Raw genomic sequence first — 72,089 nt, 5'->3', positions numbered from 1 at the left:
CACACAGAAAAACAGTCTGAAATCAAAAATGAAACAAAACAAACAAACCAGAAACACCAGCTACAAGTAAAGAACACGGTAGAGGTGTTGCTTTTGGAAGAACACATATAAAGAGGGAAATGACAGGAGTGGGGAAAAGGAAAAATATATATATATACTGACCAGACTGGGAGGCTAAATGGCTTAATGCAGAGAGAGAGAGAAAGGAAAATAAGGAAGGAGGTGTGGGAACAAAAGGAAGATAAGTTTACCCAGGCAGAGAAACTAGATGGCTTGATTATTCCAGAGAGAGAGAAAGGAAAGTATACAAATATAGGTAGGAAATGTATCAAGGGAATGGATTATAAATGTCCGCTTAAACGAACCAACAAGCAGAGTTATCAACCTAAAAGAGGGAAGAGATCGGAAGGGAGAGTATGTCTAAATAACAAGAGTTGTCCCGGAATTAATCCAGTCTATGCAGCATCACTGGTCCGGATGATGGACCTGCCTGGTTCCACAGCGCCTACCCTGCTCTATCAGATAAGCAGGTACCCAGCACAGAGGGGCGTGGTTTGGGGTAGGCTGGTCCCACCTCCGCTATGGACCCTCGACTGATCCCTGAGGCCCCGCCTTGGTGGTGGTGGTGGTGGTGGTGATGGTGGTGGGGAAATGGTGATGTCCAGCCTCTTCCCCATGACCTGGTGTACTCCGTTCCAGTTGTCCTCATTGTGCCCAGGGCACACGCAGGGTGGTCCTTCTTGCTCCGCTGACTCCTTTGGCATAGCGCTTGTCTAGGATTCGCAGACCCGTTCCGTGTGCTCTGGCACTGGGGAAGTGCCTCTCTGTGCTGCTACAAATGTCTTCCTGGCTATCTTTGTGCTGCTGTGCTTCAGGGAGCCCCGCCTTTTCCTGCCATGGACTGCGCTGCTGACCTCACTGCTGAGCTTGGGCATGGTGGATGCAGGCAGGCATTGTTTTGTCCCACAGCGACGCCCCCAGGGAGGGGGCCACTTTCTCCTACTGCAGACTGCGCCCTAGACCCAGCCACTGATCCGGGGGGTGGTGGATGCAGGCAGGCTTTGTTCTATTGCACAGCCCTCCAGGGAGGGGCTACTGTCTCCTTCTGTGGACTGTGCCCCTGATCTACCCCTGAAACCAATGTTGGCTCCTCTCCTCCCCAAGTGCGCAAACAAGGAGCCTAGCCCCAGACCCAAGAAAGCCCCACAGTTAGAGATAAGATCCCACTCAGTCCCAGTCCGAGGTTCTCCTCTTATCCACACACAGCCCTACACTCCCGGAGCCACTCTTTCTCTTACTTTTGTCTCTCCGCAGAAGGGGATCTCTTCCCTCCATTCCTACTTGGCCCAATTTATGTACCCCAGTTCACAATCAGCCACCTGTCATTTCTTAAGTTGTCTCATTTCCTTCAGGAGTATTCAGTGTGTTTTCCTCGCAGACTTTTGGGGTTGAAAATACTTTGGCTTCAGCACTTTGTTTGAGAGACATGGGATGTACAGATCCCCCTACTTCTCCACCATGTTGACACCTCTGCCCCAGAAAGATTTATTTATAAATTGATGGACATCAAATTCTAGATCTTATTTTCTTATTAATGTTATTAGGATTAAACTCAGTACATACTTTTCATTTTAAGAGAAATTCCCTGTGATTTGAATCCTTTGAAAATGAATTGAAGAGGCAATCCGAATAAATATCACATTCCCTTACTGGGACTTCTCTCTCCATCTCTCTCTCTCTCTCTCTCTCTCTCTCTCTCTCTCTCTCTCTCTCTCTCTCTTTCTCACTCTCCTTCTCTTTGACACACACACACACACACACACACACACACACACACACACACACACACACTTCCCCCAGACTGTCAGGAATCTCTCTAAGGTGCCCGCCCAATTCCATGGCCAGTACATAAACTTCACCAGTACTCAGGACTAGACATCCTCACTAAGGTCTGCCCAAACAAAATGGAAGAAAGCAGCCTCTGTCAGTCCCACTCTCCTGCCTGTGCAGTTTCCTCCCTCCTGCCAGGTAACCCTGACCCCAACTCTACCTTGCTGTAAAAGCCCGTTCTATAACTACCTGACAAACCTAGCTAGTGTTTGATTCTGCAGCAAAACGCAACAAAATTCCAACAGGTCTCAGCCCTCCCAGGCCAATGAGTCAGCAGGAAAACACCAGGCCAAGAATCACACTATGAGAATTCTCATTCCAGCTGTACCACTTCCTGGCTGAAGATGCACAGTGAAGCTGTCATCCAACAACAGTCTAGCTCTACATCTGTAGGCCTCTAGCCCACCTGCATTGCTACCACGCTCAGGGATACATCCAACGATTTCGTTTCTTGAGCCCCTTCTGGATTGTGTTTGCTTTGTTTAAAATGTCTACCTCTAGGATAAACTAGATTTTGAGGCACAAATATGCACAAATATGCAAATTCCCCAAGGGAAAAGACACATCCAGGGGTCTTTTCACTGCAGTCATCCATATCCCCAAAGCACTGATTTCTACCATGTACATAATTAGAGAGAAGAAACAGGCAGACACCTTCCCAATGACAATGAAAAAGCAACAGAAGGTGATGGAGAGTCCCACCTGATGTAGTAGCTGAAAGCCCAGAGGTCAAGAATTACCCACCACCAGTACGGAGGCAGGGGTATACCTCAAGAATAGAGCCTGGCACACAGAGTCCCTCAGTCAGTTTTCGGTTTAGTGGTGAATAAAGCCACAGGTGGACCAATAAACTGACAAGCAAGCGAGCAAAGGCAGACAAGGGAAAATCCGCCTGTTCTATGGTGGTATAGAGAAAGTAGGTGCTTTTAGCAATGCCAGTAAGAGGGTAAACATTATAGAGCAGGCCAATTAGTGAATTCTGTGGGTGGAATGTTTTCTCCTGATTACAATGGGCAGCTTATCCATCCTCCAGCTCTGAAGCATATGGTAAGTGGACACCACATGCTGGGGACAACACGTTCGGGAGTAAAGGAGTGGAAGTAACAAGTCTCCACCTTTGCTAAAATGTCGGCTTCCATTTACAGACCCTCCATCTGGCCCCTGGCCCTTTCTTCCTCCCACCCACCCCGATTACTCCCACATATTATGTCCTTACTGCAATCTTGCAATCCTTGGTTTTGAACCATCCTTCTAATCTGTTTTGTTGTTGTTTGTAAGATCTGTCATTTATCTACGTAAAAACCTGGGAATTTCAATCTTAACAAAGGTGAGAGCACCTGGATGGCTCAGTCAGTTATGCATGTGACTATATTGCTTTCGACTCAGGTCATGATCTCATGGTTTGCGAGGTCCAGTTCTGCATCAGGCTTTGTGTGGACACTTAGAACCTGCTTGGGATTCTCTCTCTCCCTCTCTCTGAGCTTTCCTGGCTCTCTCTCACTTTCCTTTGTTTGTGTGCTGCTTTTTAAACTGACCTACAAGTAATTTGGGACAAGTGGTATGATAAGTAACCTTCTCTTTCACCTGCTATGACAGCTCTAACGTTCCCGTTACTCTGCTGAGTTAAGATGTAAGGCAGAGTGTCCCGAGATCCTCAACCAAACTACACGGTGTAATCGTATGAGCATAGGTATTCACACTTCTGTCCATTCCCTCGTAAACTCACTCATTTCACAAAGAGTGAACTCTTACGCTGTGCACTCTGAGAAATATAACAGTAAGCACAATAGCCTTCGTAAATTAATATTTTTCCCGCCTTGGGATTGCATGGGCCTATAGTACCCAGTCCTATGTTATTCAGCGCATGATTATGACTAACGTATTTCACTTCTTCCAAAGATGTTTCTAAAGATTGCCAGAGGCAGTGGGATGTGACCGATGCTGGTTCAAATCCTAGCTCTGCCACATAGATGTGATATTTGGCAAGTTATTTAAACTTTCTAATCATTAGTCTAGTTGCGTGTTAAATGGGAATAATAATACCTTCCCCACAGGCCTGTTATGTTTGCTTGAGAGGGAAACATGTGTCAATTGCAGAGAACTGTACTGGTGTATGGTGGGAACTAAAGGAAAATTAGCTTGTTACCTCTGTTTTCCTATGGCTTTCTGATCATCTTTTTATGGGTTTGTACCGAGGGCCTTGTGCCTCTCTGTGCCTCTCTGTGCCCTTGAGTATCCTCTAGCAATCACCAGCATCAGGGAGTTGGAACTCATTCTACCAAGTAAGCCTGACTCTGACATGGTGCCTTCCATAGTTCACCTGTTCTGTACATTCAACACAGTCAACGTGAAGGTTTTAAGTAAGCAAGCAGCGACTTTGTAAAAATGTAATTACATCACTAATTAAGGCGAGTGTTTACTGACTCGCAGTTAAGGGGGTTCCATGCATTATTCTAAGTGTTTTACCTTTGTTACCTCACTGAATTCATTTCAGAGCTCTGTGGTGAAGGTGCTAGGTTGTGCCTGATTTTACAGCTGAGAAAACTGAGTAACAAAGAGAAAAAATAAGTTGTCCAAAGGTCTGCTGCTAGAAATAGATCAAAATAGGATTTTAGATCCCAGGCAGCCTGGCTCCAGGGGACACCCTCTTAGTCACTGAACTATAGTGCTTCTTGCTAAGCAAGAATTTACTGTAGGATACGGAATTGAAGTGGTATTGGGTTGCAAATAAGATAGTAGGAGATGGCAAAGTTCCACCCAATTCATCTGATCACAAAAGGGTAAGAGTTCATCAAAAGTTGATTATGCAGCTGTTTGTAAAAAGAGAGAATGTGATAGGGAATCCCCAGTATAGACTGCTGCTGTTACAATTAAAATTGAAGTGAGACAGCTAGTTCTTCTGTAAAAAATGGGAACTGAAACCCCATAAACACATTGCATTCATTCAGTATGTACAGGGTCCTTTGCACATGGCTGGCACTGTAGTAACGACACACGGATGGCTAAGGTGAGCCCTGCCCATGAGGAACACATGGTCTAGGAGGGGAGCAAGGGCTACGTAAGGAGGTTCATGGCAACACAACTAGTGGGAAGAAGAACTGTGGACACACAAAGGTGAAGTAAGCACCGCCAAGACACTTTCCATAAAAAAAGACATAAGAAAGGAACGAATCCTCTTAGAGTTCTGGAGGCATCCTTCATGTAGGCTCTCATGAGTGTATTTTCACTAAGTCCATAACAATTGGGAGCTGATCCCTGCTGAGCCAAGCTCCTCCAGGACAGAACCTTCCTCTGCTCAGTTGGCTTCAAGTGAACCTGGGTATTCAGCACATCTCCAGTGTCCGTCTCCCACCATCCCACTTCTGGCCCTCTTGATTCCTAGATTTCTAGGAAAATCAGCCTATAAGGTCAAATCCTTATTTGTTGTTAGTTCCTTCCAGAGAAAGGGTCTCCACGATGTTATCGATTACTTCAGTGGAATCTTGCCCATGGGCTGCACAAGGAACTCCATGATACGAGTTCAATGCCTCCTCAAATGATGGGTTTTATGAGAAGTTAAGTCCTCTGAGCTTGGGTTAGAAAGAGTCCACATCATTCCCAATCTCAAGGCTTGTTCTGGACAAAGGATGAAGATTAAAAGCAATGAATACATAAAAGTCTTTTGTAAAAGCTCAGCCTAAAAACGGCAGAAGAAAATATAGGGGGAAAATGTATTTTCATTTCATGTTAAGAGCCAAGAGAAAACCTTCTTTAGATTTCTAGAAAAAAGGAATAATATCACTACACAAAGCAACCTTTAAAGATGAGCCTTATCATCGTTTCAGTAGAGCTTTTTACTACAGACTCTACAGATTATGGTATTTCTCAAAACTCCTTGCTGCCCTAGGGAAAAGTACTTAATTGCCTAACTTTTATCTGAGTTCATGGCTCTTTTCCTTTCATTTTTAAAGCTTAGCTTATCTTAGGTCATCAAATAATCTTTTGTTTTTCTTTTTTTGCTGACAGAAATCTGATTTACACTCCTGAACGTCCTATTACCCTTGACAGGTACCTAGCATTCTGCCTTGCACATCTACTTACTTATGTGGGGAAAAAGAAAAAAAAAAGACATTTGTTTATTCACCGTCCACAGACAGAATAAACTCCTAACGGAAATCATAAAATATTTGGGCACTGAACACGTGACTGCTCTTAATTGTTCATATATTCAATTTGAGGAAATTTTTTATTTGACAGGTGTGGTCAAAGGCCCAACAGAACGATTCAAAAATAAAGAGAACTCTGGGAATAAATGTGTTAGGAAGGTAATGAAAAGTTGGAGACTACTTTCCAGATCTTAAAAAAAGCTCTGAATGTATACTCACAAAGACTTAACGACTTTTGATAACCAGGTTAGATATAGTGCTTTGAAAGTTCATAGAGCTGTAGCATTCGAAGGCAGGGTTTCTTACAGTAAGGTCTGATACCTCTCCCTAATCAACCGAATCATGGAGGCTTACTACAGGTACGGATTCTGAATTCACACCGAATTCTACATTTTTAGATAATTTGCAAGTTTTTGTTAAGATAACCCAAACTAGTAACAACATTCCAATCTGCAAAGGACACATGAGGCCCACTCTCTTTAGCATAAAGTTTGGCTTGCTTTGGTAGGTGGATGAAAGCAAGAAAACACAGAAGTCTACAGGGAGAAGTGGAGACTTGAAGTGTTGGAAATGCATACTGTCCCATTTCTCAGGGAGGGCACAGATACTGCTTGATGGCACCCAAATCAGCTGTTTCTGTCTGAACCAGTCCTGCTACCCAGGCCACAGTCAACCATAAAGATTATCCAGAGAAATGGTCTGCATCTGTATCTGCTGGAGATTCACTGACTAACCATATTCTCACTGCTGCTGGGGCCGGGGGTATGGGGTGGGAGGTAGCTAAACGGAGAGAATCAGACAAGCCCAAGAGGCCAAGAACTGGAAGGAGTCCACCCTAACTGTTACCGTGCCTATATCTGAAGTTTCCAGAGCTGATGATGCCACATTTGGGGCCACCATTGTTCCGTGATGATATTGCAGTTGGTTTATGATGCGAAGAAATTAAAAAAGGAAACGGGGTAACTTAGTATACATTATAAGTGTCAACAAGAAGACAAAGAACACTCTTGGTTTTTACTTCATTGGCAATTACTAATAGATAGGAAAGTTACAGTGCCTCCTAGGAGGCAAGGTTCTTGCCAACAGAAATACAACGCTAATACAGGAGCACCTTCCAAGGGTTCATCTGAGAGTATACTGAATGGCATGAGTATTTAATGTGATTTGCTAAGGCAGAACTGGTTTCTCCATGACTCACAAGTATTAAATTCTAGAATTCCTATGAGTTTGCTTGATGCATTGATAAGCAAAGGAAACCTAGGAGGGGATTGGGTGGAGCCACATGCCCTAGAAATATGACAGCTAATTTTTGACTTAAGAAGAAAACGAATGACCTCCAAAAGACATCGACAATTCTACCTCACAGATGTGCTGTGAGCTTGAAATGCTCACACATGTGATGCATCTTGAAGATGGAAAGTGGTAAAAATATTTGTATTATTATATTAATGTCTGCTACCCTTTTCTCCAAAGTTTCGTAGTAGGTCGTAAAAAATTGGCAGCTCTGCCATTCCATGCAGCCTGCTGCAGATGACGTTGCTGCCTTAATGGGACACAGCCTACAGCCTCTTTGTGAGTAAAACTCTCTTTGTTCGTGCCACTGGTGGCAGCCTTTCTGTGACAGCTGAAAACGTCCCTAACCGATACTACTTGCCCTTACTCAATGCCATTCAAATACAATTATATGATTTGTTAGCACAGATAACATCAATAATGTCACTCTTATTGAAGGTGAAATTATTACCAACCTCACTCAGCAGATGACGTTGGGGAAAAGATGCTAGAAAAGTGTCCTAAATGAAGAAGGGTCTTGGAGAATACCAGTGTTCTCTCTCGTAAGCATACCCTCGCAGACTAAACTGTGGGGCACAGGGTTCTCTCTCTCCCTCAAATAACATATATTCATTTACACATGCATACATACATCATACATACATACATACATACATACATACATACATGCATAAAATTATATCTTGTGATGGTTAATTTCATGTTTTAACTGGGCTAAGCCACAGGGTACCCAGATATATGGTTAAACATTATTTCTAGTGAGTCTCTGAGGACATTTCTTAGTACAATGAACATCTGTATATCAGGAGACTAAGCAAAACATATTGCCTTGACAAACACTGGGTGGGCTCAACCAATCGATTGAAGACCTGAATGGAACAAAAGGCAGAGTAAGAGAGAATCCACTGTTGTGTATCTGAGTGTCTTCAAGCTGCGATATTGGTCTCCTGACTTCAGACTCAGACTTGGAGTGGAACATACATCATCAGCTCTCCTGATTCTTAGGCTTTTGGAGTCTGCCTGGAACTAAACTACTGGATCTCCTGGGTCTGCCCTTCTCAGCCTCTGTAATCCTGTGAACCAATTCCTATTGATACTGAGTCTCTGGAGAACCCTAACTGGGACATATATGTAACTTCAGCCATTATGTCTTTTTGCCCTCAGATCCAGTTCCTGCACTTCTCCTACACACTGTGTTTCCTGGTTCCTTGTCAACTGGCTTCCAGAGGGGTTTGACCAATGGGTGTTTGATGGGAGAAAGGGAGGAAGGTATAAGCCCAGAAGTTTTTCTCTCTCCAGCTCCACTTGCTACCAGTGATTTTATCTCCTCCAAATTCTAGCTTCTTTCCAAGAGCCTCTTCCCCCATGTTCTCAGTTCCTGCTAGGTGTGGTTCTGAATTTCTCTAGTCCTGGGGGTGGAAACAGCTTTCTGATGATACTAATTCCTGATTGCTTCGCCATCCTTTGTTTGGCTTCTGGGATTTCCCATCACGTGTGTAACTCTTTAAAATACCGATAGTGACTCACCGGCTGGCTGGACCTGACTGAAACAGTATAAAGATAGAAGTTCAGGAATATATGGGAAGGTGAGGAGAGAGAAGACAGGTGGCTTAAGCGACCTATACATCATCTTCACATAGGAAGTCAGTACACGGTGCTTAAAACTGACAAATCAATAAGCAGCAGTATGCTATATTACTTATATTCATGAAGATACCTAAGAAAAGAATATAAACCTGGAACAGTTAAAAGTGTTGCCTCAAATAATGGAGGCAGTAAAGAGACCTGTGGTTGCCAGGAACTCAGAGGGGAAGGGACAGATGAATAATAGATGAAGCACAGGGAATATTTATGGCAGTGAAACATCTTGTAAGACATTGAAATGCTTTGAATCACGGCATTGTGCATTTGTCAAAACTCACAGAACTGCACACCACAGTGAATGCTAAGGTAAACTTGGGACTTTCGTTAATAATAGTTTCCATTTTGGCTCATCCGTTGTAACAAATGCACTACACTGACACAAGAAGTTTACAATAGGGAACACTATGTTTTGGGGGGTAGGAGGGAGAACAGGGGAACTCTGCCCTTTCCAGTCTTCTTCTGTAAACCAAAAGCTGTTTTAAAAAATAAACTCCCTTAATGAAAGGAAGGCAGAGAGACAGAAGAGGAGGGAGGGAAAGAGGGAGAAAGGGAGCTACTTAAAAGTCATGGAGGAAACTTAAATGTGGATTACTAAGCGAAGGGATCCAATCCACAAAGACATATGCTTTACGTTTCCAACTATGATAACATTCTGGAAAAACAAAACAAAACAAAACAACGACAACAACAACAACAGCAACAACAAAACACCTTCGGAGACAGTAAAAAGACCAGTGGCTATTAGGGTTTAGGGGGAGAGAGGAAGTGGTAATAGGTGGAGCACAGGGCACTTTAGGGTGGTGTAACTATTCTGTATGATACTGCAATAGTAGGTACATACCATTTACATTTCTCAAAACTTAGGAATCTATATAACACAAAATAAACCCTAACTGTTAGTAATGATAATGTGTCTAATGATAATGTGTCAATCAATGATGGCTCATCCACCACTTATAATTAATGTATCCACATTAGTGCAAGGTACTATAGAAACTAGTGGGGGTGAGGAAACTGTATTTTTTGTGCAATTTGTCTCTAAATCTAAAATTGTTCATACAAAATGGTCTGTTTAAAAAAACCCTGATTTAAAAAAAAAGAAAAAAGAAAACAAAAGAAAGTGTTGCCTCTGGGGAAGAGGTGTTCGTGGGGGAAACATAGCTTTTGTTTTTTTTATTGCAAGTCCTGATCTGCAATTTGGATGCTGTTTTTTTTTTTTTTTTTTTTTTTTTAACTATTCGTATACAATACTTGGATTGAAATTTCTCAAATAAAAAAAAAATCTGTACATCTGCCAGAATAGATAACATGAAAAAGTCCATATTAGCAAGTGTTGGCAAGGCTATCAAGTATTCAGAGCTCACAGACACTACGCAGGCACTACTATAGAAAGAAGTTCATGTAAATTGGTATAACCATAATGGAAACAGTTTGGAGGAATCTTACCAAAGTTGATAACTTGGATGACATGACATGACATGAAAATGAATAAAATGAATGAAAATTCTGGCTTTACTTTATTCTCAAGGACAGCCTTTACTGCTGCTACTCTTATGCCGCACATTATGTTCTTTTATAATATAAACATACGTGAGTGTTAGGCTTTCTATCACTACTAGAAGGGGGTTGGAGTCAGGACTCAAAATGAACTTTGATGCAGTTTTAAAGTCTTTATTGTAGCAAACTGGGTAATGGTTTGGACTCTGGCATGAAGCATTGTCTCAGAGATTCACTAGATCATCACACTTGATATTGACATACTGTTGACTCCCAAAATAGCATAAAAAACGTATCTCAAGGCTTCCAGGATGTTGACGTTAACAAAAGAAATAAAAATTTCTCACATTGCTTTGAGATTCACATGCAAACATAAGATTCCATTTCAAAAACTTTCCAACATCATTAGAAGAGCCAGACACTGCACATTCTCTAACACGTATTTACAGTTAATACATTAATAAGAAAAGTACAACCAGATTGTGAATCTTAATCATATGTGCACATTAAGCTGTCCAAGAACACAATTCAGCTCCATGACAAACAACTGAGTTCTAATTCCCATAAGACTTGACAATCTACCAAAAATATTTTAAACACACCAATAAAGCAAATTTTATATATGTATATATATCCACTATATAATATATGTACCCACTAAATGATATAAATATTATATATATATAAATTATATATGCACTAAAAACACTGATTTTAAGAGCTCCATGGCAATCCTTGGAACACCAAAAACTATGAGTTCAAAATTGCTCAGATTTCTTTGTATCCAAATATGTTTCATGCATTTTTATTCAACAGTGTTCAGAACACTAGTACTATTGTTTGCACACAGCAAATCAATATGTGTCAGCCACCGGTTTAAATTATACTGGAAAAATTGTGTACTCAAACATGGACAAAACACACAGCACAACAGTGACAGTAAACAACAATGAAGCTTGCTCTCCACAATTATAACATTACTGGTTCTGTAACGAAAATTAAGTTGCTGGGTCACAAGTAGAAGGGGGATAAAAATGACACCAGGAATTCAAAAGCTTATTTGAGGTGCCAGTCACCACATATAGGCACTCAAGCATAGCAAGGTCATAAACTTCCTCCTTACTTGTGCCATATGAGATATAAAGGTATGAGAATGAATAAAGACTATGGGATTTATTTCAAAAATCTGTACAACCTAAGCGCAGACTCGTTTTAGAAGACAGTAAATGAATGCCTCACCAGAAAGGCCACCGTGTCAAGTTCCTTTTTACAGTCTGCCCAAAAGAATACATAAAATACTTTCAATTTCCTATTAATATATGAATCAACTATATTAGTTGTTTCTTCACATTTTATAAGTTGTCAAACAAAACTTCAGCAAGGTTCTGCTAAAAATTTAGCAAAAACAAAGATTTTTTTTAACATCCTGTTTTTTAAACTAGAAATGGCAAAATTTTTTAAGGGACCAGCTAAACAACATATTGATTTTTGGATGGACATTCAGATCCAAACCGAAATCAGATAGCCCAGATAACCCAAAGCATGAATGCAAGTTCAAGTGCAATAAAGTAACAAGGTATAGCAGGGAAACACTAAGATTCTCAGTTAAGTTCAAATAACTGCATGGTGTCAATGGTTGTGTTTCAAAGCTGTGCTGAGCAAAGTTATCCTCCCAGCTACATCTAATTTCAAAACCCTCTGGGAAGCTACCTCGGTAAGCTATATGTTGAAATTACATTCTAATATGGTCATTGGATTCATTTTTAATTACTATACAATTATATACAATAGGGAAGTTGTACAAATATGTATCTTTTCCTCAGGGGCTAATTAGCTAAAACAGTTACTTTGGGAAGGGTGGGGGAGAAAAACCTCTGTATTTGAAATACCATTGGCAATGGAAGCTAGTAACGAAAATTTATATAAGCTTCCTATGAAACGAGTATAATTTAACCCTCTGCATCTTTTAAATAATTATTCACTTTTATTTACTCATGTGGCAGTATTTGTAACAACACATTATCATTGAGTAGTGAAAAAAAGAATATGAGGCTTACTGGGAAACTGTATATTAGGAAGCTATGCCATTTGAACTCTACAAGCCCAAGAGTCAAAATCACAACTCTCGGGGCGCCTAGTGGCTCACTCGGTTAAGCGTCTGACTTTGGCTCAGGTCATGATCTTACGGTCCGTGGGTTCGAGCCCCGCGATGGGCTCTGTGCTGACAGCTCGGAGCCTGGAGCCTGCTTCAGATTCTGTGTCTCCCTCTCTCTCTGACCCTCCCCCATTCATGCTCTGTCTCTCTCTGTCTCAAAAATAAATAAACGTTAAAAGAAAATTTAGAAAAAAATCACAACTCTCATTATTCCCCTAAAAAGCTGCCAAGCAGAGAGAAACCGTAATATGGAAGATTTAATACGTCATGTTTCAGCCTGAGATGGATGGTTCTATTGCACAATACTTAACTTGAAAGAATAGTGGTACAAAATCACTCCTTGGCCCTTCTGATATCGCAGTAAAATCTGGCTGCGGCACCACTGACTAAACACCATTAAGTCTTGCTGCCACCAAGAAAGAACTGAGGTCACTTGGATAATCAAGAATTCCATGCTGGGCCACAGGATATAAACACTATCATAAAAGTGAAAAGTACTCTCTGTGGCTCTCCTGTTTGATCCCTGTGGTCTTTGATTGTCAAACAAAAGACCAATACCTGCTAACATAACTGTGCATGGACGTAAGTTAATAAAGGAAAGTCCTGGAGCAAAACTGTTAACCAACTGCCATGATATTTATAAGAGTGATGCATGGTAATGTGGATATTTCCTGTTATCCAACAACAACGACAAACACAAGTGAGGAAAATCTCTTTTGCCCAAGATAACCTCAACCAGTTATTTGGTGCCAAAAAAAATGTACCACCTCTCTAGATCAGTAATACTTCAGAGAATTCCAACGGCTATTATGTATGCAGGTTTAGTCACCACGCTTACCCCTACTCATTTACACTATGTGACTTCCATTTTAAAATAAATTATCCTGGAAAGATTCCCAGATCAGTATGTGAGATTGGTACAAGGCCAAGTCATTTCCGAGTGGATTCCATCCATGTCCAGTTATTTATTTATTTATTTATTTATTTATTTATTTATTTATTTATTTATTATTTTTTGAAATTCACTCATTGGTTTTTAATAGAAACCGTGTGGGTTCTCAATGCATTTTCAATTTTACCCACTTATAAAGAATTTCCCAAGTTAATTTTACTAAACAAAACCTTCCAAGTGTCTACCATTTCCTTTAGGAGTTCAGTAAACACAAACATTACATTTCAATATAAAATCTTTAGAAACGTCTTAAGAATGTGTACACAGTTGAACTTTGAATCTTTTGGTTTGTAATCACCGAGCCCATGACATTCAAAGCCATACAAATCCTTACATTACTAACAGTGATACGCTTCAATTTCTCAGAAAATCTTAGAAAATATCCTTGGTCAAAGCGTTGGAATCCAGTTAAAACTCGGAAAGGTGTGGGATTCAGAATACCCACGACTGCAATTGGTATTGAGAATACCAACTATTGCAACAACTTTCCACACATATTCGATCTTTCGTCCGGAAAGAGTGGCAGTCAAAAAAGGAAAGAAAGAAAGAAAATGAGGCGGGAGGAGCCGGAGGTGGGTGAACAGCAAGGAAATTCTAGCTTTATTACACAAGCATGGAATCAAATTCCTTTGGAGGGGGTGGGGGTGGAATGGCTTCTTCTGACAACTTCAGACCAATGAGAGAACAAGAGAGAACATGGATCTGCCCCTACAGTCCTGGAGACATCTCAATCTGGGGTTAGGACGAAAGGGGACCTCCCTTGCTGTCCAAAGGTCTTCTCCCTCCGCAGACCCGGTGGTGGTAGGCAGCAGAGGGGCACAGATGCCCCGGAGTCCCAGAAGGCAGCGCCGCTTCCCGGGGGCGCTGGCCGGGACCGTCTGGTCCTTCTTCGCCCATAAAGTGCACTAGGGGACGCTGTCCCGGCTGTCCCTGGTTCATCCCTAAAGGCACAAGCCTTCCCGGGGCTGAGAGGTCGCGCGGCGGTGGCCCGCATCTCATGCCCAGGCACTGGGAAGCGGCGGAGTCTCACCACGGGTGCCAGGTTCACTCCCAGGACTTCGCGCGCCTGACGCCGCGCTTCTGCCAGGCTGCTCTCCACCCACACGTCACCCACTCCGCGGATGGTGAGGAAGGTGGTCAACGTCGGGGTGGCCGCCCTCCCACTCTCCTCCAGGGTGCGAACCCCAGGATAGGGCCCGGAGGGCGTGGGAATGCGGGGGCTGCTATCCTCGCGGGACGGCGGCGGCGGGGGCGGCACCTTCCTCAGGCCGACCGCCACCTTCCGGGCTCCGTGGCGCCTCCGCCTGGCAGCTGGCCGGCCCGTCTGGAGGCAAGCCTCTGGGGGCTGCTGCCTCCTCGTGTACACCATCTTCTCCTCAGTCGCCTCCAGGGCGCCCCTACTGCAGCGCTAGAGGCTCTTTCCAGGCGGCCAGGCCCAGGGCCTCCTGGGGCCAGCGCCCCCAGCTTCTTCTTGCTGCTCAAGATGTGAGGCCGCTAGGGGCCGCCCGCGCTTGCCAGGTCTCAAGGCCGCCTCAGGGCCCTGATGAATTTCCTACCATGAAGCCAAATCAGGAGGCAGGCTGTGAGAGTTACACCGCAGTTGCTAGGAGACCAGGCGCTTTGTGAGGTCAAAATGTCTGCATATCTTATCACGGTGGGCTGCCCAAAGCTGCCTTAGGTTTGGCTGTGTTTAAGACTATGCCCTTGAGAAAGACCTGCACGTAATCTTACCTGAGAAGGCCCATAATTCTTCACGAGTTCAAGAGGGTTGTCCTAGAGGTGAATGCACGGGTGCTTCAGCCTCCATTAATTCCATCTAAATGAAGTGACACTTAGCGGTGGACAGTACACACAACTTGCAATCAAACATGACTCTAAGAGGGTTTTAGCTAATTAAGTGACTTGTCATGCAAGGCACTGAAATCCAAAATGAAATAACTACTCTTCCCTTTCAAAGAATACCGATACACTGTGCCTTGCTTAGGGTTCCATATGTGTGTTGCTACAGCTCACAGTTCAGGAAACTGTTCTTCACAGCAGCAGCAAACAGTTTGCCTAGTTAGTATCCATGCTCACTTTCATGCAGCTTAGGGAAGACCGAGTCATTGTGTGCTTAAGAGCAAAGTGGCAACGAATTCTGTGTGAGTGGCCAGTAGGGCATTCAGTGCCACTAAAACCTATTCACTACCTACCAATTCATGGTATTTCAGGTAAGTCATACACAGGGAGTAAGAGACCATATGGGATTCCAAGGGTAGAAAACGTGTTACACCGTCCGTGTAAGTGCTTTTGAAAGCAACCAGCATAGTCCATCCATCATCACCACATACACAATTCATTCACAAAATACTACAAGGACCACCTACCATGATCAACTGAAATCCACTTCCGCATGAAAGGATGACTCCAAACTAGGTGAATCACTAAGAGTGATAATTCATGGTAACAATCAGAAGAGAAACTTGCCAAGGTCAACGTGATACATGTGACAGGCCTCTGTCTTTATTCAACTCCTTTTCTTAAACACACAAAACTTTCATCTACGCAGCTTAAGCCACTACTACCTCACGCTCATAAAGTGCTGAAAATGGAAAACAATCTCATATACAGTAAGAGCAACCCCTGGATTTCCTTTTTCATTCAATGTAATTTATTTTCAAATTGGTTTCCACGCAACACCCAGTGTTCATCCCAACAGGTGCCCTCCTCAATGCCCGTCACCCACTTTCCCCTCTCCCCAACCCCACGTCAACCCTCAGTCTGTTATCAGTATTGAAGAGTCTCTTATGGTTTGCCTCCCTCCCTCTCTATAACTTTTTGCCCCCATCACCTCCCCCATGGTCTTCTGCTAAGTTTCTCAGGATCCACACATGGATGAAAACATATGATATCTGTCTTTCTCTGCCTGACTTATTTCACGTAGCATAATACCCCCCAGTTCCATCCACGTTGCCACAAATGGCCAGATTTCATTCTTTCCATGGCCAAGTAGTATTCCATTGTATATACATAAACCACACCTTCTTTATCCACTTTTCAGTTGATGGACAGCTAGGCTCTTTCCATAGTTTGGCTGTTGTTGAAAGTAGTGCTATAAACATTGGGGTACATGTGCCCCTATGTCTCAGCACTCCTGTACCCCTTGGGTAAATTCCTAGCAGTGCTATTGCTGGGTCTTAGGGTAGATCAATTTTTAATGATTTGAGGAACCTCCACACTGTTTTCCAGAGCGGCTGCACCAGGTTGCATTCCCACCAACAGTGCAAGAGGGTTCCTGTTTCTCCACATCCTCACCAGCATCTATAGTCTTCTAATTTGCTCACATCAGCCACTCTGACTGGCATGAGGTGGTATCTCAGTGCGGTTTTGATTTGGATTCCCCTGACAGGGAGTGCTCTTGAGCATCTTTTCATGTGTCTCTTGACAATCTGGATGTCTTTTTTAGAACAGTGTCTGTTCAAGTCTTCTGCTCGTTTCTTCCTGGATTATTTGTTTCCCGGGTGTGGAGTTGGTGAGTTCTTTTCATAGGTTTTGGATACTAGCCAATTATCCAGTATAACTTTTGCACACATCTTTTCCCATTCGGTCAGTTGCCTTTTAGTTTTGTTGATTGTTTCCTTCACTGTGGAGAAGATTTTTATTTCGATTAGGTCCGATGGTTCATTTTTGCTTTTATTCCCTTGCTTTTGGAGATGTGTCAACTAAGAACTTGCTGACGCTGAGGTCAGAGATGATTTTTCCTGCTTTCTCCTCAAGGGTTTGATGGTTTCCTGTCTCACATTCACGTCCTTCATCCATTGTGAGTTTATTTTTGTGAGTGGTGTAAGAAAGTGGACTAGTTTCATTCTTCTGCATGTTGCTGTCCACTTCTCTCAGCACCATTTGTTAAATGGATGCTGTCTTTTTTTCCATTGCATATTCTCTCCTGCTCTGTCAAAGATTAGTTGGCCATAGGTATGTGGGTCCAATTCTGGGGTCTCTATTCTATGCCATTAAGTCTATGTATTTGTTTCTGTGCCAATACCATGCTGTCTTGATGGTTATAGCTTTGTGGTACAGACTGAAGTCTGGCATTGTAGTGCCTCTCACTTTGGTTTTCTTCTTCAGTATTACTTTGGCTATTCAGGGCCTTTTGTGTTTCCATACACATTTTATGATTGCTTGTTCCAGCTTGGAGAAGAATGCTGGTGCAATGTGATTGGGGCTGCATATAATGTGAGGACTGCGTTGGGTCGTATTGACATTTCGTCAATATTTATTCTTCCAATCCACGAGCATGGAAAGTTTTTCGCTTTCTCTGTATCTTCTTCAATTTCCTTCACAAGCTTTCTATAGTTTTCAGCATACAGATCTTTTACAAATTTGGTTAGGTTTATTCATATGTATTTTATGACTCTTGGTGCATTGTAAGTGTGTTTCGTTTCTTTATTTCTCTTTCTGTTGCTTCATTATTGGTGTATAAAACACAACCAATTTTTGTACATTGATTTTGTACCCTGCAACATTGCTAAATTCATGCATCAACGCTAGAGTACTTTTGATGGAGTCTGTAGGAGTTTCCATGTATAGTGTCATGACATCTGCAAAAAGTGGAAGTTTGACTTCATCGTTGCAAGTGATGATACCTTTAATTTCATTTACTGTCTGATTAATGATGCTAAGACTTCCCACACTATGTTCAACAACCGGGGTGAGAGTGGACATCTCTGTCTTGTTCCTGATCTCACAGGGAATGCTCTCAGTTTTTCCCCATTGAGGATGATATTTACTCTGGGCTTCTCATAAATGGCTTTTATGATGTGTAAAGTAGGTTCCTTCTATCCCAACTTTCTTGAGGGTTTGTATTAAGTATGGAAGCTGTATTTTCTCAAATACTTCTTTCTGCATCTATTGGCAGTGTACTATGGTTCTTATCTTTTATTAATGTGATGTAGCACAATGATTGATTTGTGAATATGGCACTAGCCCTGCAGGCCAGGAATGAATCCAACTTGATTGTGTTGCATAATACTTTCTATATGCTATTGAATGTGATTTGCTAGTATCTTGTTGAGAATTTTTGCACCCCTATTCATCAGGGATATTGGCCTGTAATTCTCCGTTTTTCTGTGTCTCTGTCTGGTTTGGGAATCAAAGTAGTGCTGGCTTCATAAAATGAGTCTGGAAGTATCCTTTCATTTCCATTTTTTGGAACAGCTTGGGAAGGATAGCTATTATGTCTGCTTTAAATGTCTGCTAGAATTCGCCAGGGAAGCCACCTGGTCCAGGACTCTTATATATTGGGAGATTTTTGATAACTGATTCAATTTCCTCACTAGTTATGGGTGCGTTCACATTTTCTATTTCTTCCCGTTTGAGTTTTGAAGTGTGTGGGTATGGAGGCATTTGTCCATTTCTTCCAGGTTGTCCAGTTTGTTGGCATAGAAGATTTTATAGTGTTTCCTGATGATTGCTTGAATTTCTGAGGGATTCGTTGTAATAAATCCATTTTCATTTGTGATTTAACCTATTTGGGTCCCCTCTCTTTTCTTTTTCAGAAGCCAGGCTAGACGTTTATCACTTTTGTGTATTTTCTCAAAAACACAACTCTTGGTTTCATTGATGTGCTCTACTGTTTTCTTTTAGACTCCATATTGTTTATTTCTGCTCTGATCTTTATTATTTCTCTCCTTCTGCTCGGTTTGGGGTGTCTTTGCTGTTCTGCTTGTGGTTCCATTAGGTGTGCTGTTAGATTTTGTATTGGGGATTTTTCTTGTTTCTTGAGATAGGCCTGGATAGCAATGTTTCTTGTCTTTTTTTGTTTGTTTGTTTAGTTTTGTTTGTTGTTCCCTGTTAGGACAGCCCTTGCTGCATCCCGAAGGGTTTGCATTGTTGTGTTTCATTTTCATTTGTTTCCTTATATCTTTTAATTTCTTCTCAAATTGCCTGGTTGACCCATTTATTCGTTAGTGGGATGTTTTTTTTTTTTTTTAATCTCCATGCTTTTGGAGATTTGCCATCATTTTTCTGTGATTTATTAATGTCCCTGAAATTACCACATTCTTATCAATAAGGTTCTGTATGTTTTTAATTAATTGTTTTATATATGTGTGTGTCTCCGAATTTGGTGTGTAGACATTTCAAATATTCAGCTCTTCCTGATGGAGAGACCCTGAAATTAATATAGAAAGCCCTTCATCACCTCTTGTTACAGCCTTTAATTTAAACTCTACTTTGTATGATATAAGTTGGCTACTCCAGGTTTCTTTTGACCTCCAGTAGCATGATAGATAGTTCTCCATCCCCTCCCTTTCAATCTGAAGGTGTCCTCATGTCTAAAATCAGTCTCTTGTAGACAGCAAAGACATGGGTCTTGTTTTGTTTTTTGTTTTTGTTTTTTCTATCCATTCTGATACGCTATGTTGTTTGGTTGGAGCATTTAGTCCATTGAAATTCAGTGTTATTAGGGAAAGATATGCGTTTAGAGTCATTGTGATGTCCGTAGGTTTCATGCTTACAGTGGTGCACCAGTTTCCTTTCCCACCAACAGGGAGAGAGGGTTAGTCTTTCTCCATATGCTCGCCAGCATCTGTGGTTTCCTGAGTTGCTCATTTTAGCCACACTGACTAGTGTGAGGTAGTATCTCAGTGTGGCTTTGATTTGTATTTTCCTGATGATGAGTGATGTTGAGCATCTTTCCATATGTCTGTGGGCCATCTGGATGTCTCCTTTGGAAAAGTGTCTATTCATGTCTTGTGCCCATTTTTTCACTGTATTACATTTTCCAGGTGTGACTTGGGTAAGTTCTTTATACATTTTGTATACTAACCCTTTACCAATATGTCATTCGCAAATATCTTCACTCCTTCCATCGGTTGCCTTTTAATTTGGCTGATTGTTTCCTTTGCAGTGCAGAAGATTTTTATCTAGACCAGGTCCTGATAATTCATTTTTGCTTTTCATTCCCTTGGCTTTTGAGACATGCCAAGGAAGAAATTGCTGCAGTTGAGGTCAAAGGGTTTTTTTTCCTCTTTTCTCTTCTAGGGTTTTGATGGTTTCCTGTCTACATTTAAGTCTTTCATCCATTTTGCATTTATTTTTGTGCACGTTGTAAGAAAGTCATCTAGTTGATTCTTCATCATGTTCAGTACTCCCAGCACCATTTGGAAAGAGACTGTCTTCTATCCATTGGATTCTCTTTCCAGCTTTGTCAAAGATTAGTTCACCATACATTTGCGGGGCACCTTCTGAGTTCTCTATTCTGTTTCATTGGTTAATGTGCCTGTTTTTGTGCCAATGTCATACTATCTTTTGATTATAGCTTCGTAGGAGAGGTGGGAGTCTGGGCTGCCGCCCACTTTGGCTTCCTTTTTTCAACATAAGTTTGAGTACTCAGGTTCTTTTTTTGTTCCGTGCCAATTTTCAGATGGCTTGCTCTAGTCTGGAGAAGAATGTTGGTACAATTTTGATTGGTATTGCATAAACTGTGTAGATTGCTTTGGGTAGTATTGACATTTTAAGAGCATTCATTCTTCCACTCTATAGGCATGGATTGTTTTTTTTTTTCGCTGATTTTGTTGTGTCTTCATTTTCCTTCATTCATTTTCTATACTTTTCACCGTACAGATCTTTTACATCTTTGGTTAGGTTTCTTGCTAGGTATTTTAGGGTTCTTGGTGAAATTGTAACTGGTATTGATTTCTTGACTTCTCTTTCTGTTGCTTCCTTATTGGTGTATAGAAATGCAACCACTTTCTTTACACTGATTTTGTATCCTGTGAGTTTGGTCAATTCATATATCAGATCTAGCGGCGTTTTCATGGAGTTTTTTTGGGTTTTCCGCGTTCAGTCTCATGTCATCTTTGAAAGGCCAAAGTTGAAATTTCAGTGATATATGTTCAGTTAAGTGTAGATAAAAAGAATTTACTCTTTGGGCTCTATGGTAACTTCATAATTGCACAATAAGTGAGAAATAAGCAAGAACTTTGCATGTTATCCCACATTAGAATTGGTAACTGGAATCTAACTCTTTAAAATATATTGAATTCCTCATGTTATGGATAGAAGTATGAAACATCTAACTTCACCCAGTGCACACGTGCATATTTGTAAACACATATGCTAAACAGCAAAATTGTAATACTAGTGAGGTGTACCAAATTTTCCACGTTCATGGTACAGATAATATTGTTTTACTGTCTTTATGGTAGCATCCTAAATAAGACATTTGGATTCTAGGAGAGAATCCAGAACCTACAGGGTACATTCTCCATGCTCTATTCTGGCTTTGAAATAAATGAACAAATGGAATTAAAAAAAAATAGATTGCACTGGTAATCATGTTTAATGCAATTATGCAATAACTTTTTATAGACTCTAGCCATAATAAGAGTGCACGTGAATAGGGTTTGGAAATAACACCTATTTATAACTTTGTTTGACATGACAAAATCATTAGCAACATATACTTTCAAAAATTGCCTTTTTAACTAACCATGGCTATGTTTTAGTTCTTTTATCACTGCAATACTAAATTCTCTGTTGTCTTCTATGCCTTTTTTCAAGCCCAGTGATTAATCTTATGACAATTATTCTAAATTCTTGCTGTTATACTGCTTTTATCTATTTTGATCAATTCTTCAACGGTCACTTCTCCTGTAATTTCATCTGAGGGGAATTATTCCGTTTCATCATTGTGGATAGTTTTCTATTCCTTATGTGTTTTAACGTTTTTGTTGTTGTTGTTGTTGTTGTTGTTGTTTTGTTTTGTTTTGTTTTGTTTTGTTTTGTGTTATGTGCTCTGCACCTGAGAGCACTGCTACATTAAAGTGGGCTCATCCCCTCTCCATGGCCTGGCCCTTCTGGAGGTGTGTTTTGAAAAATGTTACTTGCTTTGTGTTGCTATGACTTTCGTTGTTTGATTTCTCATCTCAGAGTGATTTTTGAAAATCCCACGAGGTGTGCTTTGATTTGCTCCTTGAAGTACCGAATGAAGTAATTGGAGGTTTGCACTACCTTCACAGGGGTTAAAACACCTTAAATTGCCATGGATGGATGTTCTTGCCCTTCCCAACAATGGGGGTTTCTCCTGGTAGTGAGATCCTGGAGATGTGATGGCGCCATAGCCCGGGCTCCACACAGACGGCTCCTCCGAAAGGCTCTGGGCAGCTGCACTTATGAAAGCCGCTCATTTTCTGATTTCCCAGAGGTTACCTTGTGCAAAATTGTGGATTATTTAAATTACATGGCCCCATCAATTTCTTCTACCAGCCAGATCTTAGACTGTAGACAAAGGATACCTCAGAGTTTACTTCTCCACTATGTAAAGGGGAAGTATAACGCCTATGTTCAGTATAGTTGTGAGATTATTGGTAATGCTGTAAAACGTGTTGAAAAAATCCTGGCACATTACACTCAATAAACATTGTATTTTGTTTTGATTTCCTCATAGTTGTCACTACATCCATGCAAAGTGTATCTCCAGGGTGGGGTCTTTTGTAGGGCAAAATGTAAGCTACACCATAGAAGCTATCGACAAGGCAAACTGTTTTTCCTATTCTTGAGGAGGTGACCCTTCCCTTTTTTGTATATGAATAATAAATTTGGTGGTAGAGATTATTGAAGACTTGAATGTATATTGCAGTCCAGCACACCGGGAGATAGTTAAAAGTCCCCTATTTCAGGCACTGTGGATATAAATATTGAGCACCTTAGGTGTCAGGTGTTATTAGGTTCAAGTACACAGTGATAATCAAACATGCACGCTCCATATATTCAGGATGTTTCAAACCTTAGCTACAAAAGGTACATGTGTAATTACAACTTGTGGCAAATGCTGATAAATAAAAGACTAAATGTTATGAGAAGGAATGACACAGGGGACAGAATGTCGATTAGAGGACTGGCCAACAAAGGGTTCTTGGGGAGAAAAGTGCTTTATTCAAACTTGGACCCGTAGCAAGAACGGTAAGGAAACTAGCGAACACAAAATGCATTCGAAGTGGAACCTACGTGGGTCCAATTTGAGAAACCAGGAGAAGAGATGGTCCCAATCACCTAATGAAAGGAGAATGAGGAAAGATGGCATTAGAGGGGTGACAAGGCAGGACTGCCAATGTCTGGTGGTCACGTTACAGATTCTATGTGTCATTTTGAGTACAGTAGAGATTAGAGGGTTGTTTTAAGCAGAGGAATGAACTGCTCAGATTCAGGATTTTTAGATTGCATTCCTGACGTAGTGAAAAGAATGAACTGGGATTTTGGTTGGAAGGGAAAGGCAGCATGGGGCTAAGAACGAAAATGCAGAGTAGGCAGAAGGTGGTGAGAAACTAGCTGGTGTGGCATATGTTGGAGGTGGAGTTGAGAACCCCTGCTGCTGAATGGATCAGGGAAAGACGTTGAGGAGGGGCGACTGACAATGAGTCTCTTTCCCTCTTGAGCAACTGAAGACAATGTCCCATTAACAGAGAGACACAAGAGGGGTCTTAAGTTGGTCATGGATTTTAATTGCTTATTGATTGGGTATTAATTCACATACTTACAGAAGTTTGCTTAGAATTTTAACTTTTCATTGTTTTGTTTCTACCGAATTGCTTCGTTATTACCATCTGGAGGTTCTAACTGATGGTCTCCAATTCTTCGCTGTCAACAAGACCTTCTTACATAAGATTATGGAATTGATGGGTGATGTAGGTACCTCATCTTCTACCCAGTCTTGGTCATCGTCACAAATACTTAATGGCCACTGTTGTAGAAAAACCTCAAACTCCAACAGGGTTGTTCTCACTGTTCTTGGAATGCCTGCCCCTCCTTTTTTCCCACACATTTGCTTTTGTCTCCTTTGTCCTTCTCCTTTCTGCCTGCCAGCCAAAAATTTGGTCATCCTTTAAGATTCTTTGTGCTATGCCTCTGAGATGCCTTTACTGATCAACTCAGCTCAGTGGACTTCTCCTGATACATGAAACTTGACCTTGAAGTCTTACTGTGCTTTGTATGGTGTTTGGGTTTTTCCTACCCTCTAATATTGTAAGTTTCTTGAAGGCAAAGATGAGGTCTTCCATGCTTCCAGAAACTTTTATAAACACTCAAACATGGTCAAACTTTAGAAATCATTCTGGTGAAGTGGTGGAGTCAATGTCATATCAGGTGGGAGGGGAGTCTGCTGAAGGAATTTTCGGATTCAAGCGCAACCTTGAAACAACGTTTACATCACAAACTAAAGGCAATTACCTAACTTCACAAAAACAATAACTTACTGCACATATCTTCACATTTCACAAAAGAGTTATACCATGACCTCTGTTTTCTCCTACCTCTCAATGCATATTGGAGACTGAACTTGAAGAATGTGCTTTCAGAGTTTTGTGATACCTCGATGTTAACTGTTGCAGTACTTTCTAGAGTCACAAGTTGGTTTTTGGCTTTCATTCTCTGACATATATTCATCAAGACAGATTCTGGGCATGAATCCAAAAAGCAGCTTCAGGAAACTAGAAAATTAAACAGCACCAACTAAATTTTCAGTTGTAACAGTTACTACTAAGGAGATCTCATTTAATTCTGTCTTTATCTGGACCATGGAAAATTATCTCTTGCCTTTTCCAGTCTCAGTATTTATGGAGCTGGGATACCAAACTAGGGTGTGTCTAGATATTTGATACCCTAATCTCCCACTCAAGTGTGCCGTATCATGGAACACATATTTTTAGAACATGTCTAAAGACGTTTCCTTTGAGAATTTGGGGTATTTTCAACATATTATGGAAGCCATGCAGAGTCTCTTAAAGCCTATAGGTAGTCTTTTTGTTTAGGAGCTTTATGAAAAAAGCTTTAGAAGAAGAAGAAGAAGAAGAAGAAGAAGAAGAAGAAGAAGAAGAAGAAGAAGAAGAAGAAGAAGAAGAAGGAGGAGGAGGAGGAGGAGGAGGAGGAGGAGGAGGAGGAGGAGGAGGAGAAGGAGAAGGAGAAGGAGAAGGAGAAGGAGAAGGAGAAGGAGAAGGAGAAGGAGAAGAAGGAGGAGGAGGAGGATGGGGACGAGGAGGGGAAGGGTGAGGGGGAGGGCTAGGGGGAGGGGGAGGGAGATGAGGGCGAGGGGGAGGAAAGTGATGTCAATATGGCCACAAAATAATTTTTGCATTGCATTTTATTGTCCAGAAAGAGGAACCCATTGAGAATTCCTTAAACTGGATTCATCTCCTCCTTTTGTCTGGGGATTTCAACATCTACCCTCGTGGTTCTTAACCCATGCTCAAATTAGAATGATCTGTGGAACTGACATCCAGACATCAGGGTGATTCTGATGTACAGCCAGGGTTTAAGGCTAAGGCAGCTAACTAAACATTAACATGCTGTGGTAGATACGCTTCATGCTGAGCACAGTAAAAGGGAAATGTTCATAGCAGCCTTCCGCATAATAAGTACAGTATGGAAACATACATTCCAAACGTGAATCAACAGTAGAAGGGATAAGCAAATTGTTAAATAATCATGTAAGAGAATACAATATGGAAGTACCAATCCCTGAGTTACACCTATGCAAAGCAACATCGATGAGCGTTATAGTGTTGAACGGAAGAAGCCAGATCTAAAGAAATGCATATTATTCCATTATATTTTTATAAAATTCAAACACGGACTAATTTAATCTCTGTTGCTCAAAGTCAGGATATCGATTACGTTGGGGAAGGGAGATGGAGCAGGAATGGGGAGTGATCGCAGGGAGAGAATTCATGGTGCTGGTAATGTCCTCCTTTTGGAGTTTCATGGAAGTTAGAGGCCTAAGGTTATACAATATAAAATTATGTATTTCCTTTACATTTTCAGTATGTCCTCAAACCTATATGCTGAACTATTTGCAGAAGTTCATCTGTATTAAAAGCAATAGAATCCTTTGAAATAAGCTCTTTGGCCAAAAAAATAGTAACAAAAGTTGACAGTGGGATGGATCATTATGCGTCATGATTTGCTACTAGTTCTTGTTTTGTTTGTTTCTTTGCCTGTCTGTTTGTTGGCTTGCTTGCTTGTTTGTTCATGTTTAATATGATGTGGTCCTGGATCAGACCCACTGAAGATGATATTTTGGAAGTTAATATATTAATTAGAGTAAGTGGTTTGATGAATCTGTTCACTAAAGTCTTTCGTAAAGCCAATAGCATATGGTGTAAAGCCAATTATATGATTTTCAAACAAATGTAATTTCTTATAAAGTCACAGTTTTTATGGACTCCTGTGTGGCTCAATTAGTCAAGCATCTGACTTCAGGTCAGGTCATGATCTCACAGTCTATCAGTTTGAGCCCGGAATCGGATTTGGATTTTGGATTCTCTCTCTCTCTCTCTCTCTCTCTCTCTCTCTCTCTCTCACTCTGGCCCGGCTTTTACTCTTTCTCTCTCTCTTAAAAATAGATCAACATTTAAAAAATTAAAACAATGAAAAAAATAATAATGTTGATTTTGAGACAGAGAGAGCACAAACAGAGAAGGGGCAACAGAGGGGACAGATGATCCAAAGTGAGTTTTATCCTGATAGCACTGAGTCTGGTGTGGTGCTTGTATTCACAAATTGTGAGATCATGACCTGAGCAGAAGTTGGACACTCAGCTGACTCAGCTACCCAGGTATCCCTAGACTCCCATTGTAATCTAGACCTTAGCAACGTTAACACTGGACTATTTGAAACTATCCTTGATATGTTGAATGTACCTAATAAATTTATGAATTGAAATATTTTATTTATTTAAATGATACTAGACTGAATCATTTATTTGAACGTGATTTTATGATTATGGTAGTCAGCACAGAGCCCGATGCGGGGCTTGAATTCATGGACTGTGAGATCATGACCTGAGCCAAAGTGGGCTGCTTAACCAACTGAGCCACCCAGGCGCCCCTTTGTCCATGTGTTCTTACCGAACTCTGCCCCTGCCTCACTGAAAGTCAGTCTTGGGGCTCCTGGGGGGCTCGGTCAGTTAAGCGTCCAACTCTTGATTTCAGCTCACATCATGATCTCATGGTTAGTGGGTTTGAGGCCCGTGTCAGGCTCTGTGCTGATAACACACAGCCTGCTTTGGATTCTCTCTCTCTCTCTCTCTCTCTCTCTCCCTCTCTCTCTCTCTCTCTCTCTCTCTCTCTCTCTCTCTCTCTCTTTCTCTCTTTCTCTCTCTTTCCCTTCCCTTCCCTTCCCGCTCGCCCGCCCTCCCTCCCTCCCTCCCTCCCTCCCTCCCTCCCTCCCTCCCTCCCTCCCTCAAGCTCTCTCTCAAAAATACATAAACTTGAGAGAGATTAGTAGGAGATGGGCAGAGAGAGAGAGGGAGACACAGAATCCAAAGCAGTTTCCAGGCTCCCAGTTATCAACACAGAGCCCAACGCAGGGCTCAAACTCACAAACCGTGAGCTCATGACGTGAGCCAGTCAGATGCTCAACTGACTGAGCGACCCGGGTTGACCCTAAAATAAGTAGACTTTAAAGGAAAAAAAAAAAAGTCATTCTTATGTCCCTTCCTTTTGAAATTGGGTTGGCCTCTGTGACCTGGGTGGGGAATGTGGCAGAAGTGATGATGCATGGCTTCTGGGACTCCTTTGGAAAAGGTGTCCAAAAGGCAGTGTCTTCTTGGTTGTGTCTCTCACTGAACATACCCCTTTTGGGGCTCAGAGCTGCCACGCCAGGGAGCATGAAGTCACTATGCTGGGGGAGGTGCATAGGAAAGGAGATGTTGCCGAAGCCCCAGCTGTCTCTGAGTCTCCCCAGTGCAGACTCTAGGCATGTGAGGGAAGGCGACTCTCATGGCAGCCGCCATCTGACTACAGTCTTGCGAGAGACCCTGAGTGAGAACTACCAGGCACAGCTGCTCCCAAGTCCCCTTCCCATGACTCCCTCTCCCCAAAACAGGGATAACAGGTGTTACTGTCTTTGAAGAGCTAAGTCTCAGGGTTCATTATTAGGGAGCAGTAGGAACTGTAGCACCAATAACTTGTTTCTCTGTGGTGGGAACTACCTCTCAGCTGGGGTCAGGAGGTTGACCACTGGTCATCAAGCTGCAAGGTCACTCATCTGTGCCTGGGACTCTGCACAGACCTCCTTCCAGCCCACCTCCTGTAGACACCGCCATGCTCCCGGGATGGAGGTAGCTGCTTGGCGATGCAGAGAACAGAAAGGCTTTGCTGCTGTCTGGGAGGAGACAAGGCAGCTCCAAGTCTCCTACTTGCCTGGGGGGGAGAGATTAGTCTGCTTCATGTGTGTCAGAGTCACAGGGCGGTGCTTGGTTCATGGGGAGTGCTAAAAGTAGTGGCCGCAGTTACTTACTGGTTTTGTACAGCAGATGGGTGCGAGGACTGTGCCAGAACACAGATTGGACAAGCGCTGATGCGGCTGCTCATGAGGCTGAGCCCAGGGAGCTTCGAGGGGGTCACACGTCCCCCTGGTGCACCAGGGATGATCTTGATGATGGTGCTGGTGGTGGTGGGTGGTGGGTGGTGTGATGTGACGTGATATGCGCTCAGAGTGAACAGTCATGAAAGAATTCTTGACACATTTTGAGTTGGAAAAGGTGGTTTTATCAAAGGCACAGGGACAGGACCCCTGGGCAGAAAGAGATGCACTGGGATTGTGAGGAGCTTTCAACTTGGGGGCAGGTAGAAATCAAGGCATTTTGCAAAATGACGGTGTTTGCATGTTGAAGAGGTCTTGCGGGATCCTGGAGGTCTGGCTTTTGTCAAGCTAAGGTGGCTTTTTGCCTCTAGGAAAGCATTAACGGTAATGCTTTATGCATTATGCTTCATGGGGTCCTGAGTTCCTGTGCTCTGCCTGCCTCAAGGCGGTTGCGAGTTCTAAGGCAGTTTAATTTTACCTTCCTGTCTTTTGCCTTTGTTGCTTGTCAGTGATGAAGATGGCGGCTAAGCTTCCTCATCCGTCACGCATCAGGTGCTCTGCGAAGGGTCTGAACCACTCAGTTCTCACTGCAACGCTATCAGGTAGGTCCTACTCTTGTTCCCGTGTTCCAGGCAGGGGGAGGAGGCACTGGGGGGTCACATAACTGGCCCTGTCTTACGCAGTCATGAGCTGCCCTGGGCTCCTCATTGTTAACATCTCCAAGTAGCACGTATTTCGAGGTCTGCACCGCATATATAATGTGACTTCATCTTCAAAGCAACCTTGTGAGGGAGTTGAGGAGACCTCCGTTTTTTTCTAGTTTGAAGCTACCATCCAGAAAGTTAAGTGGCATCCTCACAGTGACACTGGAAATGAGGCAGAATGGTGTCCGTGGGGGTAAGTGTCAGGCATGCCGTTTGGAAAACAGTCCAGGTGTGTAAAGGAGAGGTCGGGTGAGATGCCGCTGAAGTGAGGGCCAGAAGCGTGGAGCTGGGACTTCATTCGGGATGAAAGGGGGAGCCACAGAATGCACCCGACGTGCATTGTTGAGGTTTGTCCCTGGTGTGGAGGAGAGTTTGGAGTGGGAGAGGAGAGCTGATGTGATGGGATCCCAGCAGGGGCAAGGTGCCGGCCTGGAAGGTCACAGGGTCTGACGAAGGACATGCTGTTCTGGAGAAGGCGGTGTCTTAGCAGCGTCTCTGCTGTGGTGGAAGACACACAGAGGGGAGTAATTCTGAGCCACGCCTGAGGTGGAGAGGGTGGGTGGGCAGGAAACAAGGGGCTGCCTCCACCTCCCGTCGGTCCCAGAGTCACATGTGGATGGGCCTGACCTGCAGGGAACAGCCAACAATGAACCACGTTTCACTTTTCTTGCAAAGAGTCTGGTAGATTTCTCACTGTTTTTTCAAATAGCGCCTTGGGATCTGTGAAGGGGACACACTCACAGATCCCGTTAGGACACGTGGCACCCTGTCAGGGGCGGAGAGTTGGAGGAATCTGGTAGGGTGCATGTTGGCTGTATTGCTGAGGAGGCCAGAAAGCCAGGATGGGATACTAGGCAGACTAGAAACCAGCTCTCTTCTTGCAGTGGAGAAAAGGGTAACAAAAGGTCCATGTGTGCTCCATCGACAAATAGTAGCTGTCATATCGGTTGTAAAATTTTGACCGTTACATACCCCAGATTCCTCGGTGGAGTGGAATGTGTGCTCTAGAGCCAGCCAGACCTGGTTCTCTCCCACCTAGTAGCCACGTGATCTTGGGAGGTTGCTGAGATTGGCACCAGAGTCAGGCAGGTGATGCTGGAAAGGTGGGAATCACAACACTCAATACAGCCTTCTCCCTGAGTCCCATCTTGGTTGTCTACAAAACGGAGGTGGGAAGAACATCCACTGCATTCGGCACCTGTGTAGATGAAGTCAGTTCTCTTAGAGGCAAACCCACTCCATTACTGCCGGAAATGTTAGTAGTAAAGGGGAGGTACAAAGGAGCAATGCCAGAAACGTTCTCGAGTAGGAGGAGGGGCTGTACTCCAAATTCTTGCACATCAGCTTCAGGGCTGATGTTAGATACAAGCAGCTGGCCACGAAGCTCCTGCAGAATATGACTTCCTGGAAAAAATAGCCCAGCGCTATTCCTAAGCCCAGCTTAGGAAGAGACACATTTCGGGCTTCTGCCAAGTTACTCACATTTCGGACAATTTGTATTTGAATGCAGAATGGGTTTCGAACAAATTCCTTTCTTTTACCCCGACTACTTGCAGTGAGCTTGGGGTTGAACTCTGCCCCTTTGAAGAAAATAAGGCACTGAACCATAAACTATTATTTTTTGACACTAATTTCCCCAGACTATTTTTCTAGGGTAGTGATCTCAGTTTAACATACATTGATGAGTTTTAAGTGTTTTTCTTCTCAGAACACATTTATGGGGATGAGCAGGACATAGTACACAAGAATTCAGATTCTCGGAATTTTGAGTCACGGTGTTTGGGACAGAGTAACCAATATGGGTGTGAGCACGTGCGCGCGCACACACACACACACACACACACACACACACACACACCACACACTCCAGTCTTTACCTGCACATCTGCCTTCTCCCAGGAGGAGGAGGGGAAAGGAAGCTCTTCTGTTGCTCGGGCCCTTTTGTTGATTTATCATTTATTATTTTTTAAAATGACTAAAAATGTAATTGGCCTCATAACTCTGTTTTGGTGTGGGCTTAACCAAGGTCCTCAACCCCTGGGAAAAGTCCTCCAGTTGCCATGTTTTTTTTTTTTCTGTTTTTTTTGTCCAGTTCTCACCTCAGGCACGAGCTTTTATTCATCGGCATGCCTTTGCAAAAGACTGTGTCCCTCCATCCCTCCGAAAAAGACATTTTCCTTATCAGAAATTTTAGAGATTTCCGGTTCCATTTAGTACTGAGAATGAGTAGCAGTGATGATGGCAGTGATGTCGTAGCGATGGACTCATGTGCTGAAAAATGTGACACGTGTCAGGTTTCTTTTCTTTACCATAATCTTCCCAGTTCTGTTAGAAAGCCATTTGTGGGTTTGAGGTGAGTGAGTCTAACTGCCCCCTTCCCTTACCATGGGGCAGGGTGGGGGATGTGGACACAGTGACTTGTTTCCTGCTGGGCACGTGGGTCCCAACTGGCTATGTGACCAGACCAGGAGTCTTTCTGTGAGGTCATTGGGGTGGGTAGTGACCAGGTCTCCTCCTTGGAGGTCAGAACCATAAGATTCATGCCATGCCCCATCCCATGTCATGGGGAGAGACAATCTTCCTGCAAACTTTCAACAGACAGGAACCAGTATGGAGGTTCTGAAGGAGCAGACCTTGGGCGTGAGCCCATCTCAGTAGTGCTGGTGTGGGGTGAGGCGGATCTGTTACCAGAAATAAAAGGAGAGAGCTTGAAAAACATGCGAGAAAGCCAGGAAACAGTTGTTACTTCCCAAGGGGAAGCCTTTTCTGCGGACTCCTGTTGTAAACCTAGGACTGGGTAGTGTAGCAAGGGATGGATGTATCATCAGAGAAGAGACGAATGGATTTCAGCGTTATCCCAGCAGCCTGGATGTTTCAGAAAAGGAGCTGAAAGGGTGGTAAAGAACAGGCCAGTGAGAAGCTTATGGGAGGTGGAGAAATGGCCCCCAAAGATGTCCACTGTAACCTGTTGGGCCTGTGGATGTGTCCTCTGCTGTGGCCCAAGGAGCACCGAGGATGGATTAAATAAGGGCCTGGGGATGGGAAGCCCTCCTGGACTGTCTGGACAGGGGCACCATTGCCTCACGGACCCTTAAACGTGGAAGAAGGAGGCACAAGAGAGGTGGGAGAGATGAGGCCAAAGGGAAAGAGGGGGTGAGAGGGGCAAGAAGGACTCATTGCACCTTGAAGATGCAGGAAGGGTGCGGAGTCGTGGAATGCAGGGGACCCTGCAGCCAGGACGGGCCTCAGCGGCCAGCTGGCCAGCGGTGCACTGTGCCCACAGAGTGATGGAAGAGGAGAGGCCCCACCCCACAGGGCCCCCGGGGGCGTGGGGCGCAACCTGCCCATATTTGGTGTCAGCCACTTCTGACCTCCAGAATCCACTGAGGTCGTCTGAGCCACCATTTGTGATAACTATTTGCAGTAGCAACAGAAAATTTGTGTAGAAAAAGACCCACATGCTATCAAATCAGGACAGAGGCGGTGCCCTGCAGACTGGCTCAGTGTGCGCCAGCCACACAGGGACCTGGCCTCCCAGAGTCTCTGCTCCTGGCCTTTCATGTAGAAGGAAAAGTGCCCGTGCCTCCCGGGGCCTGTGCTTGTTGGTTAAGATTGTTCTTGTATGGCAGTTAGCACAGCATCTACCCGACTCCGTGCTCAGTAACTGCTCGGTTGATGCAGATGAACACAGGAGAGGGAGAGACATCCCCATACATACTTTGAGATTCTCCTTCCTTTGTTAAGTAGCCCAACTAGGTCACAAAGAAATGCAGCCTGAATAGACGTTGCAGGCTAATTCCATTTTGAAGGGTTTTGACAGCATTTATGTTTTCATCTCTATTAAATTGTAGTGTACTGAAAATATGTTGAAATTTCATTAGAAGGTAATGCATGAGGCCACAACTCCTTTTTCTGGACAGGAGAGGGATGCGAGGGGGGAAACAAGGAACACACCAGTTTAAAATTCCACTCCATGTGCATCCATTCTGTGACATTTGCAATAGCAGTCAGAGGCCCATGCCTTGGTTACGGTGTGGCAGCAAGTGGATAGCCAAGCCCGTTAGCCCTGGGTTGTTTCTGAATTAAAAGGTTCACCTTATAGGAGCTCATCTGTGTGCTTCCCCGCTGCACATGGCTGGATATGTGGTTTCTCCTCTGCACTGTTTTCCCCTCCCACACACCCAGTTCTTTCCCCCACTCATTTATTCTTGCCCTGTCTCTCTGGAAGGACAGGGAAGCTTGGAGTCTGGGGTTTGAGCCCCTGCTCCACCATGTACAGGGCTGTTCAGGGCTGTGTCCCCGAGCCTGGCTAGCCGCTTGACTGATGGGGTTGCTGCAGGGTGAACAGAGGATTCCGGAAATGCACATAGCAGAGTAAATGCCGCTACTCTTCTTGTCTACACTGCCTCCACAGCAGTCCTGAGAGCCTGGTGTCTTACCCAAGCTGGTGTTTTTCAATTCCAGTGTCTCCTAGGTTAATGAAAGTTCAGGGACCCAGGTTCTTACCAGCCCGTCCTTTACGTTCTGACACCTGGGGGTACTGCCCCTTGATTTGCTGCTGTTGTGATAGAGGTGTGTGCATTGAAAATATCCATCTTCCTCCACCCTGCCCCACCCCCCTCTCCACACGCTGAACATCCAGGACAAACCCTCAACCTCAGATCACTCACCCGGGCCACGCTCGCGTGTGAGCGAGCCGCTCACGAATCGGTCTCCGCTCGTTGGTTTCTTAACATAAAATCATTTTCTAACTCACTGTTACAATAACAATGATTATTCCTATTGAATCACAACTTGAGGTGTCTCACAGTGTTCCAGGGATCGTTTTGTCTCACCGTTACCGATGCTGTTAATAACTCATGAGGGATGCTTGTCATCCACTCTGATGAGCCCTGGGTCATCCACGTACAGCAGTACAGCAGGAGAATCTGGGGGACTGACGTGGCTTCAGGGGCGCCTCCTCTGAGCCCATCCAGGGTGTTGGTGTCCTTGATGACACCCTTGTCAGTTTCAGTTTGACCCCTATACTGCCCCCTCCCTCCTGTCCTGTGGCCTCTGATAATTCTCAGGCATCTCAGACCTCCCTGCAAGTTTTGTTTGACCTGACACCGCCTCCCTTCTGAAGGGCGGAGTCAGCCGCAAGTTCAGTGAGCTGGAGGTGAGCAGGGTGGTGGGGTGGTGGTGGGGGTGCTGTGGGTCGTTAGAAAGAAAACCACAGGCCCCAAATAGTGTCACTTCGCTGAAGTTCCCAAACTGGGGCTTAAGGCCTAATCCAACTGCATTTCAGCCCCCCTCAGAGACGTAGTCTGAACCAGCCAGGAATGTTCCATCAGTGCCAGTGACTCTGCCACAGGGGCCTCTCCACCCCCCCCCCCCAAAGAAAGAAGACATCTCCTGGATCCAGGGACCCCTTGCTTTCCACCTGGAAAGCAGCCTCCCTGCAACAGCCCTTCGCTGTTGCTAGTAACTTTCTTACCCAGCCCTCCTTCTAGATGGACCTTCCTTTCTGTCCAGCTCCTTGGAGCCCCTTCTGCTTGCCGCTTGGGGTGCTACCCAATTCATGAGTCCTAAAGCCAATCAGATCTTTAAAATCTGCTCAGTTGCATTTTTGTTGTCTGGCAGTCTGCGCAAGAAGGCTCAGCCGGTGTCTCTCTGAGGCTTAGGCCCCATCAGGCATGGCCACCGAAGACCCTGAGGGACCTTTCTTGGGACGGAGGGACTCTGAGTTTGGGACTTATCCTGAGACAAGTTTGAGTGATGTTAATGCTCCTAAGGGAGCAGGGCAGGATGGGGGCCAATAATGGGTGTGTGCGGCTCCTCTGAGAGACCGTGGGGACAGTGTCGGGACAGTGTAGGAAATGCCTCAGCGTTGCCTAGTGGGGGCAGAGGACTGGGGCATGGGCGTGCAGTGAGCCCACCCTCCATGATTGATGTTGGGGCAGAGATGCCTTGCAGGCAGCAGCCTTGGCAGGAGGGGGTGTGGGTGGGGCACCCTGTGGGCTGCTCCTGCCTCGCTTCCCGGCCTCCCTGTCACTTGGAGACCAGAAGTCCTGACCGTAGTGTTGATAGTGGAATGTCTGCGCCCCTTAAGGGGAGCCCTGGAGGAGGAGTATGAGAGTGTCCTATAAAAGCTGACCGTTTGGGAGAGCACAGGAGGGAAGAAGAGGGCTCTGTCTGTGAGCTGGCCCCAGCCCTCAGACCAGCCAGGAGCCTCTGTGGGAGCAGCCGGTGGGATCAAGCCCGGGGGAGCCTACCTTCTGTTCAGCCCAAACGTTGGAGGTTCAGGCCCAGACACTGGCAAGGGCAAGACTCTCCCCTCACCGCCTCACCTCTGTCAGGAGCCGAGCATCCCCAAGGAGGCCGATGGAGGAGAGCCGGTCTCTGCATCCTCTCAGGGGCCATGGCAGCCCTTTGTGGCTTCTCCAAGTGGATTCCTAGGCCACCAGCATGGTCAGGGGGGATCCAAATGGACGGAAGTCCAGCAGTGGCAGGACGTGGTAGACGGGCACATGGGAAGAAGCCCTTTTGAGACTCAGAAATGCCTGGGCGTTTTGGGGCGTTTTGACTCGGTCACTAAGGCCACTGGAGGGGTGTCTATGCACCATCATGTGAACATGAAGGAACAACGGGGAAACCCAAACTGATGCACAGCCTGAAAGTAACACACAGGCCTCTGTTCCTCGAAATTTCTGTGGCATGAATGACCAAGGCCGAGGAATGTTCCAGAATAGAAGGTAAATAAAGAGATGTGACCACAGAATACAGTTAGTGACCTTGGAATGCATTCTGTGCAGGAACAAAGTTTAATAAGGACATTTTTGGGACAGTTGATGACATTGGAATATGACCCATGGTTTAGATTACGGTGTTGTACTGGTGTTCAATTTCCTGAGGCTGGTCACTGACTTGTGAATATGTGAGAGGATGGTTTTGTCCTCAGGGTGTAGACCCTGAGCAGAACCGACAAAGGGGCATGGTATGTGCAACCGACTTGGAAATGATTTAGAAATACAGTAAAACCTTGGATTGCGAGTAATCTGCTCCGCGAGTGTTCCACGAGACGAGCAAACATTTCTAATAAACTTTAACTTGATGAAGGAGCGATGTCTTGCAGTATGAGTCGTACGTGATGCCGAACGTCATGTGGTCACAACTGAGCCAGTGGTTCTTGAAATTTGCTTTGATACATGAGTGTTTAGGAGTACAAGCATGTTTCTGGAATGAGGTATGCTCGAAAACCAAGGTTTTACTTTATGTACGAGTGCGCGCGCATACGTATGTACATATGTAAAACCTGGCCAAGCGAAGTATTAGTGAAATGGGCTAAAAGGTATATGGGGGTTCCTTTACTATTCTCGCAGTCTTTTGTAGCTTCGACAGTGATTGCAAGATAAAAGGAAAAGGAAGTTAGTGACCAGTTAGTGAGGCCCGGGAACACACACACACAGTGTCCCCTGCATCCGATGGGAGACCAGATCCCCCACCCCTCCTGCCCAGTCTGCTGCCCCACCCCCACCTGGCAGAGTGCTTAGATTATCCACGAAGCCCAATCTCCAACACTTGCTTTGCACTCCACCCCCTTGGGACTCATGCTTGGAACCATGCACAGGCGTTTGTTTCCTCTTCATTCACATGGCCTTGTTTTCCGCTAGCTGTGCCAACGCCGACCCTTGGTGCACACCCAGGGTCCCCAGACAGATCAGGAGTGTCCCGCCCTGTCCTCTTTTAAGCCATATTTTCCCAGCCATATTGTCCAGATCTGGTCTGTCCAGCCCTATGGCATGATGCGTGGCACATACTTCATTTTCTGGGTCGAATGAGCGGGCCAGGCAGGGGGAGGGTGGTGTGCTCCCAGACCCTTGGGAAGATGTTCTGTGGGAGGAGAGGGACACCTGGCTTCTGTTTCATTGGGTGGGGGGGGAGGTGGGTAGGCGTGGGCCAGGCGTTCACCCAGGGATTGTGGTGCTGCCATCAGGCCCATGGCAGAAATGACAGGAGGTAGAACCATACCTGAGCAAAGCATCCTGTCCGTTGTGACCGCATCATGCTGGAAACTTCCTTTCTTAGTGTCCCTTTGAGGCTGTGGTCAGGGAGGGGCTGGGTCCCATTGGAAGCTGGGTTTGTGTGGGGTGGGGAGGCCGCAGCCCCCAGGAAGGCGGAAGGGTGGATGGGGGAATGGCGGGAAGGCGGAAGGGGGTGCTTTCCTGTGGCCACAGGAGGTCTATAGGAGGTGAAAGGCAGCTAGAGACACAGAAAATAAAAGCAGAATGAAGACTCTCAGGGATCCAGAAACAAGCTGATGGGGCCCACCCCTTGGGGTCCTCTTCAAGGCCCACCAGTGGGGAGTTTCTCAGGCTGCAGGGAAGGTCTTTGTAGGGAAGGTCTGGTAGGCACTGCACTTAAGTGGATTGATGTACAAGTATCTCAAGAGCACTAGGGGAGGGCGAGCAGGGTATGGCCACTCTATACTAGGGTTTTGGATTTGTACTGTTCCTTTCGATTTGTGAAGTCAGGTCTTTTGTTCATGTTGGGAAAGGCTTTGCTTTGGCGGGGGGGGGGCAACTCGGGGTCCTCTCCTTGCAGGGGGGGTCACAGCCTCTTCCATCTCATTCACTGGCTTTGGGCAAATCGATAATGAGGCCACCCACCGTCTATAGAATCAAATCAATCCTGTGAGTGTGTCTGGGTGGACCACACTCCTTTTTCTGGCCCCAGTGGACTCTGGCCAATCTTAGTCATCGATCTGTACTGCAAATATTGTTGAGCTGCTTTTTAAGAGCCAGGCATGGGGTGCCTGGGTGGCTTGGTCGGTTAAGCGTCCGACTTCAGCTCAGGTCATGATCTCACAGCCCGTGAGTTTGATCCCTGCATTGGGCTCTGTGCCGACCGCTCAGAGCCTGGAGCCTGTTTCGGATTCTGTGTCTCCCTCTCTCTCTGCCGCTCCCCTGTTCATGCTCTGTCTCTCTCTGTCTCAAAAATAAATAAACATTTTAAAAAAATAAAAAAAAAGAGCCAGGCAGTCGGGCTGGAGCTACAAATAAAACGGCAGCCCACAGGGGCCCCTGTTCCAAGTCCGAGATGACAGGAGACCAGTAAGCAGAATCCTGTGGTCCATGCAGCAGGATTCATGCTATAAAAATAAAGAAGCCTAGGGCTGGAGAGAGGAGCTCCAGATTAGGTCAGAAACATCTTCCTGGAAGGGCGTGGGGTGAGTAGAGCCCAGAAGGAAGTAGGGACCAGCCCTGTGTCCTGCGAGCTCCAGGCAGAAGGCAGGGCTACAGCCATGGTTGTGAGACATCTCTGGGGAGGAGTGGAGGGCCGTGGAGAGATGGGGCAGGACTGTCAGTGACAGGCCTGGATGTTGGAGGCAGCAGGAAGAGCACCGCCTGGCAACATGGATAGGGGCTTGGTTCTAGCCACACTGATGTGAGAAGCGGGTTTTGGGGCTAGGAGAGTGATACATAGTACAGTCATCCAGGGGGTCAGATTAACTCCCACTGACTTCAGCTTCTGTGTTACCCCTCCCAAGGGAGCTGTGGCCCGAGTGTCTGTGCCCCGCATCTGTGCTTCTGATTGGACGCTGCATGAGGACCAGCAGGAAATAACGCTGAAAGAGGCCATGCTTCTCAACCAGAGGTGATTCTGCCCCCCGGCTGACAGCCAACAATGTCTGGGGACATTTGTGGTTGTCACCACTGTGTGTGTGCTCACACGTGCTTGCACGTATGTGTATGTGTGTGTGTGTGTGCACGTGTGTGTACTCCTGGCATCTACTGGGTACAGGCCAAGGATGTTTCAAACATCCCTCAGTGTCCAGGTCAGATGCCCCAAACAGGCTCTTCTGGCCCCAGATGACCCCACTGCCTACTCTAGACCCCAGCTAAACATGGCATGTTCTATGCTACATTTAATCCTTATAGGAATCCTATTAAGAATTCGGTTTCCTTTTTATAATTGGGGAAAGTGACATTGGGGATGGTGAGCCATTTCCCAAGTGACACAGCTGGTTAGTGGTGAAGCTGGGATTCGAACCTGGGTCTGACCCTGCAGTTTGTGTTTTAGATGATGCAGGACGCTGTGCGGGGACGAGACAGGTAAGGGGCACTCAGCAGGTGCCTGGAGAGCGAAGAAACCTCTTTATTTTGACTTGAAAGTTCTCTGGGTGCTGCTGCCAGTTTGCTTTTGCTCCAGACATTCCCTGGTGACCCCCTTGATTTGTTCAGTCCCTCGGAAATCACCCAGAACATTCACACCACTGCCCAGCACTCATCGGACACTGGCAAGTGGGGAGTTAACGATGTCTTGATGTTGGAGTCAAGGAGACCTAGATTGGGCAGCCAAGTCTTACAATCTGTACATGGGAATGAGGGGTTATATTACCAGTGCCGCCCGCCCTGAGTCTTGGGTTTGTAAAGTGTGCTGACGAGTGCCCGTCAGCCTCAGGTCCCTTTCTTAGGAGGCCCCAAACCCTTAGGGAGGTTTCTGGACCCACTACATGGCAGGGTAGGGGGCCTGATTACCCACCATGGCGAGAGGACGGTGGGGCATCTGATTCAATTGCTTTTCCTGTGGATACACTGTGACAGATGTCTGTGGTGGGCTCGTGTGCACACTTGCCCTGGGGACTTCCTCAGCGCCTTGACGATGATCCCAGGGGACGCCTCATCAGGGGCACTGAAGGACTCAAATGTGAGATCCATGAGCATGGTTCCTAATCACACCCCCTCCCTGCCCCTCACGCTGGCTGCCCCAGGGGCTCCTGTTCCTATCATCCCCTCAGCTGTGATTCCTTGGGCCTACAGGTTCTGAACCAGCCTGAGCCAGAGTAGTGGGTAGGTGGGCTCTGAATGGCATCAACTTACCAGAGACCTGCTTCTTTTATTTATTTTTTTAAAGTTTACTTATTTGGGGGGAGGGGGGAGAGATAGAGAGCGGGAGGGGCAGAGAGAGAGAGAATCCCAAGGAGGCACCGAGCTGTGAGCAGAGAGCTGACGTGGGGCTGAAACCGTGAGATAATGACCTAAGCCGAAATCAAGAGTCGCTAGCTTAATGTACTGAGCCGCCCAGATGCCCCAGGAGCCCTGCTTCTCAGTGTCTCTCACCCACTTCCCTAACACTTGGGGCCATTGGTGGATGGGCTAATGGGGACAGTGGGGACAAGACAGCATTCATTAGGAGTATACAGATGGCTCATGGGGACCCCTGCTAGTTTTTCAAGTTCAGCTTTCTCACAGAGCTGGGCAGGCCCTGCTCCAGGCATGGGAGCTATTCATTTAAATGAATCCTACAAGGCCTGCCCTCCGTGAGCATGTGGTCTGCTAAAAGAGCCCCATGAACAGCAAATACATCAGTGCAGGCACCCCTGGCTCTTGTCACTGCCTTGCTCACCAGCCTGCCTTCCAGGGCTACTCTTGGCTGCTCCCGTAGCCTCTCTTGCCCTCAGCTGAATATTGTTGGCAGGTCTGGCCTCCAGGCACCTGGCCTCCAGAGCCCTTTTTGCACCCACCACCCATCCTTTTCCCTGGTGCCTCCATGCCCTGCCCTCTGGGTAGAGGCCTCTGGATGTTCTCCTCAGCCTGGCTGTGAGCTGGCTGTGGGTGGGCCCTTCTGTGCTGCAGGCCTGGCGCTGTGTGCTGAGGGGCAGAGGAGGGACTGGCGTGGTGTGCGGGGCAAGTGCAGGGTGTGGAGGGAAACCATGGGTCTGTGTGCAGCAGCCTTTCCTGCAGAAGGCACTGATCCCGGGTATCTGGGCATTGGCCTCACCCACATCAGAGGCTCAGGGGCAAGACCTTGTTGCCATGAGTCTGGGGTGCACGTGGGCAGGTTACAGTGTCAAGAGCCAAGTGTGGACCCCAAGGCTCATTGTTGGGATTTTCAGCCATTCAACATACACTCGTCCTCCTGCCTTAGGGGAGAAACCCTCCCCAACTCAGGATCCTTCTGGAAACCACCAGGGCCTCGGACAAGAGGATAATGAAGATTTTCTGCAGCGACAAAAATGAAACCTGGAACTAATGTGTTTTTACCACGTCCAGTGTCGTCTCCCCGACCCACAATCGCGATGCCCCAGCTCATCCTGCCTCCTGCCCCCACCTGCTGCTTGGACTTGGAGGATAAATGAGCTGGGGTGTCCCTGAGAGCTGTCCTGCTGGGCACGTGGAGTCGGGGGCGCTTTGGGCGGGGGGTGGCACAGAGCCGCATTTTAATAAGTGTTTGATAGTTGCTACCTGCACAGTGACTAATTGCGTGCACCCGTCCAGAGGGCCCACCCCCTGTGTGGCGCTCCATTAACAAATTAGTCTTCAGTCCTGAGGGCAGGACTCCCTGCTCTTGCTGTGATTCTGGAAGCTCAGTGGGGCACAGCCTCACCTTCAGAGTGACAGCTTCCTTGTGCCACCAGCAGGCTGTGTGGAAGGTTTTACCTCTCACCCTTCCCGTGGCTGGGTGGGAAGGGCCGCCCTGGAAGGGGTGTCGACCTCTGTGCCCTCCTTATCCCCCTCATCTGCTTCAGCCCTTGCCCTCGCCCCTGCTGAAAGGCCCCCGCCACAGCCACCTCTTTGTTACCTGGAGGTCTCTGTAGTCAAACACCATTTCCTTAAATAGGGCAACTTGATTCCAACAGATTCTGTCCCTGGAGCGGGAAGGCCGGGACCGGCTAAGCCAGAGTGACAGGTGCGTTATGTGATGTGGGGTCAGAGGGCACCCTCCAGTGACGCTGAAATCATCCCTTTTCCTTGCTCAGTCTCCCTGGGAGACCCACCTGCTTCCCTTCCTACATGCCCAAGCACAGCCCAGGGGAAAAATAAAACCTCTTTCTTGCCATTGCCAAGAATTCTTATTGCCAAGAAAGTCCATGCGTTCATTGTAAACTGCTGTTTTTGTAAAGGACAAAAATCAGGGTTACGCCTGGACTGCAGCCTCCTATGAAAAATATACCAGGAAAGATGTGAGGGTTTGGTGAAAGGAATCACACACACAGGATCACAGGAAAGGTTTAACAACTAGATTTTTTCTGACAAAGACTGGCTACTTTCCCTCCTTCCCTCCCTCCCTCTAGACCCCACCTAGTTCCCTGTTATCTTTAAGAAACATCTCCTTTATTCCCCATCTTGCTCATGATTCTTGGTTGCAAACAACAGACCCCGCTCTAGCTCGTGGCTCGTTTCAATGTGGACAGAGCCCGTTGAAGGACTCTGGTGAGCTCACAGAATCCCCTGGGACAGTCCGAGACTTGCGATCACAGGCCATGCACACAGGAGCCCACCCAGGCCTGGCGATGCCGCCTCCCCCAGCTACTGTGGGCCATGCTACTGACATGGATTGGGCCCAGGTCACACGTCCTGCAGGTAGGACAGATGCATGGCCCCGCAAATCCAACATGAGGTGAGGACCCAAGACCGGGGCTGAGGAGCAGGGCAGAGCCATGGACTGGGAAGGGGCTCAGGCAGCCACTGGTCTGTCTCATGGTCATCAGTGGAGACCTGCAGTGTGCCACAGGATGGGAGCACCGGGGGCAGGGGTAGGCGTGGGCTCGTGGGAAAGATGGGCCAAACCAGGGGAACAGAAACATCACAGTAATTTTGCTGGAAGGGAAAAAAATGGAGGTAGTGATGGGCCTTCCCCAGACGGCGTCCAGGGCACCTCCCTGCGTTGGTTCCCGCTAAGCTCACCTGTGGCCCCTCCTGCCATCTGGCTACAGCCAAGTGTGCCGGCTCTGATATCCGCATTGCCAGGATCAAGGCCCGTGTGCCTGGCTCAAGCTCATGGCTGTCCTTGGATAAAGTTGGTACGTACATGGGGTGGTTTGGGGTCAGGGGGAAGCATTTGGGCCCTGGAATCCCCGAAGCAACTTAACTTGGATAAACTGACCTCTCTTACCCTTGGCTTTCTTGTCAGGAGGTAGGATTGATGAAGGTGCCTGTCCCATTGGGTTGGAGATAATGCTTGTCAGGTGTGGAGGACACAGTCTAGCTCACAGCAAGTGCTCAGTTAATGCTTGGCTGTTAGGCTGGCATCACCATGCTCATTAGCAATCAACTGATGAATCAATCGCTAAACCATAAAGCCAGACTGTTCCTTAGTGCTTAGCCGGTGCATAGGCACAGGGGAGAATAGCGTTTGGGATTTTCTTTTAAGAATCTCTGTTCTACCATATTTTCATACCTCAGTGTTCTTCCTTAACTACATTATCTACTAGTTGTTGGGTATTTATTCTAGGCACCTTCCCGAGAATGCCATACTTAATCCTTAGTGTGTGTGTGTGTGTGTGTGTGTGTGTGTGTGTGTGTGTGTGTGTGTGTGAAAATCAAGTGTCATAGACTTTAAGTATGTTGCCGAGTGTTGTAGCTTCTGTGAGGAATAGCTGGGATTTGAACCCAAATCTGGCTGACCTCCAGTTCTGTCTCATGACCAGTGCCAGGTTGCAGAGCAGCGCTGAGGTGCGGGGGCTGGAGGCCTGGGCTCTGTGTCCATCTCCGCGTAAGCCAGGGTCCTCACACACACAGCAGGTGTGTCCCGAGGAGGGCCCAGCAGCATCCATTTTTGCCGTCAGACAAAGAATTTGCCTGGTGTTTTCCCAGAATCTTCTTGGGAAATTGTGCCTAAAGGAGGCAGTTCCTTGTAAATTCAGCTGCCACCGAAAGCAGAGAGGACTTGGTTTGCCAGAATGGCAGAACCAGCCGCGGATCCATTTTTATTTGCTTCTTGTTCATTTTGCATTTTCTTCTATCCCCATAATGCTTTCTCCCCCATGTGATAAGATTTTCATCTGACTGTCTATTTAACATACCGATGCTTCTCGCAGAAACTGCCGTCCACTGTTGTTTGGTGTGGGGATTCATTAGTCTTTGCCGGAGAGGGTATGTGGATTCGGTGCCTCCTTTGTAGGTTTGAGATTAATTTCTGCTGTGGTCACGTTCATTGGGATAATTTTATCAAGATTTTCTTTCTGTTGCTTTTATTACTTGCTTTCTTGGTTACTTTATTAAATTCTAAAATGTCTTATTAAAACCACTTCTTTTCTCATGACAAAAGTATAACTTTTAAACTTGGCTTGAAAAAATTTGCAAACCAGGTGCTTCCTGCCCCTTCCCCCTGCCCCCTGGGGTGGGACAGGGCCTGCTGGGACATGGGTCAGGGAAGGCTCTCACCTGTTCGCTCTAAATGTTTGTGCATGGTTTTCACTATTGATACTCATCACAGACTATTTCACTGAATTGCTTTAAGCAGTGAATAAAAACTTCTGGACGTGGTAATGTTAATTTTTAAATTGTCTTATAAATTTATGTTAAAAATAGTCGGCAGATATAGAAATGTAACAAGTCTTTTGTGAAATACACTTCGAGGACTCCACCTTTAAAAAATTGACAGATGGCAATCCCTCCAGTGAGAATAATGTGGCTATCAAAGTTGCACAGAATTCAGGAATATGCTTTAATGGAGATTTTTAAGGCCACTTGGCCTAACTGCAGTTTACAGCCCAAGTGACAATCTGTCTGGGTTCTGTTGGAGTATCCAAAGGTGCAGAGATAGATAAGCTGTATTCACACTGTGGAGCGAGACTTAATGCCAGCAAATGACTTCCATGTCGGCCATCACCGGAAACCATCTGGAAGGACAATTTATGAAAACCCGGCCTTTTGTGACTTACATGGTGCCTGGTCTTTTGAAAAAGGACTGTCAGGGCAGGACTTATGTGGTGCCCACCATGAGTTAGTTTCTCACCTGGACAGGTGTCTGCCTCTTGCAGGTGGGCAGGTAAGTTGACTTGCTGGCCTTGGGAGGCAGGGCACCTATGGGTGGAAGCCAATGGGTGTGGAGAGCGATGCCTGGTGGTGGAGGAACCTTCCTGTGTTCACAGGCCTCCCCACCCCCCCTTCTCCAGGGCTCTGTGCCTCTCCCGGTCCCAAATAGGAGTGCTTTCTTGAAGCTACAATAGTCAGAACACCCCATGTCCTCTGCCTCGTCCCCACCCCCGGATCCCCCACTCATACGTCACATGCGTTTCTTAGACACGGATCTAAAATTAATGCTCTCGCGCTAGGTTCCTCGGGGGAAAAGTGGGATAATCAGCAAATGTCAAAATGTTTTCTCCAAATTTCTAAATGAATGGAAAATAAAACAACGTAATTCCCCCACCCTCAGGAATTACCTGGCCACCGTTTTGCCACAGATTTGACAAGGCTATCTTCTGTTCCCCTGAGTGAATCCAGTTGGGAATATTTTATGCTGCAGATCTCTGAGCTCTGAGCAGAGACACTGCCCCTTTGGAAAGAGGGGGTCCTGAGCTCAAGGGTTCTAGGTGGTGTCCTCGGGTTCCAGGCAGCTTTTTGAGCCATGAAGTCTGGGAGGCACCTGGCCTCACACCCAGAAACAGCCTCCTTCTGTGGGTAGTGCCGGTTAACCTCCAGAATCTAGTGTAACTGGAAATCTTTATTGGAATTACCCAAGCCATTACCCGCTCACTGTATTAGCTCTGCCCTCGAGCACTCTTGACTAAGTCTCATGGGGTTGGAGTGCTTTGTCAGTTGGAACTCAAGCCTCCCGATCTTAATTAGAGATGTGCCAAAGTACATGAATTTAATGGAGAAGGTTGGAAGACAGATCTCTCTCCACCCCTCTTGCATTGAATGACTTCATTACTGAGTACCGTCCACAGCCATGCAGAAATTAAATACGCTCTGCAGAGAAGCAGAGGTTGACGTGCAACCGCTTCTGCATGGCACGTTCTGTGTGCAGCTCTGCGCTCTTTGCAAAACGGGGAGAGCCGAGATGTCAGCATTTTGCCCTGCTGTCCCTTGGCCATGCTCCGCCCAGCAGCCTGTCCTCGGACACCCGCGAGGGGCTGATGTCCCTGATACCCTGAGGTGCGGTGAATGCATTATTCATGCACTCGCTCCCATCCGCAGATAATTCAATATTCTGCTCTCAACAATCTTTTCCAGTGTTAGCTGTATTCGTCCTCTCGTTTTGTAAAGAAGGCTGCTACGTAATTGTTAAATATCTCTCCTGCTCCCTGAATAAATTGGAGATACAGAAAAATAATAGGGGTATGATTGCACCGTGTTCATTGGGTCGCGTCTGCCCTGAGTCAGTGGTGCGGTCACGGCAGATGGAAGTGCGGCCTTGTAGGGACTGCAGAGAAGGGCCCAAGTCACAGCTCTTTCTCCCCCTGGAAGATTTCCTCCGACATCTGTCCTTCTTAACTCAAACACGGCACCCTGCCCTGGCGACACCAGCTCTTACCAGCGGTGGCTTCTTTTCCACCAAAAACCAGGTGGTGGTCCTGGTCCATTCACGTGAAAACTCTGCCAGCCTCATTCTCTATTTAAGCTAAACATTTCCGTCAGAGGCAGGAACAGTGTAACTATTACACCCGTCTGCTTTGCAAAGCCAATTCACAGGTTCAGATTTCCCCAGTCCAAGCAAGGGCTTGTGAGCACAGTAAATACAGCTGGAGGGAACTGTTTGTGTAACACTTGCTTGGAAGGAATAAATAGCACTGGGTTCCTCCAAGAAAGGTAAAGAGCTCCCAGGCTTCCACAGAGGAGAGAGGAGCCAGGAAAACGGTGACTCTTTCCTGGAAAATTCACTGGAAAAGAAGGAGTCACTTCGCTTTGACGCTGAAAGAAAACATTCAGGGAGAGCGGCCGATGCTGGGGTGCTGGGCTTGACCGCTGTTCCTCCAGAAGCCAGGCGCCGGCTGAACTTGAGGGCTGGGCAGGCGGCTGAGCACGGGGCTTCCAGAGGGCAAGAAGCTGGTGCTTCCTGAGCGTAGAGCCGCTGGTCCGGGTGTGTGGGTGGGGTGGGTGGCCCAGGGCCGGGTGGCGGGTCAAGGGTGTCGGCTCGTGGGGAGTCCTGACAACCTGCTCCTCTGGGCCCCTCTCTGGTCAAGGTGAGGTGCTGGGCTAGTGCTTGCCATCAGCCCTGGGTGGCCGCAGGTAAGTTTAGGATACCACACTTCTCATCCTGAGAGCTCCGTGTGAGGCCACTCGGCCACAGGTATTTATAAGCACGTGTGTCTCTCAGGTAAGTACCTGTGGAAGTCAGCTCTACCTTGGTTCTGGTTTTGCGGTCACATGCAGTCGGCCGTATGCACAGGATCCTGCCCTTCCCCTTGGCGGCACAGCACCGAGCTTCTCTCCTTCTGTGTTTGGACATCAGTCTCTTCCCAACCTTTCCTTCTCTGGGTCTCTGACGTAGTGTCTTCTGACAAGTCACGTCCTTCTCTCCTTTCCTTGTGGCTGGCAGACTGCATTTGCATCCCGATCCTCAGGGTCACCGCTCTCTCCCTCGACATCTTTTTGTTTTAGAGTCTGTCACATCAGCGTGGACGCAAGCCTCCCGCAGCCTCCAGAGAACTTTGACAGTGCTGTAGACGCCTCAACCCACCTGATGTGTGGAATCTGCTCCCTGCCGAATTAATTTCCTCCCCAGCCACCGAGAGCCTTAAAGGAAGTATGGTCTCAGCTCTTCATTCACCCTGGCCCAGACTCTCTTGCTGGGGCCGATGAACACATAGCACTGGTTTACACCAGTGGTTCTCGACCAGGGGGCTGTCCCCTCCCCACAGGACACCTGGGGATGTCTGCAGGCATCTAAGGGGTGAGGGCAGGGAGGCTGCTGACCATCCCACGGTGCACAGCCCCCATCACAGAGAATCACTCAGGCTAGAAATCTGTCGTGCCTAGGCAGAGGAACCGTAGGTCATAACTCAGCGGTGGTCAGGGTTTGCCTTCTCCTGGCAATATGACCTCGGCCAGAATACAAACCCCCACAGCTCTTACCTTGAGTGCTTCCTCAGGGGTTAAAGGAAGTCATGTTCATAAAGTGCCTGAAAGAGTTATTCGTGGCACGTGGAAACATGCAAGTCCCAGGTGCTGTTGCTGATTTTCCTGGGCTTCAAAAAACCCAAGCCCCACACCCCAACCTCTCCCGAGGGCTGGTCTCCTGTTCTTCATCTGCTCAAAGCCCTTGCTTGGCTCCTTGTGCTACCCTGCTTCACAACAGGACTGTACAGTGCCCCCGGGCGGGGCTCCCCCAGCCAGGCCCGCACTGCCAGCAACTGCAACGGCGCTCTGCTGTTTGGGCCCTTCCCTGAGTGTGTGCCCTTGTCTCTCGTTCCCAGGGACATGGCCATGTTCCACAGGACCTCCCTCACCCAGGCCCGCCTCTCTACCGCGGTCGGTACGGGGGAGGTGGAGGGCTGGTGTGGGAAGGGGTTTAGCGTGCAGAGCCAGAGGTCACCTGCTCATCCCTCTCCTGGGTGCCCACTAAGCCTGACCCGGGCACTGGGATGGGGCCTGACCTTCTCACATCCGTGCTCTAGGGTCTTGGGAACAGGATGTAGGGGTGTGCGAGGAGCATGAGGGTCCCTCTTCCCTTCTTCTGAGTCTTCCCCAAGGCAGAGGCTTCTCACCTAGTGGAAAGACACATCCGGGCGATTTCAGGGGCACCTTGTTAAATGATATTAATGACCCTCGAATGTCTAATGTTGCCCCATACTTGGAAATGAACTCGGGGGCAGAAAAGCTGCCTCTGTTACCTGGTACTTAGAGTGAGAGTCAAAGGCCATACACTTGCAGGAAGTCCTTTCCTTCATGCTGAGGGCTTCCGTTTGGCCCAACAGGTGGGTCTCAGATGCCTCTGCCCCTGCCCTCTGACTGTCCTCAGGACCCTCTTGCTCTGGTGCATTCCAGCAGCTCCTCGGTCTCCGCTCACTTGTCACCTCCTGTCACAGGCTTACCTGAGCATCTTATAGAAAGGCGCCTGTTTTCAATCACCCTGGTTCTGGTTAGGACATTGTCGCCATCTTCAAATACCTTGTTGATCTGTCCACTCGTCTTCTCTGCGAGCTCTGCCATGGAGGCAGGTCTGTGTATCCTGTTCATTCATCAGTGTAGCCAAAGGACGTAGCTGAGCCTCTGGCACCCAGTAGGCACTCAGGAACTATTTAGTGAGTGCCTGGCATTAGTGGATGGGAGGTTCTCCTTCTGCCCATGGAGAAGGAGGGAACGGGGAAAGGCAGTGAGATGTGGCATCGTCATGCCTTCCTGAGGGTTCCCCTTGTTGCAGGCTGGGACCAGAGCAGCATGGTGACACCTTCCATGTCAATGGTATTCTTCTTGGATTCTACAGGTCAGTGGTCTCTATAGCCAGGACTCTGAAGACCACAATAATAAAAATGTGGTTGGGTCCGTGGAGCCGTTCCCTGCTCAGTATGTGTGGACACTATTCCCTGGCCCTGGGTTGAGCACCTGCTGTGCAAGGCCCTGGACCACGGTCACAAGGAGCAGACCTGGTGGGCTGGCAGGAGGAGAACGAAGTTGGAAAAATGGCGGCCACGTGTGACAGTCTGTGGGAAGTGGTAAGGGACACAGAACGTGGCCGCAGGCGTGGGGCTCTGTTTGCATCTGACCCAAGCTCCTCCGTGGAACCATTTATTAGGTGGGTAGCTAGAAAGAGAGCTGTCATCCCTAGTGCAAGATGAGTCCCAGCAACCTACCTGTAGGGATCTCAGGTTTGATAAGGATGTCCACGTTTGTTGTTCATTTCCTGCCTCCTGACGCCTCAGCTTATGAGCTGCCCCAGGACCCTGCCCCACGGATTTCCCTGCCCTGCACTTCCTTTCTCTTTAGCTGACTTTTAGTGCTATTTGGATCCCTGCACCTGCGCTGTGTCCTGGTCGCCGGTGCCCACCTGCCCTGTCGTGGTTGTATGAGCCACACCCTGCTCTCCTGCTCTCTGTTGGCCTGGACGGGGCATTTTTAGAAGATAGTTTGTCCATGTGGGATTGTAAATAGGCTCATAACGTGCCTTCCCTGGGTGACCCCTCGGTATCTGCACCCTGTTCTTGAGGCTCGTATGTTAATGGCATTAGCAAGGTTTGAAGTCCAGAGCCAAGAAGTGACGTGTGGAGCAGGCTACAGAAAATGCTGCAGACTTTGGGCTTTCACAGCCCTGGTTTGAATCCTGGACCACCATTCACCAGCTCCGTGGCTGGCCCAAGCATTTCCCTTCACTGGGTCAGTGTTTCCACCTGTAGGATGCAGATAATACCAGTATTGCACATGGCTCTTAGAATGCAAGCCACGTGGCTGAGGCTGGGTCTTGCCTGCCCAGCATTGCTTCCATCGCTGCTAGTAGGGCCCTCCCGTTCCTGTGTAGAGTGCATTTCATCTGGATCAATCTCCCCACCTCCCTTTGGGGACGGGCACCTTGGCCAAGCCAAGCTCTGGATGCTCACATGACCTAGACTAACGAACCAGCTTGGAAAACACACACACACACACACACACACACGCACGCAAATGTGCACACACATCCAGGCACTCACACAGCCAGGCCTAATCAGTCAGCTCAGGGAGGCAAGCATACGTGACCAGGTGTGACCAGATCAGCACAGGGTAACTCAGATGACCCAGACTAGACAATCAGCTCAGGGAAAATCATACATGACCAGGGCCACTCACTTCAGCTCCAGGATGCACACCTGACCGGGTGGTCCTGTCTCCCCGTGAGTGATCAGTCACTCTCCATCCCAGGAGGGAGGCTGCACCCTTGGGCAATTCTTAGAGCACATAGCCTTCCATGAGCTGGAATCTGGGAGATTTCTGGGTGTATGTGAAGTTTATTTCCATTTCACCCATGCTAGTGGGAGAGTTCCTGTAATTGACCGCTGACAACAGGTGCCCAGTGCCTGGTACGGAGCGGACGTTGGGTGTTTCAAGACAGGAGTTGCCCCTAGCTCTGGGGAGACAAACCAGTAGTTTCCTGCTCCCCTGCCAGACAAGCGGCAGCTGGCTGTGGATGGGCGCAAGGGTCCTTCACTTCCATCAAGAAGACCACCACCTTCTGAGACGTCCGGAAGAAATAAATGGTGCCTGTTGCTAGCCCTCAGTGCTCAGCCTGTTAACTAAAGGAAAATGCATTTCTTTAGTGCTGCTCTGAGAGAGCTTTCTTTCTGATTGGTAATTCCCTAGCACCCCATAGATGCTAATGAAAACGCACTCTCATTGCCAATTCCTCGTGTAATTCATTCCTTTTCAGCAACAGAAAGGAGGGTGTTTTATCCATGGATTGCAGACAAAGAGAGGCTTTGCCTCTGTAGCAAAGAGACTTCACTACTCATATGTGTGTGCCTCTGACTACATCTTGATGTAACTTGAGTCAGCGTTTTAGTGTCAGAGTGTATCCAGTCCCCCCACGAGCATTGGTGTTGGGGGCAGGAGCCATCTTTCTGACGAGCTAAACAAAAGTCAAGCTAGTTAAGCCCCTTGTTGAGTAAGTGACCATCCGTAATCTCTCAGAATTTCAGGAACCTAAGTAGATGGAGTAGGCACACACAGGCTTCCATGGTCTTGCTTCTTGGAGCTTGCCAGTTGAACATCCCATAGCTGACGGTCCCAAGACACGAGCCCTTCCTACATAATGACTCCCTTCCAGACTACGGCACCATCTGTCATTACCTCATCACTCAGCGGTGTCTTATTTATTCCAGCATGGCTCTGCAGAGCCCATGAGAAAACATGTTCTTCTGCCCCCATAGAGCACTGCCTCCGCCTGGTGAAAATGGACTGTTTCCAATCAAATAGCTCACAAATCAGTTATCCCTGGAGAGATGAAAACGCTTGGAGGTCACTGTAGATGGAGCCGAAGGAAGCAAATCCGATGCGTCTCTCCTCGGTTCATCAGCTCTGCGTGTTTGCATCCCCACAGACTCCTTGCTGGACGACAGCCTCCAACCTTTTCCAGGCAGCCACTGCTTGTGATTTCCCTGAAGTCTCATGACTGCTGATGAAAGACGTCAGAGACTGGCCAGCCTAGGGCACCTCTCCTAGGTCATAGTGGGGAGCACATCGGAGCTCCACTCGTAGGTACAGGCAAGAGCCGGGGAGCCTGGCCACAACTGGGCTGGCCTGACCCACGGGTCTTGTCTTTAGTCTAATCCTTCTGGGGCCCCTCAATGCTGAGTGTGTCTCCTATTACTCCTAGTTGTCTCGGTGTGTGAATGGAAGTCTCAGGCATTTATCCAGGCTGAGTGTTGTGTCAGGGACAGATTAAGCACGTCCTGGCCGGCGTGTCTTAGGAAGAGCAGTGAAGGTGCTTGGGTGCCGTAGTAGGTGGACCGTATGCTGAGGAACACAGAGGCTCCGCTCAGACCGGCTGGGGTCTTGTCTGCCTCTGTTTCTCACTAGGAGTGACTTGGGTGTCTCAGTACATTCAGTGTGCTCTAACCAAATGCCACAGGATGTTACAGATAAGAAGCAGACACTTTGAAAGTTTGTGTAATTTGTGAGGTCCGAGATCGTGGCACAGGCTTGTTTGGTGTTTGATGAGGACCTGCTTCCTGGTTCCCAGATGGCTGTCTTCTTGCTGTGTCTCACATGGTGGAGGGTGTCAGACACCTCTCTGGGGTCTCTTGTATGATGGCACTGGGCCCATTCATGAGGGCCCCATCCCCCTGACCTAACCACCTCCTGGAGTCCCCACCTCCTAACACAGTCACCTTATGCATGAGCATTTCTGTGTATGCATTTGTGGAAGTCATTTGGGGGGACACAAACATTCGGCCCGCAGCACCTGGGAAAGTTACTGACTCCCTGTCTCTGTTTCTCATCTGTGAATGAAGTGACGATACTGTCTAACTCTTGGACTTGCTGTGAGAGCCAGGAATGTAACACATGTAAGCTGTGCAGAGAGTGCATGGCACACAGTCAGAAATGCCAAGCTTTATTTTTCGTAGCTCATGGACTGAAATATGGAATTGCAATCTTGACAGAAAAGGAAAAAAAAAACATTAATGTTTTAAGAAGCTTACCATGTTGGGGGCCTGGGTGGTCAGGTATTTAAGCGTCCGATTTCAGCACAGGTCATGATCTCGCAGTCTGTGGGTTCGAGCCCTGCGATGGGCTCTGTGCTGATGGCTGAGCCTGGAGCCTGCTTGGATTCTGTCTCCCTCTCTCTCTGCCCCTCCCTGCTCTCATTCTGTCTCTTTCTCTCTCTCTCTCTCAAAAAAAGAATAAATGTTAAAAATAAAAAAAAAGAACCTTACCATTGATGATAGACACTAAAAATGAATGTTCATTATACCTCCAATGAGGAGGCACACCTGTGGAAAATTACCACTTAATGCATCCAGATCTCGCGAGGCCCCCAGCTCTTTAGGAATAGTCCATTTGCGTAAAGTGGGTCCTCTTCATGCATGGGTGCTTGCCCTAGGGAGACAGTAAGGCTGAGAAATTATTAATCTACCCCGACCCATCTTCGTTCATGGGCAGAGTCCAGAGGGTGAAGAGTGAGTGAATGTTGTAGACGTTTGCAGTCTTGGTGATCTGCTCATAAACACAGTGGTTTATTAGAATCTAGGATGCTGGATTTGATAACAGCTGCGGTAGGGAACCTCCTCTCAGAGAGGTTCCAGAATGCCCCTTGGGGCTGGTAATGATGTGCAGAACCAGTCTGTCTCCCCTGGAAGGGAAAAGCCTGGTGCACAGTGAAGTTTGGAAACAAAAACAAACTCAAACACACCTTCCTCAAGACCTGAGATTCTAGCTGCGTGTGATGCGAGGCATCGCAGAGGCCCAGCCGGTCTTGGGGGAATCTCATCCAATGCTCACTTCTGCTTGGTGGCAGAGACTCTGCAGAGATTCACTGATGTCCTACTCCATTTGCAAAGCCGTGGCTCATGGCCCACGATCACAGGGCTGCTGGGTTCACATAGCTGCAAGGCAGTCCCAAAGGGTGGAGAATTCCAGAATGTGGGAGAATTGGTGATGGAGGTGGGTGAATATGTGAGTGACTGACATTTACCATTGAAGAGATCTGATGTATGCTCGAAGTTGGCTTTGGAAGGGGCCGGAGATCAAGGTATTGCTTGCCTGTTTCCTGGTGATTTTATTTGTCACAGAAGAGAAGAAATACAGTCATCACTTGAGAATTGTGAATGAGGTTGGGGCCCTCTGTTTAGGAATGGGAACACACTGAGGGACAGGATCTTGGGAAGGAAAGTGGCTCTATTTCTCCCAACACAGTGCCTTTCCTCAAGCCAAGGAATCTCCCCTGGTTTTCTGAATAGATAAGAATGGTTTGTAATCCACATATTGTCAAGGGCTTCTGGAATGCTTTAGGATGCTTGGAAAAGGATTTCAGTTGGCATAGCATGGCTTTTCCCAAATTGCACATGCCATATTCCTTAGCCAGTTCCTTTCTTTATACAGAGGTTAACTTCCCAACTGGCAGGTAGGGATTATCACAGTCCGGATGTAGGTGTTTTCTGTATAATATTTGCCTCTGGGTGCCCCTGTGAAAACAGCTAAAAATAGGGTCTTCTAGAGAGAGAGAAGTCATAAGCTGGGAAAGCTAAGGGCTAGAGGTGACCTCAAAACCTAGGGAGATAAGCTTTGCTGTGGGCTGAGGCAGCTGGGAACCTGCGAGGAGTTTCCAAGAAGTTAATTCTACAGAGGTCTTCAGTTATCTACACTGCTATTTCTCTAACTTCCACCGGAAGAAATGTTTTCTGGCTAAAAAGTCACCAGCATTTGCAAATAACCACTGTTTTTTTCCCAGCCCTTCCTACACGTGTGGCCCCCACGCACCCTGGGAGGTAAAGAGGACAGGTTTTATGGCCCTGGGAAGATCAAGAAGGAAGGTGTGATGTGGCTGTCTGGTTGAGCCAGAACTCAAACCTGCCTCTCCTATCTGTCGAATGCCTGAAACCTTCTTCCTCTCGTGTATAATTGATTTCTGTTTTCCACGTGCTATGGAAACACTACAATGTGTCTTCCATCGTCCTTGTTGGCGAAACTTCCAACGTCCGAATTTAGGAAAAAAAGGTAAATTGAGAGAGATGTTCCACTTGACCGAAAGATTTTCTCCCTTTCTCAAAAGAATTTGTGCTTTCTTTACATTGAAAAAAATGTTGCACATTGTCCTTCGATTTGCAAAAAACGTGGCATAGCTTTTCAGAGCACGTCCGTTTGGTAGAGTGAGACACAAGAGAACAGAACTCATGCCTCTCAGGGAATTCCTGAATGTGCCCTCAGCCTTTTAACCACTCCAGGGCGCCTGTGTGGGTTTACGGGTCGGTCTGTGTGGTTGGCTGCCCGCGCCCCCCACAGCAGGTGCAGGCACACACCGTCCCACACGACACGCCCGCGTGCATCCCCAGTTGCCTCACTGGTGAACTCTAATGTGGTCTCTCAGCTCTCGTCCTGGGTTTCAGCAGCTCTCTGAGACAACCAGACAGACGGGGGTGCTCCTGGCAGTCTGGGCATAAATGAGCTCTCCACGTTGAGCTGAAGGGATCTCTTGCTGTCCAACACCCATTACTTCCTGCCAGTCTCTCTACCAACATGCGCTGGTGTACCTCCGTACACACACATGCACACACAGGCTTGCTTCAGGTAAACAAACAAACACCAAGCCTTCCTCCTAATTGCCTGAGCAAATCTGAGAGCCTTGTGGTGAATCGTTGTGTCAATAATCATCCCTGCCACATCAATATTCATCCTCTCACTTCTCTCTGGATGGTTTCCGCAACCGAGAGTCTACCTTTGTTAAATCTGGAGTATTCGTTTCCAGCTGGTGGTGATTTTGCCCCTCCCCTGAAGACACCTGGCGATGTTTGGAGACATTTTTGCTTATCTCAACGTTGGGGGCTCGCTACCGGCAATGTAGTAGGGAGACGCGAAGGATGCTGCTTAACATGCTAGGGTGCACAGAACGGCCCCACAGCAGAGAGCTGTCTACTCCAAATGTCAGGAGTGCCAGGGAAGAGGAATCCTGGGTCATAGGGGGGAATGCAGCATAAACGTGAGATAACAGTTCGTCCTAATGAGGGACCCTGGCCCAGAATTTGTGGCTCGCTAGCACTGGGAACTTTCCTTGGAAAACTCGAAGAGGGGAAACCCGTCACACGCACAGTGATACACAGGCATTTTAGACACAGCAATGGCCGTGGCAGGCACGGAATCTTCCCCTTTTAATTAAAGAGTACAGCCGGTGAGCATGGCACCACGATTTCTCAGTTACAGTCCCCTCCAAGTGGCTCATTCCCTGCGCAGTCAGACCAACAGAGGGTACCCATCTGATGGCGTCCTGACAGTGGTTGCGGGACAGGCAAGCATTCCGTTGGTCTTTCTGAAACACTTTCCCTTCTGTTATAAAGAGGTTGCGTTGTTGAAAAGAGACCCTTGCTGTTTGTGGTGCTATTAATAATTCTCCCCTGGTGACATCACCCATGTGGCCAGGGAAACAGAGTTTCCGACTGCATCACCACAGAGCTCCTGCTGGATCGGGAGGAGGGATGGAGATGGTGAGGTGGGGAGGCTGGAAGTGTCTGCCTGGGCAGTGAAGAGGGGACTGGTTTCATTGCTCATCAGGAAGCGTTGGAACAGGAGAGAGACTGAGCATCTCCGGAAGCAGAAGCCACCTATGGCTTGCAAAAGTGTGACATACAATTCTCCATGGAACAGGCAAGCTATATTTAGCTTGGTTTTGGAACGGGTAGGAAAAGGATATATTTAAATAAAACTTCAGCTCAGGTCATGATCTCACGGTCCGTGAGTTCAAGCCCCGCATCGGGCTCTGTGCTGACTCCTGAGAGCCTGAGACCTGTTTCTGATTCTGTGTCTCCCTCTCTCTCTGACACTCCCCCGTTCATGCTCTGTCTCTCTCTGTCTTAAAAAGAAATAACTGTTAAAAATTAAAAAAAAAAAAAGAATAAAGCGATCCCATAGGTTATTTACTAACATATATGCACACGCACATATAACCCATATTTTCATGCGTGTGCATAGGTAAATGTATATGGTTTATGTATAAATATGTATACTTACTCATTTCTATGTATATGCAAAGCATTATAGTTTGGAACTGGACAGATACACACCAGTTTCTTAACCAACCTGCTTCCAGGGTCAGGATAAGAAAGCCAAAATGACAAACTGAGAACATTTGTTAATTACCGATGATGATTTTGGGACGTTCATATTATTATTCTGTATGTTTCCCTGTATTTGAAATTAATGCACACAAATCTGGATTGGAGGCAAAGGAGGCAGTGGGGCTTCAAGGGTGCTGTGAAGAGACTTAGGGGGCTGAGTGGTCACAGCTCCGGCGGCAGGGCCACCCGGAGAGCAGCATGGGCTGTGGAGCAAGGACATGCAGATGCTTTGTTTTGCTTCTCTTGTGATGGCTGTTCCACGGACGACCACACCGGGAAGGATTCTGCAGCCTGAGTGGCTGGAGGTTCAGGAGATGCCCATCGCTGGAGTCCCCTCCCCACACCCCCACACCCCCCCACCCTGCCCACCCGGATGCCTGGGTGATGGTCACCAAGGAGGAACAGCTGGGGGCTCTTGGTTCAGCTTCAGCGCAGTGTCTGGGAGAGGCCCTAACAGAGCGGCCGTTGGGCTTTCCTGCCTTCGCTCGCTGTCCCCCTGCAACTGAGGGCACATGTGGGTGTGCAGACTTGCCCGGCCTCAGCTCAGGGCATCCACGAGGCCCTCTCTCAGGGGTGGGCCAGCCCGGTCGCCACAATGCCAGCCTGGCCTCCTCTGTAGCTATTGTTTCTTGCCTGTGCCTAATTATGCTCAACGGTGGCACAAGTCAATAAAAACCCCACCTGGCCCTGACAGCACAGATGACTGCGTCTGCCTTGAAAATTCTTTTGTGCTGAGCCTAGCACACGCTTCTAAATCACAAGGGACAGAAGAGTCAAGGTGACAGGGCAGGAACAAAAAATCAGCCACAGGAAGCACAGGCGCCATGGGGCCATATTTCACCCTTCGTGGGGAGGACAGCAAAGGCACGTTTCCTGGATTGTTCAGGTGATGAGAGGACATGAGGAGGCACGTGTGAGGACGTTAAATGGGGTGTGCATTTTACCCAGAATATATTATTGTGGGCGCATTGCATTTAACGTCTGTTTGACCTAACTGGGGACCCAGTCAGACTACCAGCTTCACTGTGTCAGAACCACAGGCATTAAAAAAAAAAATTTAATGTTTATTTATTTTTGAGAAAGAGAGAAGGAGAGAGCGAGAGAGAGGGAGAGAGAGAGAGAGAGAGAGAGAGAGAGAGAGAGAGAGGAGAGGCAGAGAGAGAGAGAGAGGAGAGGCAGAGAGAGAGGGAGACACAGAAACAAAGGCAGGCTCCAGGCTCTGAGCTGTCAGCACAGAGCCCGACACGGGGCTCGAACCCACAAACTGTGAGATCATGACCTGAGCCAAAGTCCGGTGCTTAACCAATTGAGCCACCCAAGCGCCCCAGAACCACAGGCATTTTGAGCTCCAGCCACCCTAGTAAGCTGCCTGGGACAGTGTCAGGTCAGCTGTGCCCAACTCAGGGTCCTGGGCACCTTCCTGTGAGAAAGAATTCCAAGCAGGATACCAGGTGGAAAAAGCCTGGATTTTCACAATAGTCATGAACTTGATGTATAGGTGTCTTGTTCTGTTCTGGTGTGGGGCAGGGGTAGGACACACTCCTTGTCTTTCTTACCCTCTTTTTCTGAGCATCTGTGCTTCTGAGCTCAGCGTTGGGGAAGCAGGGTTGGTAAAGACACGGGTCCTGCTCTCCAGGGTCCGCATGTGGCGGTGGGGAAACAGAGGCACTTTCAGGTGTTGAGGGAATGGGGGAAGTCACAGGGCGGGGGTGTGGGGTGAGGCAGGGGGTCCCCATGAGGGGCCTCCTTGAGAAGGAGGGAGGGGTAGGAAGACTGACAGAGGAAGAAGGAGGAGGGGAGGCAGGAGGCGAAAGGAGGGAAGGAGGAGGAGGGAAGAGGAGGGATGGAGGTAGAGAGGAAAAGGAAGCATGCATGGCTGCCACTGTGTGATGGGCTGTGGCGGCCGCTTGCCCACCTTCCTGGGCGCTGGCTGCTTGGCTGACCTCGACTTCCTCAAGCCCGCCGTGTCCCCACCTCTCACCACCTCTGTCGCCCCTGTGCTATCTCTGATTTCCGGCATCTGTGGCCCCCAGCCTGGCCCCTGCTTCTGGCCTGGATATGACAGTTCTACCTTTTATCCAGTCCTTGAATCTCAATATGTTTCAGCAGCTTGGGACCTGGGTTCCCCTGCTGGTCTCGTCCTCACCTCGTTGCTGGCAGCACCTGGTGCTCCTGTCCCGGCGGCTTGCTGTCACCTGTGCCGTCCTCCAGGGGCCGGCTTCTCTGCCACAGCCCTGGCCTCCAGGTCCCTAGACATTAGACATTTTGGTGGAGGCAGTAACATTTCTTAGCACCTGGAATCGGCAGGCAGCCTCCTGTCTGTGCGTTACCCGCAGTCATCCGCCGCCTGCAGTTACGGTAAACCACGTGTGCGTGGGGACAAAAGGCTCATGTGGTGACAGATGTGGCCCCTGGTTCCACACCCCACGCAGGATTAAACAGGTGTTTCATCTTCTGCTTATGAATTCTGTCAATAAGTCTAATAAGAACTTGCAAACATTAAATTAGAATCAGCCCATAGGTTTTTAACATGAAAGGAGACAAAATTTGCTGAGATAAGTCAATTTGAAAAAAAAGAAAAGAAGCTGCTCACATTATGCATTTATGAAGTAGAAACTCATTTTCCCATCCAATTTGAGCTTGCTGTTTCACGATGGGTAATAGGTACTTCTGATAACAACAGCAGCCCCTGATGGAAACGCCAACGCAGTCTCACCAGTAAGTTCTCTCCAGGCTCGGGTCAGTGATGAAAATCTCATTGGCTGGACCCTGGCTAGTTAAAGGCGGAGTGCAGTGTGCCATCCAGTTCCCTGGCTCCCTGCCTTGCTGCATTTATTTATCATTCGTACCTAAATTCTGCCCACCCTATGCATATGAACTCCAGGCTCCCTCCTCTGGGAAGCGTCCAGGGCTGCCCTTGGACTGCAGTGATTGCGCCTCTGGCCACCACCACCCTTCAGGCCCCTCATCCGCTGCTCCCAGCTCTGTGCTCAGGATGGGACAGGCAGAAAGGGAAGGCGGGTACTGAGTTTGACACCCATTTTCTGCTGGATCCCTCACGAGAAATCTGTTTGTGGACCTGACAGGCCCCCTGCTCAGGCTTCTGGGGGTGACCTCTGCCTGCTTGGGCCTCAGCCTGGGTGTGGGAAGCAGGACGGTGGGTGCAGAGGCCTAGAAGGACCCAGAAAGTTCTGCATAAGGCACGTCGTTGAAAAGCAGGCTTGGGGAAGGTTTGTTCTTGGAGAACTAGAGTCAGAGAGACCCAGGGGGGTGCTGGGCACCCGGCCTAGGGAGGATTATGGCGTTATCTGGGGTGGCTGGTTGACAGAGAAATGATGAAGGACATTGAGGGCAGCCCCAAGGCAAGGGCTAGATGGCCCGTGAGTGGGGAGAGGACGGGTGTGCGGTATTGTCGCTCGGGGTCACTCACCCCATCTTCTCCGGTGTTCGCTGAGATGCTCTGCCAGACTCAGAGGGACCGCGTCTCTCTGCACTGCCCCGCGTGGCCGTGTGACCCCTTGGCTGCATGGCGTGTTGTGGGCCGTATGTGGCCCCTTTGCTCAGGCCCGGGTCTGAATTTGGCTATGTGGCGGGAAAGCTGGATGGCAGATCTGGAGCAGGTTGCTTAGCTCTCTAAGCCTCGTGTCCTCAGCTGTGAAAGGGGCACAACTAATCACCTCCTAACGGGGTTGTTCTGAGATCAAAGTGAGATAAAGGGAGGTGACATGGGGTGCGGGGCTCATCACGCAGCAAACAATTGGAGGCTAACAGGTCTTTGTGTCATTGATCTCCTAGCCCCGCATGGCTCAGCCCTACCCTGTGTCTGCGTCTTACCCCTCAGCTGCTGTGTGTGCCCTCTGCGGAAGGGGCCGTGACTCAGGAGCTGTTTATGCCCCCAGAGCCCTCCCAGGGAGGGGTGTGCAGGGGGAGCTCAGTGAGCCCATGAGCATGTTCCTCCTGTTACCCCAGCGGGCAGTTTCCTGAGCTGCGGGAGGGCCGGGCCTGCTCAGGCACAGAGGAGAGCCCTGGGGCCAGCACGCTGGCCCGACGGGATTCCTCTCTGGCTGCGCTGTCCTGAGTCTGAGTTTCTGGACTTTGGTCACAAGAATCTCGTAGGAGAGAAGCACGCGGGTTTGGCATGCTGCACTCAACCTCTAGAAATAGCACACACACACACGGCTCTCAACACATGTTCCTGCGAGGAGTCATAAATTCGTAAGCACATTTAATTGCTCAACAAGGCGTACACTTGTCTAAGGCAAAATTCTGAAAAATGCATTGAGCAGGGGAAAGTCACCAACAAAAATTGAACTTAAAGTCCCATGACTAAGTATTTATGTAGGGTGTTCCGTTCAATCACAGTTGACCATGTCTGAAAACAGCCAGATGGTGCAGCAGGCATGGGAGAGTTGACGATGGGTCAGCCCACCATGTCTGTGAGCAGGCGACTCAGGCAGATACAGTGGCTCCTTGGACTGTGGTTTCACAAGAGGAGCTGAGGGGCTGTGTGCACAGCGTCCAGCACCAACCGAGGACTCAGTGTACCCCAGACGTTGTAACTGTTATTGCTGTAGTTTTTATTTTATTTTTTTACTTCATTTTACTTAATTATTTTATTTTACTGTATGTATGTATGTATGTATGTATGTATGTATGTATGTATGTATGTATGTTTGTATGTATATATGTATGTATGTATGTATGTATGTATGTATGTATGTATGTATGTATTTGAGAGAGGGAGAGAGAGAACACAGGCATGTGAGCAGGGGAGGGGCAGAGAGAGAGAGGGGAATCCCAGGTAGGATTCACGCTCAGCGTAACGCCCACACGGACTCCGTGTCACAACCACGAGACCACGACCTGAGCTGAAATCAAGAGTCAGACGCTTAGCCTATTGAGCCACCCAGGGGCCACCCTTATGATTGTATTTAGGAGCACTAATGCCATTTGTTCCTCCTGAAAAAATGGCCGCTCTTAATTCTTTTGTGTACTCTCAAGTGAGATAAACATGTTAACTGATTGCTGTCGCACGTTCTGCGTCTGACACCCTAGTGAACGGCAAACACATCTCCATTCAGTAACGGCCTTAAAAGAACCACAGACTGGTTTCTCAAAAAGATGTATCTTCGCAATCAACAGACCTGCCGTTCATTCCTGCAGCCATCAGGAGGCTCTCAGCTGTTGGCACACATCCACCAAAAATACAGAGAGAGGGTGCGTGACCTTGAATATTCACGTGAGAACAACAGGTGGCTGTGAACACGAGCTGAGAGCAAAGAGCACACTTAGTGACATTTTGCTCGGAGTGGGACCCCTGGTGCTCACACCTACTCCCCTGGAAGCAAATTTACTGAGAAAGAAATGGAGGCAGCATGACAGCAGCTCAGACTGGAGCCCCCCGCCATCTGTGCAAAGACCTAAGCGTGTGGTGCAGACCCCGTGCTTTTTCTCTCTGGCTGTTTTAAGATACATATCCTGAAAAAGCATAACAGTTGACTGAGCTTGATTCAGTTGTTATGGAAAGAAAAGTCCGAAAACTAATAAGCAAAGAGAAAGCACTCAGAGGTTTGGCGGTTGGTGGGCGTTTGGCTCACCACCTGTCCCCAACCCCAGTGCTGGGCATTATCCCACTATTCCTGCTGTGACTTTGATCCCCAATGAGCAAGGGCCAGGCCTGGGTCTCAGAAGCAGCTGAGGTCCCTGATGGGAGACAAGTGATGGTAAGACCATAGCTGTGAGCCAGCCCTTCCTGCACAAGGTGCTTTGCAGACTGATTCTCTTTGCCTCTGCGACAGTCTGGATGTACGTATTGCAAAAATTCATGTGTTGAAACATAATTCCCAATGTGCTGGTCTTACAAGGTGAGCTTTGGCGGGCACCTGGGTGGCTCAGTCAGTTAAGCGTCTGACTTCAGCTGAGGACATGTTCTTGAGGTTTGTGAGTTCGAGCCCCACATCGGGCTGTGTGCTGAGCGCTCAGAGCCTGGAGCCTGCCACAGATTCTGTCTCCCTCGCAGTCTGCCCCTCCCCTGCTTGTGCTCTGTCTCTTTCTGTCTCTACCCAAAATAATTACTTATTAAAAACAAATTTAAAAAGAAGGTGACGGGCACCTGGGTGGCTCAGTCGGTTAAGCATCCAACTTCGGCTCAGGTCATGATCTCATGTTTTATGGGTTCGAGCCCCTCATCGGGATCTGTGCTGACAGCTCATAGCCTGGGGTCTGCTTCGGATTCTGTGTCTCCCTCTCTCTGCCCCTCCCCTGCTTACTCTCTGTCTCTCTCTCTCTCTCTCTGTCTCTCTGTTTCTCTCTGTCTGTCTCTCTCTCTGTCTCTCTCTCTCAAAAATAAACATAAAAAATAATAATTAAAAAAAAAAGAAGGTGAGCCTCTGGGAGGTGATTAGTCATGAGAGTAGGGCTGTCGTGAATGGGTTCAGTGCGCTTCCTTATAAAAGAGACCTCAGAGAGTTCCTTCCCCCCCTCTGCCATGTCAGGACACAGTACAAGACTCTTGGAGCCAGGAACACTTTCCCAAACAGTACACTGGTACTATGATCTGAGCTTCCCAGTGTCTAGAACTGTGAGAGATACACTTTCTGTTGTTTGTAAGCTGTCTAGTCTAGGTGTTTTTTTTGTTATAGCAGCCCGAAGGGACTAAGACAGCATCACTTCTTTTGTTTTTCATGTTATTTATTTTTTTAGAGAGAGAGAGGGAGGGGGTACAGGGGAGGGGCAGAGAGAGAGAGAGGGAGACACGGAATCCGAAGCAGGTTCCAGGCTTCGAGCTGTCAGCACAGAGCCTGACACGGGGCTCGAACTCATGAACCGTGAGATCATGACCTGAGCCGAAGTCGGATGCTCAACCGACTGAGCCACCCAGGCGCCCAAGAGAACATCACTTCTAATTTTATCTTCATAATAATTTATAAGGTTGAAAACACCTTCACCCCATTTCACAGATGTGCAAATGAGGCCCAGTGGAGCTCTGGTGCTCCACACAGCACAGGTGATGTGGGTTAGCATTTCAGCCTCTGGAATTTTCTCTCCTTCTGTTGGGTTGAGATCTTCATTTGCAAACTTTCACCATGATCCAGGCCCCTCAATTGGAAGCACTGTGCAAATGCCTGCCCTACCCCAGAGGACAGACTGTTAGGCGGCCAGAAGTGGCACCCTGAACCTGCGGTATTCCCTGTAGTACCTGCCACGTCCCTCACGTGTTCTTCCTCTGGCCTGGCTGTGAGTCTCCTCAACATTTCAGTTGTTTTCAAAGCACCTCCAGTTGAGGGAACGTCCCTCTGCAAAGTTCAGTGCCTGGCACCCAATGCCACACTGCTACCTGTTTTTAAAACACCTCAGTTATGCTTACAATGATCACTTCTATTAACTTTGTCGCTAGAGTTCTCGAATGCAGCCTCAGTTTGGACCAGCTGTGTCAGTAGCCAACAAGTGAGTAGTGAGTACACTCACTGGTGTGTGGACTCCACACAGGTCACAAGGAAATCTTGTTTGTTGGTGGGTTCGCAAGGAGCTGGGAGTGTCTCCTGTGTACCAGGCACTTTGCTGGGTGCCGTGATGTAACGCTGAGCAGTCTCCAGGGCAGAAGCAAGTGTAACAGGCCAGTCTGTGTGAAATTGTCACCGTGTGTGTGCTGCAGACGAGAGCGTACCGTGCGTAACGGGAGCGTGAAGAGGTAAGCCTGGCCTGGCCTGGCCTAGATGGGGGTGGTGGCTGCTAAGGGAATATTTCCCCGAAGGGGATGACGTTTTACATGAGAGAAGACAAATGAAAAGGAAGTGATATGGGGGGAGGGGTGGAGAGTGGTAAGAGAGATTATTCCAGGAAGAGGGTCTGGCATGTGCCAAGGTCCTGAGGTAGCAAGGGACTTCCTGGGTAGGGCGGGTGGACAAGGAGAATGTCCACATTTGGAGAGTGAGTCTGTGCAGAGACAGGGCTGGAAGAGCTGGGGAGGGCAGCCATGCAGGCAGGGGCTGGTAGGCTGTGGCGAGGGTGCTGGGTTTTACATTGACCGAAGCAGGAAGTCCCTGAAGGATTGTAGGCCGAGGGGTAAGCTGACGAGCTGGCTTTTGTACAGTGGCCACGTCTGTGGACTGACTCCAGAGTGCAGACTTGCAGCCACTTAGCCTCTCTTGCACAGGAAGGAGAGCCTCCTCCAGCTCCCTCTGTCTTACACTTGGAAATCACACACATACACACGCATGCACACACACACACACACACACACACACACACACACACACACACACACACACACAGGCTGCCTCCAGCTAAGGCTAAAAGAGGAAGGTGCTGTTTGGACCTGAGTCTGCATTCTTTAAAACTGGGCGTTTGAGAGGAAGCGTGGTGCCGAATGCAACAATGCTTATGGCGAACAGCGAGTGCTCCGGATACGGCCAAGGGTATTTGATATCAGCTATTTCTCTGAAGTTTGAAGAGCCTCATGCTACAGCCATACACCCCTTCCCCACCAGCACCCCACGCCAGGGAAAGGCCAGGGCACAGGTGAGTGGACGGTGGACAGAAAGCGTGACCTCACAGCCTGACCAGAGAGAGACGGAGTGCGTGGGCCTGGGGGAGGCTTGCGGGGGGTGCCCGCTGCCCACTTGTGGGGAAACAGCCTTTCACAGGAGAGAATTTGGGGCTCAGAGCCTTCCTGTTTGGGGTGGAATAAATACAGGGAGTCCCAGGCCAACCTTCCAAGGGCATCGCATGGCCCATTTTATGCTTATTCGTCATACTCATAGCGGTGCTGTGATTAATTATTTAATTCTGATGTGTAAAACCAGCAATCAATGAGGCTACAAACGGTGAAATGTAACACGCTTCCATTCCAACGGCACCTGCTGGAGCCGGAAAGCAGGTTCCGGTGGAACAGCTCTCGGTGGGCAGAATCCAGGATGCACGGGGGCATCACCTGGTTTGTGTGTCTGCTGTGCAGGGCTTGTGGCAGACACAGCGAGCCTGGCAACATGATGGTAGCCGTGACCCCGCACTCAGGCCTGTAAACTGCTCTGTCCCAGGCAAGGGACAGGGGCCTGGGGTGCAAAGGGTGCAAAGAGTCCAGAGTCACGGGGATGGAAGGCAGTGGAGGCGGGTCTCGAATCCAAGACTGGGTCTCAGCCTGTGGGATTACGGTCCACATTCCTGTCTTGAATATGCTCTTTCCAGGCCACGTGGAGAAGAGAGGTGACGCCAGTAGCGGGTATCAGGAAGCTAGAGGCGAAACCACCCAGATGCTCTGTCCACTGAGCACACGGGGCAGAGCACCTGCTGAGTCAGCAGCTCCTGACTGTTCACATGGGGTGTTTATTCCACTGTAAACACAATTAAAAATGTCCATTCTTTTAAGATACTGCCATAGACTGTGTCCCCTAAATTTAAATGTTGAAACCTAATCCCCAGGGGGATGGTATTGGGAGGTGGGGCCTTTGGGAGGAGATCAGGTCATGGGGGTGAAACCTCACGGATGGGATCCGTACCCCAAAGAAGAGAGCCAGAGAGCTCCCCTCCACCATGTGGGGACGCGGTGAAGAGACAGCCACCGTGAACTGGGACGTAGGTCCCACCAAACCCCGGATCTGCGGGCGCCGTGGGAGCTGTAAGAAACTGTGGTTCATCAGCCCCTAGTCTGTGGTCTTCTGTTACAGTCGCCCAGTCTCAGACGGATACTTGGTTCTGCTGCTTGAAGACACTAAAGTTTGCCTGGTGATCAGACTTGGAGAAAGCAGCGTGGAGGTGTTTGGGACTAACATGAGGAGAGCGCATTTGTAAGAGGAGTGGAAGATGCTGTTTCTTATTCACTTCCATAGCAAGAGCCAGATGAAATTGTAGTCGCTTCCTGTAGCCAAAGTAACAGATACCATGTTTGATGGCTTCAGAAACATCAACTCTCTCTCTCTGCCTCTCTCACTCTCTCTCTCTCTCTCTCTCTCTCTCTCTCTCTCTCTCTCTCTCTCGAAGTTCTGGAGCCCAGGCATCCGCAATCAGGCTGTGGGCATGGCTGGGCTTCCTCCAGAGGCTCTAGTGGAACATCCTTTTGCTTCTTCCACTTCCAGTGGCTCCAACCATCCTCGACTTGTGGTGTCACTCTGACCTCTGCCTCCTATTCACATCACCTCTGCTGTACGTCGTCTCCTCTTTGGTCTTTTATAAGGACACCACTGTGTCACATCTGGCATGAGCTCATCTCGAGACCCTTCACATTACTCCATCTGCAAAGACCCTTTTCCAGAGGTGACATTCACAGCTTCCAGGATGCAAATGTAATTGGGGGTGAGGGGGCACCGTTCACCCTCTGCAGAGAGCCTTCAGTCAAAGCTCTCAGCACAATGCCTGACACCACTGAGTGCTCAAGGAATATTATCTGTTCCTGTATCGGTAACTATTGTTTCCTGGGAGAGGGTTTGGGAAGCCCTCTGGCCCTTTGGTTAAAACAGAACAGATGTAAAGGAGAGTCTTCATGACGGGGCAGGTGGGAAGGGGCCGGGGGCACTGTCACCGGGCATGCCAAGTGAACACGGGGCTCCCTGCCTCAGTCCCCTCAGCCTGGGTTGAACTTTTCTCTTGGCATCTGCATTGTGGGTTTCTCAGGAGCAGAAGTTCTCTGGGTAGAGTATCCTTTCCCTCTGGAGAGGCTCGGCTGTCCTGCCCCTGGCCAGCGTGCTCCTGCAGCACCGAGTCTCAGAGCTAACCGCCACCTGCTGTCAGCAGAGAGGTGGGCAGAGCCCAGGAAGATTGTACCAGGGGACGAACGCACCACTGGCCTCCTCTATCATCTGCGGCCTCAGTGGAGCTGCTGGGATGCCAGACTGGAGGAAACAGCAGAATCTTCCTCTCTTCCCAGGGGAGGAACCCATGCACCTGACCTGGGACGTTCGCCCACCAGAGCACCAGGACTTAGGGGCTCGGAGCTCCTTGCTTGAGGCTGGGGCTCTCGGACAGGTCTCAGTCCCGAGCCCTGCACAGAGGCCCCCTCACCCCCGCCTGACCTCTCCGATCCCATGGGTGGCCCGCAGGCACCCATGCCCTTCCATGTTCTCTTGCCTTCTGGGGATCACGGGCCCACTTTATGCCAGGTGAGGTGCTAGGTGGACGCTGCAGCCTTGGAGGGAGCACTGGCCAGAGAAAAGCCATCTGTCTGTGTCTGCCCCCATTTACCGATTTGTGGGATGAACAGATTCTGTCCAGGCAGTGACCGTTGAACACCTGCAGGCTGCAAGCCACCTCCCCCTGTGGTCCTCAGGTGCGTCTCTGGCTCTGGCCTTGTGTGTGCGCTAAGAGCCAATAAGTCTGTTCCCACATCTGTTTATGCCAATTGCACCAGTTCGTGTAATTACATCACATGACTAAATATTACATAAAACAATGGCATTTCAGTGCGAACAGGAAGAAGGCGTTTGTTTCTATAAAAACAGTCGAATTTTTGGAAAGACTTAAAATGGGCAAGGTAGTAACATTTTTCTTTCAAATTCAGTTTCCATGAATCTGCAATAAAGGATTGAAGGAAGGAGTCACAATTCCCACTGATGGTGATACCTGCTGGTGCTTCAAATTGTCTACGTCCTCACAGCACGTTTGGTGGGTGGGAAGTGCGCTGCAGGCATGGTAGCTGCGAGCCAGAAACCAGAGGGCAGAGGGGGTGTGTTTTCCCAGAGGTGAGCAGACAGTAAGTGAGCATATGTCTAAGCATTTTGTGTTGAGATGTTTAAGGCATCATCGGTGGTAATGACTGTCCACTTCACAAGACTGAGCCTGTGTGGCTCAGTTGGTTTAGCCTCTGACTCTTCTTGACTTTGGCTCAGGTCATGACTGTGAAATCGAGCCCTGCGTCAGGCTCTGCCCTTAGTGTGGAGCCTGCTTGGGATTCTCTCTCTCTCTCTCTCTCTCTCTCTCTCTCTCTCTCTCTCTCTCTCTCCCTCTCTCTCTCTCTCTCTCTCTCTTTCTCTCTGTCCCTCTACCCTCCCTCCCCCTCCCTCTCTCTCCCTCTTCCTCTCTCTTTCTCTCCCTCCTCTCTCTCCCTGTCTCTCCCTCTTTCTGCCTTCCCCCTCCACCCCTCTTCTGCTCATGCTCCCTCTTTCCAAATTAAAAAAAAAAAAATGGTCCACTTCATAGGACGTTTTTGGTCCTGTTTGAGAGGGAGTCTTCTGGGAGGCACTGTGACAGCGGGAGCTCACAAGGACCCGGGTCTTTCCAACATCCAGGATGTCATCCCCAGACCAGAGATCGCAGAACAGTGATACCTGTGGGATGGTGTGTCAGAGTCTCCACAGCGTCTGACACATCCTCAGGCGGAAGTGCTCCAGTTTTGTTGTTACTGTTCAGTGGAGGAAGCGTGTAAAAGAGGGCTTACTTTTGTCACACATACGCACATGAGTGTGTATTCCTCTCTCTGTTCCAAAGACGGTAACTCTAAACGTGACCTTCTGTTCGGTCAGCTTACATAAAATAATCCTGAAAACATAGGAACTCACTTCCAAGAGAGAAAAAGAAGTGTAGACAGAAACTGAGGTGTAAGCAGCAGTTACCTGCCAGTCAGGTCTCCTTAGGGTCCCGAAGAGCTGTCAGCTGGCCCCTCGACACGAAGACGCAGTGTCTCAAATAGCGGCCACCTGGATGCTCACACACCAAGCGTGGGGATGCTTTGCGTGCAAAGCTCGTTGCCCTCCAACTAGTTAGAAGGCAATATCTTTTAAAAGGTAAAATATTGCTCATGTAGATTATTTAACTTTTTTTTTAGCTCCTTCTATAATAAAAAAAGAGACATGCAGCATCGAAATGAGCGATTTATGGAAACATATAAAGGAGCACCTTTTCCTGGCGAGTCCTTGAAATTTAATTTAGAGATGTGGCAGCAGAGAAAGGGATGCATTTTCAAGTTACTTGTTTCCTCTCCTTTGGGTGACTTTGCGGTGCCTTTGTGAGAGCGGCTGAGCTCAGGGAAGGAGCCACAGGGCCTTTCAGATGGTCAGGCGTCCCTGAGCATCGGGTGGGGAGGGCCTTGTGCTAAGCCTGAGGAACTCCTGTCTCTGCACTCACTCCCTCTCTCGAGAGTTGAGTGCCACCGGCGTGTCTCTACTTGGACGTCAGGAGCCCATCTCACACTTGATGCATGGGGAGCTCAGCTCCCGCCTACGAAGCTTTCTCTGCGAAGTCTTTCCCATCCTCGTGGATTTCAACATTGTCCGTCCAGGTGCTCCAGCCGGATCACCGTGTCATCCCGGCTCCTCTTTTCCTACACCTCACACATAATCCATCACCGTGCTTTTCAGCAACGCCTTCCAAATACATCCAGAAGCCAGCCGACATAGATAGATAGCTTGTAGCCAACACCACGTGGGTGCCTGTGGAACTGCCGTGGCTGCTGAACTTCCGTCCTGCCCATCCTTACCCCATTTCGGTGTCTACACGGCGGCCAGTGGGAGCCTGCTAACAGCCGGTAGGGCGATGTCACCCTGCTTCCAATCCTTTGATGGTTCTTTTCTCCCTCAGCCGGTCATGTGACTGTGTGAGCGGGGGGCCGGTCCGCCGTGTGGTGCCACGGGCTCCTGCAGCTGGAGACACTGAGAGCCGGGGGCGGTGAATGCGAGCGGGCACCCTCACAAAGGGAGCGAGCCCCACAGCCAAAGCAGGTTCTTAGTGTTCTGCCCCGTCCCTCTGATGCCAGAGCAGGCACTTCCCTGTATCACGTCATCGTCACTGGGGAAGGCCTCCTAGGCTAGGAGCTTGGTGGATGTGAAGGAGGTTTGCCAGGAGGGAGAGAATAGCAGACGGATGAAATGTCTACGAGTCCATTCTGGTTTAGGGAAGTAACTTATGCCTCAAAGATAGCTAGTGGGGCACCCGCGTGTCTCAGTCAGTTGACCGTCTTGACTCTTGAATTCAGCTTAGGTCGTGATCTCACAGTTCATGAATCGAGCCCTGTGTCAGGCTCTGCATTGATGAGGAGGCTGCTTGCGATTCTCTCTCTCTCTGTCCCTTTCCTGCTTGCTCTCACTGTCTCAAAAAAGGAGGAGGGGGAGGAGAAGGGAAAGGAGAAGGAGGAGGGGAAGGGAAAGAGGAAGGGGAAGGAGGTGCCTAGGTGGCTCCGTCACTTAAGCAACCAAGTTCGGCTCAGGTCATGATCTCACATTTCATGAGTTCAGGCCCCACGTCTGGCTCTGTGCTGAATGCTCAGAGCCTGGAAGCTGCTTTGGATTCTGTGTCTCCCCCTCTCTCTGCCCCTCCCCTGCACATGCTCTGCCTGTCTCTCAAAACTGAATAAATGTTAAAAAATTTTAATAAAAGGAAGAAGGAGAAGGAGAGAGGGAGGAGGAGGAAGAGGGGAAGGAGGAGGAGCATGGGGGAAGGGGGAGGAAGAGGGGAAGGAGAAGAAGGAGGAGGCAGAGGAGTGGGGGAGGGGGAGGAGGAGGAGGAGGAGAAGGAGGCAGAGATGATAATACAGAGTGGCTGGAATAACCAAAGTCCACGTATGACCCTGTGTGATCAACCCTAAGTTGTGTGCCACAAC

General features: G+C 47.9%; 1 pseudogene; it reads right to left on the bottom strand.

Moving 5' to 3' along the window:
- Positions 1 to 14,314: 14,314 nt before the first annotated feature.
- Positions 14,315 to 40,328, bottom strand: LOC145715256 (uncharacterized; annotated as a pseudogene).
- Positions 40,329 to 72,089: the final 31,761 nt, after the last annotated feature.

Source organism: Panthera onca, assembly GCF_046562875.1.
Source record: "Panthera onca isolate mPanOnc1 chromosome Y unlocalized genomic scaffold, mPanOnc1 haplotype 2 h2.ChrY_unloc_1, whole genome shotgun sequence".
In the NCBI taxonomy this organism is placed as follows: domain Eukaryota; kingdom Metazoa; phylum Chordata; class Mammalia; order Carnivora; family Felidae; genus Panthera; species Panthera onca.
This window is presented reverse-complemented; position numbering and strand designations above follow the sequence as displayed.